A 72,089-nucleotide genomic window follows, 5' to 3' on the forward strand; every position below is an offset into this window, starting at 1 on the left:
ACGGACGAGGACGAGAAAACAAAAGGGGAATTTAGGGATAGTCTCATTCAATCAATCTTCATCCAAATCTCAAAAATAAAACAAATTAACGTGCCCTTTAAATAGGCTATCTAAGCAATTCAGATCAAACAAATTAACGTGCCCTTTAAATAGGCTATCTAAGCAATTCAGATCTTGGATACAAATACAATTCTAATTAATCAACAGGTTCAAACACAACTAAACAAAATGAAACGCAAACAAAACTAATAAAAAGAAGATAGATCTAGTTCATCCGATTCTGTTGGGTCTGCCCTATGCTCAACCAATTCAGTTGAATCGGCAAAATGACCGATTCCCGCAGCTTTGCTGATATGCATACCCAGATTTTACTTGGGAAAAAAAAAAAGATGTCACTTTAATGGTTACTATGGACCAGCCTTTTGGAACTTATGCTTTAATTGGAACTGATTAACAATCTCTTGGAAATATCCAGTCTCACCTTATGAGGATTCAGGCACCTTCTCACTAGGGATATCTATGAAATTTGATTTGGACCGGACGTACGATCGAACTGCTTTAAAAAAACTGGATATGAAAAATAATCTATCCGATTTAGAAATCGGATTGATATGGATTTATGCAACGACGTTGATGGAATTCATATTCTTATTTGAATAAATATCTGACCAGATAATGAACACCAACTTGACTAATATTCATGAAGTGCATTCTCAACAAACCATAATAAGCTTTGGACTTTTTGAAGTCCGACTAAGATCTGATTTGGAATTTGCATCCAAAAGTTAGATTCATATACGATCCAGATTTTTCGGTTCTTATTAAAAATCAAAATTCGACCTCAAATATTTGAGCATGCAATAAATCAAATATGGTACAATAAGACCACCTTTGGTTCAAGTCTGACCGATTGGCATCCTTACTTCCGGCTTGCAACATGGTGGCAGTTCGAGGTGGGAGACTGCGGGACTTTTTTTTCATTGTTATACTTTATATATATATATATATATATATATATATATATATATATATATATATATATATATATATTTCAAGTCTTACCCCCGCCAGACAGGTCGGATTTGGATCCTGCACTTCTTGTTTGGATAAGGTTATGAAACAGCATTCTTTAACGTCATAGTCAGTGGACCGAGCTCTTCTTGGCACTAGTGGAGGCTGTTTGGAGTGTGCAACAGAGCTAATCCGCTTTATTGCCATAGATGGACTTTTGGACAACCTTCTGAAAGGGACCCCCCCGCTAATATTGGGGACACAAACCAAGTCCAAGCAAACGGGATAAAGCAACCATATCGCATGGTACCCCACAAAATGTCCCATTTGATCCAGATTTATTAGAAACAATTAAACATCCATAAGGCCCAACTTTAGGTAAATAAGATTGTACCTAGTCAAATCTGAAATTCACGTTTGCTTGTATTGCATGTCGAAATAGAGTCGAATTACTAATTGGATCTGCTTTTCTTTGTACCAGATCCAACTAAATGGTTCTGGATTCAAGACACTAATTGGACACTTGAATGGCAAGGTAGTTCACGTTTAAGGGATCTGAAGTTCAAATCTTGTTGTTGCAATCATGATTTGGTAAGTTATTTTTTTGAGCTTGAAACGGTGATAAGCACAATGTCTCAATTGAACGATAAGTCTATCCAACTCGGGACATAAGTGTATAGTTTTATAGGCTTTATAGTAAAAGCGGTTTATCTACATATAGTGCGTTTACATTTCCTCAAAGTGCTGTATAAGTATGAAACTCGAACGTTCCAAAGTTAAAAGATACGAAGACAGAAGTGTAAAATGTCCAGATTCAAATTAGTTATGTACCTTTTTAAAGGGCACATAACTAATTTTTGAACATGAACCTAATCATGTACTTGGAAAGGAAAAAGAGACGGAAATAAGCAATAAGCTAAAAATGTTTAATATTCAAACGTCAATACTAAACTACATTGCCAGTTCATTCTCTTGCAATGATAAGCACAAAAGAACATGTGATAAATATCATTTCTTGGTTATTAAGAAATTTTCTGATCGTTAAAATTAAAACCTTATGATTAATTACCTTTTAGTGATTATTAAGAGTAGCATAGTTCTACAAGTAGTGAGTGTGGAGACTTAATATTATCAGTTCCCTTCCTTTGAGCATTACTCTCTTGGGTCACCTAGGCGCCAATACGAGCCTAGACCCCACAAGTAAGAAAAGAGGAAAAAACTTCGAGATTCACTCAACGAGTAATACCCATCGTAATCACTCAATAATTAATACCATAAACAATGTCTCGGAGTTTTAAACAATGAGGTTTTATCTTATATATAATACTGCGAGCTTGAAAAAAAGAGAAAAAAAAACAGTAAATTTTTAAAAATTTAAAAAAACTAAAAATGAAGAAAAAATAAAATAAGTAAGAAACTAATAACACAAACATCACAAGATAAGTATATTTACAACAAATAAAAAATAGAAAATAAAAAAAATTGTTTGGCATTAAAAAACTGAAAAAATGAAAAAAGGAAAAAAACACGTTAAAAATACATTTTTTTATTTTTTAAAGTTTTTTTTTCAAAAAAAATTGTTTTTTAAGATTTAAACGGCCATTTAATTTATGCATTTTTTTCAAAAAAACACATTTTATGTGACTATGATTATTACGTACATATATGGACATAGTTTTATTTTTGCTGAGATAAAAGGTAGTCGAATTTGTTTAAGAGAAAATCTATCGTGCCTGTATTTAGTTAGCGGTTAGATGACACATTTACAAAAATTGATTTTTCTCAAAATTAGTTTTTGAAAAAGTAGTTTTTTTATTAGTTCTGAAAAAAAAAAGTTTGTATGCTGGGGTAATAGGACCAAAATATATATTTTTATAAATAACCTCTGAGATCTTAAGTTATAGACTTTCTTTTGAAAAATAGGTTTTGCCAGAAATAAGTTATCATAAAACCTCCCAAACACTTATTTTTTTAATAAAATTAATTTTTGATGTCATCCAAATACATCTGAAATGACATTTTGGAAGCAAAACCATTTTTCTACCTCAAAAAAATTGATTGTAGAGTATCATCCAAACACCATCGTTTTTAAATGTTTAATGAACAAAAATTAAAATATCTTCCGTGAATTTAATAAAACTTTGCACCACTTTTAATGTTTGATGAAAAAAAATTAAAATATGTTCCGTGAGTTTTAGTAAGCTTCGCACCATTTTTGTGGAGAGTGAAAACGTTCAACGTCTTTGCCTGGTCGAGGAGATTCCCAAACGGCTCTCCTACCGCACCGCAGCCAAGGTCACAGTGGCGAGACGTGAAGTCGAGGGGCCAAACGTTGGGCGCCCATAATAAGGCCCAGCACGTCTCCCCTCCTCTTCCCCCCAACACGCACACACACTCTCGATCTCTATACCGTTGAACTCAACTTCACGGGCCTTGAGAGAGAGAGAGAGTACGGGTCGGGTTCAAGAGGGTAATTTTCATCTGAAGGGGGATAAACCCCACCACTGTACATCTATCTCTCCCTCGCTTTTCTTCCAGCAACTGACGAAAAATTTTAGTTATTCTCCTTTTCTTTGCTCTCTCAACGCTCCGACTCTTCTTCGTTCGTTGTCTTGCTCACAACTCGGGAGAAAAGGAGAAAGAGGAAGAAGTTGTAGGAGGAGAAGAAGAAGAAAGGGAAAAGAGGGTTATCCACTGAAGATAGCACCAGGTCTTTTTTTCCCATTTGCTTGTCCTTGCTGTATCTTTCATATCTTTGGGTTGTATATTGTGCATTCAGTGCTTAAGGTTTTGGGTATGCGAGAAATCTTGCTGAAATTGGAAGCTTTGGGTAGTTGCTTGCTATGGGTCTTCGCTGAAACTTTAGTTTTATGGAGGTTCAGTTCATTTTCTTTGTTCTTGGTTCTGTAAAGCTTGTTTTTTGAGGTGCTAGCCCCCATGAAATGGCGGAAATTGAGATACCCAAGTGGTTGAAAGCGCTGCCGCTGGCGCCTGTTTATTACCCAACGGAGACCGAGTTCTCCGATCCGATTGCTTTTATATCCAAAATTGAGAAAGAGGCGAGTTCATATGGCATATGTAAGATTGTTCCACCACTTGCCAAGCCTTCCAAGAGATATGTATTTGCGAACCTCAACAAATCATTGGCAAAATCGTCTGAATTTTTCGATGGTGTATCTTCCCCTGCATTCAGAAATGCTGGTGATGAAGGGGAGAATAAGTCAGTGTTTACCACTAGAAACCAGGAATTGGGTTGTCAAACTTCAAAGAAAACTAAGGGTCAGTGCCAGTGGGCGGTACAGAAACAGGTCTGGCAGAGCGGTGAGACGTACACATTAGAACAGTTTGAATCAAAATCCAGGAGCTTTGCTCGGGCTCGATTGGGAATGATTAAAGATGTTTCTCCCTTAGTTCTGGAATCATTGTTTTGGAAGGCAGCTTCTGAAAAACCCATCTATGTAGAGTACGCCAATGATGTGCCAGGATCTGGCTTCGGTGAGCCAGAGGACGCACTTTGTTTTTTAAACAATAGAATGAGGAAGAGGCGATTGGATAGAAAATATATGAGAACTGTTGCTAAGAAGGAAAAGAAGCTGTATGCTCAAAACGATTCAACACCCACGTCTGCAGAGGCAAATAACCAAACTGGTCTTCCCCAGTCATCAGAATCCTGCCATGGCACATCACTCACCAATTCTGACGAAGGACTAGAAGAGATGCATGGGAGTAGCAATCCCAGCAGTAATAGAGAAGGGACGGCTGGTTGGAAGATTTCCAACAGTCCATGGAATTTGCAAGTTATTGCACGTTCATATGGATCTCTGACTCGATATATGCCTGATGAAATACCAGGGGTTACTTCCCCGATGGTTTACATAGGCATGCTGTTCAGTTGGTTCGCCTGGCATGTGGAAGACCATGAATTGCACAGCCTTAATTTCCTCCATACGGGCTGTCCAAAAACCTGGTATGCTGTTCCAGGAGACTCAGCATCATCTTTTGAGGAAGTCATCCGAGTGCAAGGTTATGGAGGCCAACTTGGCCATGCAGGTACCTTCGTCATTTCAGCTTACAAGTTTCTTCAATTTGGTCTCATACTTGCAAGTTAATGAACTTGAATAGTTCTCTTTTGCCTTTTTGTTCTTTTCAGCTTCATTTGCAGTTTTAGGTGAAAAAACAACCTTGTTGTCTCCAGAAGTGGTTGTTGAATCTGGAATTCCTTGCTGCCGGTGATTACTGATCCATGTCTTTTGATCTTTTGATTTCTCTTTCATCTAATAATAAGAATATAAAATTTTATACAGAAGTAGATTTTCAATTATGCAATGACCTTAATAATGTTAGTTAAGTCATGCAAATTATCCATGTGCATCAGAATATCTTTATGGTAAAGCTTTATCTCTTCTTAGTGCCCAATTTCTGACTGGTTTAGTGAATTTCCTTCTGTTTTGTTTTATTTATTTATTTTTTTTGGGTTCAGGTTAGTGCAAAATCCTGGTGAATTTGTTGTGACCTTTCCAAGGGCATACCATGTAGGGTTCAGCCATGGTAAGTAGCTCACTTCTGATTTTTCCGTTGGTCACTTTTGTGTTAAAGCAATATGCATTTAAGTCTTTGGGGATATCAATTGTGCAGGTTATGCATATTATATTAGTTTTATGATGCTTCCGTAAATGATTTCTTTTTAATTTTCGGTTCTTTTAAAATCGAAAACTTGGTTTAATTTCTTTAATTGATGAAATTTCACATTTTTTGGTTATCATATGTTGGCTAAGTTAAATAAAGTGCATCTCTTAAATAGCAGCAAAAGAAGGTATATTCTTGCAATAACATGTATATGTGCGTTTGTGGAAGTCAACTTTTGACTCAAATTAGAGTGGATTGGACATGTCAACCTTGTTCATAACATGAAAACATATTCAGACATACATAAACATGTATAATTATGTTGGATTTTTTTTTTTACATATTTAAATGAATGTGTTTGAGTGTATATCTGCATGTGTAAGCTTTTCCTACCATCTTTAAATCTCCTGTTTATTAATGTCTGAGGATCAATGGATCCCAATTGAGGTTGGGACTATCAAAGTGTAATGCATAAACTGAAAGCAGTCAATTGGACATTTTACACAATTGCTTAGTGGTTCTTGAGGGAACTCTAGCCAACAAATATGTATGCAACAAAAGCCAACTGTCTTGATATGAAACCACACATTCGTGTGATGGTTAAGCATAATTTTTGGGCCATGTTTGCACATCCATTTTGACATTCACATTTTCCAACTATTTTTTTTGCTTCAAGCCATTCATAGGGTGTGTCCAACTTGGAGGCCTTGGATCTCCTTCAGAAAAGCTTTGCTAACGATGGAGTAATCAAGCCCATCCCATGAGATTAGTTATTCAACAGTGCGATCAAAATGTTTTGTGTGACAGGCATTATAAACCATGGCATGCATTACTTGCTCCTAATTCTCCTAGAGCATTTATATGTCCAATGATAAAAGTTTTTAGTTTAAAAAATGAGCAATTTAGTTTGTTATTTTGTAAGTCTCTCTTAGATGCAGATATAAAGAGTATGCATCAAATTCAGAAAACGTGGGTACAACACTTTGTGTGTGTCTGTTAGCCTTCACGCTAACAAGCAACTCATGCACACTAACTCTCGGTGAAAGCCCAGCCTTCACTTAGATCAGGGAGATTTCGTTCTGCATTAGGGTTTTAATCCCTACTCAGCTTTATACACGCAATAAGTGGGGTGGGTTAGACTCTCTAATTACCTCTTTGACCCATGTACTGGGTTCATTTACCGACCCACTAACCAAACTCTCTAAGACGTAGTAACCTCACACTGACTCAACTAAAGCAAAGGACTCAACTCAGAACAGATGCCTAACAAGTATTCCCCACTTACAGTAACACCTTGTCCTCAAGGTGTGAATCAGGGGCTGAATATCTTCTGCAAGCTCCCAGGTAGCTGGTAAGTCCTCATAACTGGTCCATTGAATGAGCCATTTAGTAAGTATGCTGTTATCCTTTGACAAATCATCAGTAGTATGTTGCTAAACCCAAAAAAGACCGTAATTCTTTTACTAAACCAGGCACCTTCCACCCTTTCACAGCCTTCACCTTGTCATCTTCCATTTGAACTCTTCCTTTACTGATCATGTGACCAAGATATGCAATCTGGTCTGTCCCGAATGCACATTTTGATTGCCTGGAACATAGCTCATGCTGCTGTAGTGTAGACAAGACTAGTCACAGGTGTTGGAAATGTTCATCCTCCTTTGGATTGTACACTAAAGTATCATAGAAAAATACAAGTACAAATCGACGAAGGTAAGGCCTGAAAAGATCATTCATTAAGGACTGGAATGTGACAGGAGCATTAGTTAGCACAAAGGGCATCACCTTGAATTCATAATGCCTGCCGTGGGATTGGAAGGTAGTTTTGGGCACATCTTGAGACACCATCTAATTTGATGGTAACTTGCCCTTAGATCCAGCTCATAAAAATATGCAGCTCCATGTAACTCATCTAGTAATTCTTCAATGAGGGGAATGGGATACGATGCTTTACCGTGATGACATTTAATGCACGATAGTCTATGCAAAAACTCCACCCTCCATCCTTCTTCTTAACCAGCAATGTGGGAGATGCAAAGGGGCTGCAGCTGGGTTGTATGATGCCCTCGGTAATCATCTCCTTTACCAACTCTTCCAACACTTGTCGTTAGTGTGGGCTGTATCAGTAAGGTCGTCTATTGACTGCTCCAGCCCCATTTTGGAGTTTGATGTGGTGATCATAGGTTCTCCATGGGGGCAGACCCTTGGGGGGTTCAAAAACCACTTTGAACTCCTTCAATATGCCATGTAGACGTCCTTGCCAGATGTATCCTTGCTCCTCCAATTTCTGATGTGTCTCTTCCTCCTGTTTTACCGCAGTCATTAACAACATAAGAGAAGTTTCTGGGCCCTCAGCATCTTCACACCTTCTACTCACTAATCGGTTTGGTTGGAATTGCTTTCAGAGTCTGTCACCCTTCCTTTGTCTGCTCAAAGTGCATCTTCATCCCGACGAAGTCCCACACAACTTCACTGCACCCCTAACACCAGATCTGCCCCTGCCATTGCCAAAGTGAAGAGCTCCACCGAAAACTTGTGACCCTGGATTTCTAGGACCTCTTGGGTGCACCTCCCCTACAGTTCAATGTGCTGCCATCTCCTACAACCACATCGAATGCAGGCTGGTTCTGCACTTGACATGCTTTCGCTGATTTTTTGCATATGAGGTTACGAGTGGAGCCCTTGTCCACCACTATGCTTACCTTTTTGCCTCTTAGCTGACTTTCTACCCTCATCAACTGAGGGACTTCATCCCCTACCAGTGCATGGAGAGAGATTTTAGGGGGACCCCCATGGGCAACCTCTGCGTCATCCTCCATGGTTGTTGCTGGTTTGGTTCCTCATTCCAATTCATCTGGAGGGTCATCCTCTTCTTCTACCAGATACATGTGAAGGTTTCGATAGGTGTGGCCAGGTGTCCACAGTTGGTCATAGTGGAAGCAAATGCCCCAACGACGCTTCTCCTTGATCTGTTTCGGTGTGAGGTGGCGGACCACTTGGCGTCCCATCTGGTTCGCCTTTTGAGTAGCCACGGGTGCTACTGTTGCATTCTCTCTGAGTACGGAATCCAACTGCCATAGATCATTCTGCACTGCTTTTCCTCCACCAGCCTTGCCAATTCGAAGCATTTTGATAGGCTTTTGGGCTTTGCTGCCTAAACCTCAATGTGTAGATCGTCTTGTAGTTCCCCCACAAATGCCCCAATCAAGGCGTCTAATGGCCACCCATGAACTATGTTGGTGAGGTCTTCAAAGCGCTCCTACTACTCAACCACTGTGCCTTTTTGCCTGATTTTCATCGGCTTGATAATGTAGTATAGGTATACTCAATGTTATCACTGCCGTATCGTATCGTGTATCGGTCGGGCTGACCTATACGCCGTATCGTAACGTATCGTAAATGTATCGTAACGTATCGTAAAATTAATTTTTTAATTTGTAAAAAATATTAAAAATTTATAAAAAATAAAAAAAATCAGAAAAAATGTAAAAAAATCCGAAAAAACTAGTAAAAATCAGAAAAATTCAAGAAAAATGTATTTAAAGGAACATTCATCATTCATGTATATGAAATATGACCTATCAAGTATGCATATGAACAAGACATTCCAAAATAAGAAATCAAACATTCAAAAAACAAAATAACATACTAAGCAACCTAAGAGTATTCAATTACATCACAATTCATAAGTTCAGAAGTCAAAACTCAGAACATATTGACATAGTTTTCAAAACTCAAAACAAAAAGCATCGTCACTCGTCATTTGCATCATCATCTTCATTCTTCATCATCATCTTCATTTTCTTCATTAACTGCTTATTCTATCCCCTCTGTTGCAAATGGAATGTCACCAACATTCCATTGCTCTCCCCCAGCCTCTCCTTCATCAATAATCTCTGCTGCTTCTTCAACGTTCAAAAAATCAAAATCGTCCTCATCAAGTATTGTAGATGGTTCTTCTTCAACCCAAGAATCTAATATATCAAAATGGTCAATGAAGATAGGATCATATTGATTGTGATGCTTCCTCATAGATGTTGTTTGTAGTTGCCTAACAAGAGAAAAATTTAACAAATTGTTAGAGATTAAAATATATATTAGAATTTGCTATTTTGTATAACAAATGTTTACCTTTGTCTCAACTTCATATTGTAATGAACGTAAACGAGGTCATTCAACCTTTTATGTTCCAGCCTGTTCCTCTTCTTACTGTGGATGTGTTGAAATACACTCCAATTTCTTTTACATCCAGTTGCACTACATGTTTGGCTGAGGATTCTAATTGCAAGCTTCCTTAATTCTGGGCAATCAGGCCCAAACCTTTCCCACCACAAATCTAATAACAGATGGAAAGTAAAAATGTTGTCAGAATAAATATGTGAGAAGGTAGAATAAAAGCTAAACAACAAAAAAAAAAGTATAAAGTCTCTTTTTCCAATACCTGGACGCATAGTTGTCCTGCATCGAACTGCTGTGTCTCTCGCCATGGTACCAGAAGCCGTATCATATTTGTTGATCGACATATGGATAGCGTCTTGTTCTTTACTATCACTTACTAATACATCAATACAATCCAACATGCCATACTCGACCTCTCTGTCCTTCTTAAAAGTGGGAAGATATCTAATAGCAGGATTTAGGTAGTACGCTGCTACATGAAGTGGGCAATGAAGTTGTCCTGACCACCTTTCATCTATAATCTTCCATATAGGCATATACAACTTCTTTTTCCCCTTCATATTATCTCTAATGGCCTCCTTGGCTTTGTCCATAGACTCATATAAATATCCAATAGAAGGTCTATCTTCACTATCAACTAATCTGAGGACTTTCACTAGAGGTACACAAATCTTCAATAAGTGCACACATGATTCCTAAAAGTCAGCATCGAAGATGGTATCTACAACTGTCGTTGCCTTTCTTTTATAGGCATGTGGATATGCAGCCCAATCATCACTTGAAAACATCTGCCTGAGAGAAGTTCTTTGCTTGACTATACCCTGCACAGTCAAAACATTTGTAGCAAACCGTGTTTATGCAGGTCGAATCAATTCAGCCCCATTTGTGAATTTCCTCATCAAATTCAAGACATAAGCATGATTATAAATAAACTTCGTGATTTCTTGGCATCTATGAACTGTCAACTTCATATCATCTCTTTCACCAAGATCCTGAAGCATAAGATTTACACAGTGAGTAGCACATGGACTCCAATAAAATGTCCCATATCGTGCTGCTAACATTTCATCTGCAGCTTTATAATTTGCTGCATTATCAGTGATAAATTGTACGACATTTTCAGGCCCAACTTCTTATGTAACTTTATCAAAAATCCCAAACAACACATCAACAGTCTTAGGAGTATCAGACAAATCAACAGATTTTAAGAACATAGTACCAAGAGGGCAATATACAAGGAAGTTTACCAATGTTCTGTTCTTGATGTCTGCATCCTGTAGCTTTCCAGCTCAATTTTAGTTCATTACAATATATCTTCACATCTCTAACTATATTGTTGAGAATTTTACCTCGCAATTTATGAAAAGAGGGCATTTTATACCCTCGCCCTACACTAGCAATCGCATCTGCTATAGGTTGATAATGATAAGAGTTTGCTGCATTGAAGGGAATGGATGCATCATAGAACCACCTTCCTATGGTTTCATCTGCTGCTTCAACAATATCTTTTGATTGCATGGCTATACGAATCTCAGGCTGAGCACCAGCAACAGTATAATTGGGAAAAAAATTCTTGATCGAACCAGACATATTGCTTGACCTCATAGTAGTTACTCTACCACCACCAGTACGACCACTATGACTCCTGCCACGTCCTCGGTGAAACTGAACTTATATTTGCACCTCTTCTTTTTCTGGTTGCAGTTGCAGCGCATGATGCCTTTCCCTTTAGCTGTTCCCAAACTGACATCAACATCTTCTTCTTCAAGCTGAACATCTTCACCTTCACTTTCTTCCTCTTTATGTGGGTCCCCATATCCTTCCTCTGCAACTTCCATTTCCTTTTCAATCCTACTTGCTTTCACTGCATCAAGAAGCTCCTGACACTGGTGCTTACGCTGGCAATGGGTTCTCTTGGGAGCACATCGCTGTGTGTACCGGCTATATGGTGTTTAAAGCGAGAGATCCCTCCTGATATGATTTGCTTACAATAATTGCATTTAACTCTTAATCTATCTTTGGGATTCACCCTTGTACACCACTGCCATGCAGGATCCGACATTATATCTTCACAAAACAAGTAAAAACATACAAATAAATGTAGGAAATAAGACAAATGAAAGATTCAACGGCAAAAATGACTTATTTCTTACCTTCTTGGTGTTAAAAACCAAAAAACCCTCTTTCTCCAAGCTTCCCACCATCCCAAGACTCCCCACAACGAGAAAGGAAGCTTCTTCACCAGCAAATCTTGATGCAATGGAGAAAATCTCTCCCTCCCACGTCTCTAGCAGCGTTGAGAAACAAGAAAAGAGAGAGAGAGGAGCGTCCATTTCAAAATAAGACGCAAAAAAGGGGCCCTCGGGCCCCTTTTTTAATTTCACCCCCGTATCGTGAGATACGGGGGTGTATCGCACGTATCGTGCGATACGGTGACGTGCGATACGCGTACGATACGTACGCGTATCATATTTAAATAGTGTATCGTATAAGTTTTCTTAACCTATACGATACGTATCGTACGATACGCGTCCGTATCGTACGATACAGATAACATTGGGTATACTAATGGTCCAAACTGAGTTTTCCTAGTGTCGACCAGTCCTACCCACTCCGTCCTTCCTTGCTGAGTGACAAGTCACCTATACCACTTGATGGTGACTCCTGCAAAGTGCACCGTAGTGTGGCTGACCCTTTGGTCCCCCTCGACATTGTGGCAATCAAAGAATTGCTCCGGCTTTAAGATCCAACTAAAGGTACCTTCACCAGAGAAACGGGGGAAGTCCACCCTGGGCTGCTTCCATGGCGATGGACCCAGTACTCTATCCCCAACAGCCGGTGAGGTTGCAACTCACCGTCGTCGGTCTCTGTGCAATCGGTGCTGGTCGATCTTGTTCCCTTGCCTGGCCGCAACATCTCACGCATCAAGGACATCAGCGAGGAGTGCTCTGCCATAAACACCTGCATCAGTGCTTCAGCTTCCAGGTTCTGGTGCTTGACCACCTGCAGACGACGGTTTATCATTTCCATCATTTCCTCCAAGCGTTCTTGATGGGCTTCAACGGTAGCCATGATGTCCTTCGAGGTGACCTTGCTGGATGCTGCCATGGTTCCGTCTCTGATACCAAACGCTAGCCTTCACGCTAAGAAGAAACTCATGCACACTAACTCTTGGTGAAAGCCCAGCCTTCATTTAGAAACAGGGAGATTTCATTTTGTATTAGGGTTTTAGTCCCTAATCAGCTTTATACGCGCAATAAGTGAGGTGGGCTAGACTCTCTACTTACATCCCTGACCCATGTATTGGGTCCATTTACCGACCCACTAACCAAACTCCCTAAGACTTAGTAACCTCAAATTGACTCAACTAAAGCAAACGACTCCGCTCAGAATAGATGCCTAACAGTGTCCCTCTATGCTTGTACTAAAAAATTTCAGAAAATGTACCTAGGGACCCAAAAAGTCCCCTTCTTTGACTAACTTAGCAGTTTAAAATGAAAAAGAAAAAGGAAAAGCAAAGTCTGCAAAGTCCCCAGATGTGATTATGTTTAATTAATCTAGACATTTTATGAAACTTTTTTTAAGTATATGTCACATGGGTGCGGGAACGGTACGGGTTCGGACACGACAATTTTGAAAATTATGGGTATATGGATACAGCAAATTTTATATTCTCAAAAATGATAAAATGAAAAAAAAAAACATTAATAGTCTTGTAGTCCACAAAAATTTCTCAAAATTGAAGAAAAATGGGAGGAAAATATAGAATCTTAGTGGAAGGGAAATATAAAAGGCGAGAAAAATCAAAATTAGAGAAAAAATTAAGTTTGAAAGTATAATTTTAAATGTTTTAAAATGCAGCTGCACCCAGCCGTACCCCATACCCATGTCGCCGTACTCACGTACCGACATGGGTACCTGGGCAAAGATGAGGTACCCGGGTCACATAGATTACAATTTGAATTAGAAACTTTTATTATGTTGGATGTGGATCAGAGATTCAAACCCAGATTTGATGTTAGACATACACAGACCAGAGTATCCATATGCCTGTCAGAGGTGTTAACACGTATGCTACCCAAACTGTCATACCCATATTTTCATAAAATTAATATTGTTAACTTTAGCTTTGCTTGATTGGTTTCTTTATGCAGGGTTTAATTGTGGGGAAGCTGCAAACTTTGCTACCACCGAATGGCTGAAGATAGCCAAAGCTGCTGCAGTTCGAAGAGCAGCCATGAATTACCTCCCTATGCTTTCTCATCAGCAGCTTCTTTATACGTTGGCACTGTCATTTGTGTTGAGGTAACAATTAACTTGTAAAAGTAACTTCAGATGTGCCCTGTAGTTACTTCTTGGTTCAGATTTCCTGAGGTACTTTTTATTATGTCTATTTTAAAAACCTGAAGCTGATACTCTACAATGTAATTCTGTTCGGTGGAATAGACTCAGGAAAATGGAAGGATGGTTTGCTGGGAGAGATGATATTGGACTTGCTTCACATCTATATTGAGCCTTTATTTTCATTGTGTCCTTTTCTAAATTCTACGTTAATCTCTTTTGTAACCATTCATGGAGCCTTAATTTTCTGGCATCTTTCGTAGTTGTTTTCTTTCCATTTTCCTTGAGAGAGTAATTTGTGTTATAATAGTTTGTCTATATTCTAGAAGAGCTTGAGGCTGGAAGGTCAACATGCACAACTTCATCTGTTTGTCTATCATGCTTCACCTGACCTTGAGCTTTGAAGCTATATGAGAGCGTCATTGCATAAATGTATGAGAAATTTATTCCGGTCAGAATGAGTGGTATGCTTCAACAAGCAGTAGAGATTTTGAACAGCACTTATTAATCATTCTGATGAATGTTGCTTCCTGCATGAAATTCAGTCTTTTCTGGTGAAACAAACTAATTTGTTTTCCGACAAGTATTTCAATATCATGATGTAGATAAGCTGTCCGCATGAGGATTCCATTTTATTTTTGACTTGCTCAACTGATCTTTTAGCTTGGAATTGTAGTGCTTCTGCCACGTCTTATGCAAATACACAGGAGCCCTCTGTTGATTTTTTGTCACTACTATTCAGCTTCATCAGGCAGAAGATGCAAACTAAAGCATACCGGGATACTGCTCTCTCCTTGTTGGAGTGACTTTATTTTTCCAAAACGTACACAGAATGAAGTTTCATTCTTTTGCAATAAAATGTGTCATGAAAAATTTGGGAAAATTTTACCCAAAATATGTGATTGAAAATTGTACATTTTTGTTCCTGTGAGAAATATCTATAGTAGTTGTGGGATGCTTTTCATGTTACATGGATTTGCATTGGCAATCCCATTTTATTTCTTTCTGAACATATTTCTGGAGTTATTATGAAAAGTTTCAGCTATTTGGGGTTGTTCAGCGTCCTCCCTAGTTGGTTGATTGGTCTCATTTGATTCTTATTAGTGTGTGATGGGATGTAGCTGTTTGTAAAAGAAAGAATACCATAATATGCTGGTTGGCAGGGGCTCCTGAAACTGGTTATAGGAAAGAATCAAAGAAAATATCTTCTCCTTTCTCATGGTGGTGAGTGAGGAAAGGGGTTTAGAAATTCCTAATTGTGCACATGTATGCACCCAGTCGTCCACATTAGCACATATAGCAGCTTCCATGTGTATACGCATGCACAGAACCATTTCAATCATTTGCATGGTGAACCTTTACATATTCACCAAGCATGTCGTGAATATTTATTGTATTCTATATTAGCTTAAAAAGCAAAAAGTAAGGGTAGTAAATAATCTGAGCTGGCTTTCTTTGGTCTTGTTCATTGCCGATGAAACCTGTTTTCCAACTGTTTGAGTGCATAACAGAAAAGTGGAATTCCAGCTTAATTGTCATAAATCAAGCATGAGCTGAAAATGAGGTGATTCATTGTTTGAAACATGTAAGTGTTTTCTTAGATTTTGCAACGTAGGAAAATATGTCATAATATTAAAATATGTGTATGATAACATGTATGTTTTATATGTCAAAATAATGTGTATGTAGTAAAAGTGTAAAACCATATGTAGCATATATGATATACAGGAAAACTGGATGGTGCCTATGGCCCATCAAATTGGTACCTGCCATTAGCACCATGCTTCTCCTTCATAAAGAGTTATTGGTCTGGCTCACCTTTTACAAAGGAAAAGTGACTGGTGGACAATGTGTCAAATAATTTGGTGGGTACCATTTGGTTTCCCATGAGACACATACATTATATAAATACATGTGTAAATCAGATGATATATTATTAACCCATATGTAGTTTTTCCACAAGCTAAGGATAGCTCTTATTCATGTTTAGCTCATTTAGAATTTTTGATATGTCAACTAGTCAAGTTGTGGTAACGTCATGAATGAGTATAACCACAAGCTGCACCACTGGTTCCTATCTCTAGTAAAAGGTGATTTAGAAAGGAAAATTGTGTACACATTTTGTAGTAGATTTTTCCTGTGAGCCTTGTTGGATTTTCTTAACTCCTTTTTCAAGATGACATCTAAAAACCATGTTAGAAGTTGGATTTTGGGTGACCAAATAAATTTTATCATAACTTGGTCTTTCATTACCGACTAAACGTCCAACTCTCCTTCCAACCCTAAAAAAAAGAAAACTGGTTAAAAAGAGAGGAAGAAAAACAGTTTCGATGGACAAGTGTCTTGACTGTCTCGGACACCTTGAGGAACACAGTGTGTGCTTGGTGATCTGACAGCTCCTAGTTGGTGCTTGCTTAAAAGAGTGGCTGGACTAACACCACCCGTGCCTGATGGCACTTATTGGGCCATTTGTTTTCCAGAAATAGCTGAACTATAGTTTTTTTTCCTTTCCTAGTGAAGGGCTAACCATTTAACTTTCCCCTCTCTGGGATGAGCCATTTTTTGGTTAATTACTCATTAGGAAAGGCCAGGCTAAAACTTTTTGGTAGCATGTGCTTCACCAATCACCAGCCATTTCTTGATTGGTAGCAGGGGGGCATAAAGCCAGACTCTTGTTTGACCTCCTCTCTTGCGGTTTTGACTATTTTATAGCTAATTGCCTGCTGGAAAATGACTGGACCATCTTGTGAAACATGTCAAACCATTTTACGCTGATTAGTTGATGGAAAGAGTGACAAACAGAATTTATTTCTTGTTCTGTTTCAAAGTCTAAAAGCTAAGGTTTGTGTCACTCGAAACACTCCAAATTTAGAACCTTTGTTTGGCTTTCTTGTTAACAGTCTAGACTTCCCAAAATCTGGTCTTTAGCTATGCAGCAGCGACTTTTTAAGGAGGTGCCCAGACCGGGTGTTGATGCTGCTGAAATTCACCAAATGCAATTGTCAGCTATATATGCACATTAGTCTTAATTGTCTCAAGTTTGTTGGTGTCAAATAAGTCAGAGGTTCATAAATTCAATAGTCCAACGACTTTATTTGCATAAACAATTTGCTATTTGCTCTCTCTCTCTCTCTCCTTCTCTGTGTTATATATATATATATATATATATATATATATATATATATATATGTATAACGGCAGATATGGTTCGCACTGCTTTGTATCGGGAACTTCTTTGGGAAATTGTTTTATCTGGAAAATTGTGGGGGAATCTTGGCAATTTTGTTTTAAAATGAAAATATCTAAAAAACTAGGCAAAAATAAAATAAATGAGAAACTAATAAGCAGACATAAAAAATAACTAGGTAAAATGATAAAAATAATGTTTTAATGATGATAAATAATTTACTTTGTGTTTAAAGCTTAATATTGATGTTAACATTAAAATAGAGAAAAACGAAACAAAACATGATAATAAATTTTTAAATTTATTTTCATATTTTTTTTTCAAAAAAATTTGCCTTTCGAACATTTTTCTTCGCTTTTAATGTTGAAAAAATGTGATATTTTTTATGGAAATATGTGTGTGTGTGTGTGTGTGTGTGTGTATGTGTGTGTGTATATTATATATAATTGTCACAAATGTCGCTTTTCTTTTGAAAAAGCCCGATATTTACATTTAAATGATTAAAACGAAAAAAACTGGAAAAAGGAAACGTTTTTTTTCAAAAGACTGTCAAAATGAATTTAACACTTACTTTTTTCGCATTTTATCTCTTTTTTTCATGTAATTGTTGCCGTAAACTTTAAAGGTTACGTTAAATTATTTAGCTTCATGCATCATTTTTATTATTTATCTGTTTAATTTTTATGTTTTCTTATTAGATTCTCATTTATTTTTTGTTACCTAATTTTAGGATTTTTTTTTTTAATTTGAGCGATCTTCCAAAGAAAACAATTTTGCCAAAAAAATATCCAAGAAGAACCTTGCCGTTTGAAACCTGAAAACTGTGACAATGGTGTATATATATATATATATAGGGGTGCCTATGCCTGTCTAGTGAAAATCATAAGTAGATGATTTATTATTGCAATCAGACCTTATATAGTATTATATTTATTGAACATGATTTTTATTTGATAAAAATGGTGTTTTAGACCATGTTGCTTTAACATAGCTAATGATTTTTTCAAGTCTTGAAAATTGAGACGTTGTGGGCATTTGATTTTTCAAGGTATTAGTATACCCAAGTTTACTATAGAATTATATGATACAAAACTTGTTTTTATTAGCAAAAGAATGTATATCACATGTATAGGGTTGAACGAACAACACACAAACATATCATTTATGGAAATAAACGTTTTATAAGCGGGTGTAGGTACCCATATTTATGCTAATTATGTGATGTAAGACCCTTTTTTTGATTGAGAAAATGTATGTAGGTCATATTTATAAGGTTGGATGAACATAAAACATATCATTTATGAAAAATAAACTTTTGTTATGTGGGTTTTACCGTCTTGGTGCTCTTAGTCTTGGTACTATACCTCATGGCCATGGGTACGGGTGCAGGTGTGGACGGTGCTAAAATTTCAAAAGGCTTGGGGTGTAGGAACACAGATATATATATATATATATAGCTGCTGATCTCCCATTCAAGTTTTTAAAAGTTGCTTTGCTTGTGTTTGCACCTGCATTCACACCCATGTGATGTAGGTTTTGAGTTTGTCCAGATTCTTATGTATTTCCAATTTACTGAATGTCTTAGCAAGGAGACAAACCAGGTTATTAGATTGCTTTATCCAAACATTGGTTAACTGCATGCTTGGTTTTGTTCTGGTACTGGAACGGAGTGCCACATCTCCCTTCCATCCAAGGGATGCAAATGTTGATTGCAGATTGTGGGCAACATTATTGTCCACAAGTTATTAGCTTGATGTTCTCAGCATTCCATGGTAATGGGTGAGATGTTGGCGCTGTTCCTTAAGGTTCATACTCTTGAGGACGTCTATTCTGCCTCTTCCAGGAGTAGCTAAGTAGGATGTCTTTCTGTCTGTTCCTAGAAGTGAGTCAAACATTCAGTAAAGGCTTTGCAATGTCCTTAATACCAATAATTTGGCAAGTAAGCTAGCAATTTCTTTTGGTATCACAATCTGGAAGAGTCGGCATGCTGAGTTCTTTTCTTTTTTGGAGGCTAAGAAGTTCAAAAAATCTTCTTTGTCTATCAAAGAAGGGAAAAAGTTGACCTTCTCTCGCAATGAAATATGGGTTTAGCGTGCAAGATCCTTGTATTAGTTGCCGCTAGTTAGGTTACATGAGCAGCTTGTGAAACTTCACAAAAAAACTTGAACTTGTTAACATCATCCAGAAGCAGAAGGACCTTGATGGCTCTCCCTTGCATGAAGACACCCATTAATACTCACCAGGGGTATTCATCATCTTTTTGTATGTGTTAACATGTCACAACAGATTTACCTAGTCACTCAAAACATGGTTCTTCGTGTTTTGATTACAACCTCGGAAGGCATGCTTGTATATATATATATATATTGTGGATTTCTCCACCAGGTTTGGATGGAGAAATCCATCTGGCTGCTCGCAGCACACCACGCTGCATTGCATAAGGTGGCCATGATTGAACAAAGCTCAAAATGGCTGTGTGTGTATATACATATATATATATATAAGCCTCATACCATGTCACTATAAATTCATTATGGATACATACATGTAAAACAGTATCTTTCCATAGTGTTTTATTATAATTAGTGGATTTAGTATATCTACCTATACAACCTTTGTTAGCGTATGGGGATCGGGTCTGTTCAGACCCGATCCATTCTCCTTATATCCACACGCCTAAAGTTACTAGGCGGTGGCTCTCTTGTAATTTTTTATCTTTTTATGTACAAATCTGTTGTACCCTATTAGGGTTATTCTTTAATTAAAAGATTAAGGAACGCAGGGCTAAGTTAAGCTGGCTGCTCCCTTTCCTCCATCGTCTTCTTTCATCCTCTCTTCTCAACATATCTGTTTTGCATACGGAGAGACAAGTACTTTGTGAAGATTCTTACATGGTATCAGAGCCAGGTTGCATCGTCCTCCGGTGAGTGATTTCAGTTTGATGTGATTAGCCCTAATCTGCCCTAAATTCTTTCTTTTCTGGCGTGATCATCCCTCTTTTCAGTTTCTGCCCTAAATCTTGCGTGATTTGCCCTAATTGATTTGCCCTAATTGATTTGCCCTAATCGTTGTGCCCTAATCTTCTCATCATTTTGCCCTAATTTTTGTCGTTGCCCTAAATCAATTATGGATCAGCCGACCCCCTCTCTTCTATCTTCCAGCTTTCTCTCCCAACTTATTTCACAAAAGCTGAATCATAGTAACTATTTGACTTGGAAACGTCAAATAGTCCCTTTTATCAAAAGTCATAGACTCTACGGGCATATCGATGGGACCACTCCAGCACCTCCTATGTTTATTGACCGTGAAGTGAAGAAAACCGTAGTGGGAGACCAAGCTGCTGGGGCTGCGGCTATGAGTGAAATCAGATTTGAATATGAAACCATTACTGAAAATAATCCTGAGTATGAAGCTTGGCTGGCTCACGACCAGTCTCTTGTTGCCTATATTACTTCTACTTTGTCAGAGGAAGTATTAGGAGGTATTGATGATGATTTAACAGCCCTAGAGTTGTGGTCTACGCTTGCCACCACGTATTCTCAAGTATCCGAAGCACGTTTTCTGCAGTTAAGAAGGCAATTTCAGGACATCAAGCGTGGGACGCGTACTGTTTTGGAATATTTGAATGAAATTAAAAGTGTAAGTGATCAACTTGCTGCCATTGGACATCCCGTCAGCGACAAGGACAAAGTGCAACAAGCCTTGAGTGGATTGGGAACAGATTTTGATATTTTTTGCACAGCCTTGGAAGTCCTACCTATTCTTCCATCTTTCGAAGATCTCAAGGCTAAGTTATTTCAACATGAAGCTAGTCGTGTTCAGCGACAGAATTTGATTCCTTCCAACAGTCACAATGTACTGATCACAGGGACACATGCATTGCAAGGGAATCGCACTCGTACTTGGATTCCTCAGGCAGGAATGGGAAGAGGGATTCTCCCAACACCACAGGGCATGAATACTACATCTGCCACATCTAGAAGGGTTCCGACTTGTTTCTATTGCAACAAGAGGGGGCATGTAAAGTCAGAATGTTGGCACAACCCGCAGAACAAAAATAATCAGATTAGACGTGAGAACAAGGCAGCAGCAGGGTCAGCTTCATCATCATCTGGATCTAATGTTTCAGCAGACGTACAACAACTCCTCATGACAGCCCTGTCTAAGCTTCATTTGAAACAAAACGAGCAAGGAGAATGGTATGTGGACTCTGGAGCAGCAGCCCATGTTACTGGTGATGCAGGTAATCTCTCTAGTGCTCTCCCTTATTTAGATAAAGGCTCAGTTGTCACGGGAGATGGTTCCCATCACACAATATCACACATTGGAAATGTACAAATTTCTATGGGCTCTTCTTCGATTCCATTAAAGAATGTTCTTGTTGTTCCAAGTGTCAAGAAAAATATTATTTCAGTGTCCAAGCTTATTGATGATACTCAATCCTCTGTTGAATTCACACCCTCTTCTGTTTATGTCAAGGATGCTCGAACCAAGAAGACATTCGCTGAGGGCACTCGCAAAGGAGATATGTATGTCCTTGAAGGAGCTCCACAGATGTCAAAATCTCACCCTTCCGATTCATGTTTTCCAAGTCATAGTGAAGTCAATGTCACAGAGTATAATAAACCATCCATTTGGCATGGTCGGTTAGCTCATTGTAGTCAATCTTTTGTTCGAAGTCTTGTTGCAGACGGGCTCTTAGATAAGTCCAGTCTGAGTTCTGTCAGTGAGTCCAGCATGTGCTCGAGTTGTCATATCTGTAAGAGCCATGCCCTTCCTTTTCAATTAATAAATAAAAGAGCTCCAAAGGTTTTTGACACCATATATTCTGATGTTTGGGGGCCTGCTCCAGTTCCTTCTTCTTCTGGGAGTAGATACTATGTCATTTTTGTTGACTCATATTCCCGATATACTTGGATCCATTTCATGAAACACAAATCAGAAGTTTTTCGCCTATTCACTCAATTTCATGCCTTAGTTCAAAATAAATATTCCAGTAATATTGTGCATTTTCAATGTGATGGTGGTGGTGAATTTATTTCTAATGAATTTACTGAGTACTTACTAGATAATGGGATCACTAGACAAATTTCATGTCCGCATACACCTCAGCAAAACGGAATTGCTGAAAGGAAACATAGGCATATTGTTGAAAGTGCACTTAGCATGATGCATGAAACAGACTTACCTATGACATTGTAGACCGAGGCTTTCCATACGGCTGTACATGTTATAAATCGATTGCCATTGGCTTTGCTTGATGGAAAATCACCATTTTTTCTTTTACACCAAGAGCAGCCACGTTATGAGGAGTTGCGTGTTTTTGGATGTGTGTGCTATGTGCATGTTGATGTTTCCTTGCGAAACAAATTTCAAGATCGTGCTGTTTTATGTAGATTTATAGGGTATGCTGAAAATTACAAGGGTTATAGGTGTTACAATCCTAAAACTGGGCGTGTACATATTTCACGGCATGTTGTATTTGATGAGAACAGGTTACAGGATCCCAAGGCTACTTCTGTGACACTCAAGGACAAAAATGAAGTTTATGATACTTGGCTTCATGCTGAAATCTTAAGACAAGGGGCAGCAATGTTGACTGAGCACAATGAGCAAGTTGTTAATGAGCCCGAGACATCTGTAAGTAGTTCCTTGAGCAGCACTACTTCCTTGGACAGCATGCCTTCATCTTCTCAGCCCAGTGAGCCACCTATGCATAATCGGTTCTCAGGCCTGGTGTATTCTAGGCGATCAGTTCCTACTGCAGTTCCACGCCAATCACAACGCGTGCGACATCCTATTGATAGATGGGTGAGCTATAACAGTTTTTCTTTGGATTTTCAGCTGTTTATGACAGAAGTCAGCAAAAAGGTGGAACCAACATCTTATCACAATGCGAGTAAGGAAAAATGTTGGGTTGAAGCTATGAATGAGGAAATGGCAGCCTTGCATGAATGTCAGACTTGGCAGATTGTCCCTCGTCCAGCTGATAAGAATGTTGTGGGATCCAAATGGGTTTATAAACTGAAATATAAACCAGATGGTAGCATTGATCGGTATAAAGCACGACTTGTGGCGCGCGGTTTCACTCAGCAATATGGGGAAGATTATGATGAAACATTCAGTCCAGTCATCAAGATGGGAACAATCCGTGTCATTATTTCTCTTGCAGTCTCGTATGGATGGCCTCTCTATCAGTTAGATGTCAAAAATGCTTTTCTTCATGGAATTCTTAAGGAAGAGGTATACATGGAGCAACCTCCCGGCTACACTACTCATGATTCTCAAAAATGGGTTTGCAAATTACACAAGTCTCTATATGGGTTGAAGCAAGCTTCTAGGTCATGGTTTGATCGTTTTTCTCATCACATACAACAAATTGGTTTTCTCCGAAGCTCTCTCGATCACTCTTTGTTTATCTATCGCACTGGAGAAGCTACCACCTGGTTACTTATCTATGTTGATGATATTGTTATAACTGGGAATTCTTCTTCACATATATCTTATGTTAAAGGTATGTTGAAGCAAGAGTTCAAGATGAAGGATCTGGGAGAATTACGATATTTTTTGGGTGTCGAACTTGACAGGACAAATGATAGTTTGACTCTTACACAACACAAGTATACCCTTGATGTTTTGGATAGGGCAGGTATGACTAATTGCAAACCCATCACTACCCCCAGTGTTCTGAATACTAAATTGACTGCATCTGATGGAACTGCTGCATATTCCAATCCCACATTCTATCGCAGCATTGTTGGTATGTTACAATACCTTACCTTTACTCGCCCAGACATAGTATATGCTGTAAATCAGATTTCTCAATTCATGCATGCACCCACTGAAGGACATATGGATGCTGCTAAGCGGATCCTACGGTATCTCAAAGCTACTCTTGGAGATGGACTAGTCTACACCAAATGTTCCAATGTTTCTCTTGGACATAGCATATATACATATACTGATGCCGACTGGGCAGGCGATCCCGATGACCGACGATCAGTTTCAGGTTTCTGTCTCTTTCTTGATTCTAATCTCATTTGTTGGAGCAGTAAGAAGCAGCGTGCTGTTGCACGATCTAGCACTGAGGCAGAATATAGAGCAATGGCTGCAGGGACGGCTGAAGCGTCATGGTTACGTCATTTACTTGGAGAGCTCAATCTTCCTATTGTTCGGTCATCATTACTATGTGACAATCAAAGTGCGATAAAAATTGCTTTCAATCCCATTTTGCATAATCGCACCAAACATATAGAGATTGATCAACATTTCATTCGACAGAAGGTTGAAGAAGCCGAGATCTTGCCTACTTATATATCTACCAATGAACAGATAGCTGATCTTTTTACCAAAGGTCTCACAGGGCAGCATTTTTGGGATTTGAAGAACAAGTTGTGCATGATCAAATCTCATGCACAACTTGAGGGGAGCTGTTAGCGTATGGGGATCGGGTCTGTTCAGACCCGATCCATTCTCCTTATATCCACACGCCTAAAGTTACTAGGCGGTGGCTCTCTTGTAATTTTTTATCTTTTTATGTACAAATCTGTTGTACCCTATTAGGGTTATTCTTTAATTAAAAGATTAAGGAACGCAGGGCTAAGTTAAGCTGGCTGCTCCCTTTCCTCCATCGTCTTCTTTCATCCTCTCTTCTCAACATATCTGTTTTGCATACGGAGAGACAAGTACTTTGTGAAGATTCTTACAACCTTTTGTAGACCTTTTTGAGCTAGACAATTTTATCATTTAATGTAATGGATATCATGTCTCGTGTTTATATATATATATATATAATGTATGTATGTATGTATATGATGTAATAGTGAAAATTAACAAACACTGCAACTTCTATAAAGTCGAATACAACATCACAGTATAATCTATCTGAATGCTGGAGGGACACTGAGAAAGCGATCTTTACGTATCTTAAATGTAGTGATTTTGGTAATGTGGAACTGTAAATTGACAAATGTATGTGAAGAGTAACCAAGGCAGCCTGCTATGAGTATTTGACCAAAGAAGGCAATTACCTTGAAACAAAAGAGCAAATAAATCACCCAGTTGTGCTTTATGACAGCTAAGGCATTAAAAGTCATAAAGAAGAGAATCCAACTCTTCTAATCCATTAAAGCAAGATACAACAGGTGAGATGCATTAGACTCCCAATAAGAAAGACAGGCACATTAATTAGCAAGAAAAGATAATGATATTGAAGTCCAAATTTCTTTTGGTCACGAAGGTTGTTTTTGGCAATTTATTGTCGTGGGTTTTCTAGTTTTCTCCCTCTAAAGGTGGTTTTCCTGAGGAAAGGTTTTAAAGTTCTAGAACTTGAAGAATACAAGGGATAATAAAACAAGTTACAAATAAGAAAACTTTCAGTATTTTTCGTGCAAAATTTTAATAAGCAAGTGAAACTTTTTCCAAACACAAAAAGAAACTTAAAGACAGCAAACATATATTAAGTGTATAAAAAGGAACTTTCCTGAAAAACCAGGGATTGTTTTGGGAAATTATCAAAAGTATCTTGGGTTTATTTTGCAATACATTATGAATATCTTATTGGCATTTTTGGGTAGCTTCAAAATGGTGACTGTATTGCAATATTTTCAGGAGATTAGCTATGTTGGTATATGTGGTCTAGACTGCTAGTGTACATGCTTGCTGGGGGAACTTCCTTGCATGAGAAGGGAAAAATGTATATGAAAGAGAGAAGCAGAATCCAGAAATGATTCAGGAATCCAAAAACAAGAAATGGGATTCATAAATACATGTCAAGTGAGAAGTAAAAAGTTAACTGGATTTTATCATGCATGGTTTCCAGAAGACATCATTCGATAGTCTTCTGTTGCTTCTACACTCTTTAAGTTTTGATAATTGTTTTTCTTCTTTAGTTTATTTTGGCTAACTGTTTTTTTTTTTGCTGATCTGATTTGTGTATTTTGAAATAATTCTTAACATGATATTTGCAATTTTTCAAATGTTGAATAGTAAAAATTATTGCTATTTCAGAGAACCTGGATTGGATCCTCTTGAGGTTCGTTGTTCTCGGCTTCGGGATCGCAAGAGAGGGAGAGAAATGGAAATAAAAAAAGCATTTATTGATGATGTAACAAGTGAAAATAAGTTGTTAGTTGCTCTCCTTCAGAAAACAGCGTCCTCTGCTGTGCTTTGGGATCCTGAAATGTTGCCTTCTGCTTCAATATCTCAACCATGTGCATCATGCTCTGCCGAAGAACATGATCAATTGGTCAAGCAGGGAAGCTTGGGTGTAGTCCCATGTAAGTCCAGCGAAATAAGTTCTTTTGAAAGCATAAAGAACGATTCTTGTCTCCAAGATTCACTCGCAGGTGAACATCCTATATTAGCTGATCACCAGAGTGTTCAGGAATTATCAGCTAAATCAGCACAGGAGTTGAACAACGTTCGATGTTCTGCAAGTCCTGCTGAAAAACGAACACTAAATGACAATTTTGGATCAGCAGGTTTACATCTTGATTCAGGTGCTCTTGAATGTGTGGCTTGCGGTATTCTAGGTTTTCCGTGTATGGCAGTTATACAACCATCTAATGAAGCAATAAAAGGATTTTTTCCTGATTTAGAAGAAGAAAGTAATCAGAAAGTCTCGGTCTTAAGAGCTGCAGCATCAGGTATTCTGTTAGTTGTGAAATTTTGTCAAGTTATATTCTTGCTGCAGTGGTAAAATGCCATGTTCTCTTCTAGCTTTTTTGATTCTCTTACTTGCTGGTACTATAATAAGCTGTGCATACTACATGCTCATATCTTGTATAACAAAATCATGGTTGCATGCTAAGTTGTCTAAATCAGTAGCTGGACACTAGTCAGTTATGGCCATATAAAAGGCTAGTTGGAACTAGTTTGTCTAAACCAGTCTACATCGGCCAACTAAAATAAAATTAATAAAGAATATGGAAAGACAACGAGCTATAGAGAAGCATATATACATAAACAGATAAAGGGATATACCAGAGAAACATGTATACAGATACCTAATGTATACATAAAGTGATATAGAGAATAAAACATGTATGAAGATATATCCGTTAAACACACACGTGTACAATATTTGTGTTGTGAATTTTGTGTGTAACATTTATTTCTTTATATATGCCTATGTAGGACTTACCTAAAAAGTTCTTTCTGCAAAGAAGGTAACTTGGCTTCCTAACAGCAAGAGAAGAAAGAAACTAACCAATTGTGTAGTTGACCCAAAATTCTACTAGTCATTCACCCAGTTGTGGCCATGGACTACTCAGCTGGCTAACAACTAGGGTGACTAGTCACTTAGGTTGTTAATGGTCTCTTAGTTGCAAGTTGCTATTATTATAGTTTTCAGTCTAACCTATATCTTCTATTCTGAAATTAAATGTCTTGCTGTGAATCATGGGTTCATAATGCAAGATTTAACAACATTTTATTTTAACATCTTTAAATTGCTCAACGAGTATGAGTTTATGCAAGTGCTTTTGTTTTTTTGCTGCAACTATAATTAGCCACAGATATATATTTTTTCTTGTTGGTAATAAACCACTGACCTAACAGGTGATCATACTGTGTTACATCCGTGGTAAGTTCAGGGATTTTATCTTTATAACTTATTCAAATTGGGTCCCAGGCACTACAGAAAGGTAAAGATCTTTCCTTCTCTACTGAGCTCTTCTTGTCTCCTATGTGACATAGCTGTGCTAGAAATGGCAAGCACTCGAGTTAGTCAAGGTGTGTTGGGTGTGGTTGATTGCACCTACCCTTTCTGTCCAACGCAGGTGCACACTTGACTTGAGTCATGAGCAAGTGAGGTGCGGCAATGTTGTATGGTATCATACTGTATTATATGTTACGTGCCATAACTATCAAGGTGGATTTTTTATGCAGGGAAATTGTTCAATTTGCTTGTTAATTTACTGTTGCAATTTATTAGTTTTTATTTTTTTTTGTACCTCTTTGGACCAATGTTGTAAAAGGTGTAGCGTAACGCGTATCGGTTGGGCTGACCTATACGCCGTATCATAACCTATCGCAACCGTAGCCGTAGCGTATCATAAAATTAATTTTTTAATTTTAAAAAATATAAAATAATAAAAAAAGAGAAAAATCATAAAAAATTCTGAAAAAATAAACAAAAATCAGAAATCAAGAAAAATGTGTTCAATATCGTTGAAACAGTAAAACGAGAAGAACAAACAACAAACACAGATTTAACGTGGAAAACCCCTCAACTAGAGGGAAAAAACCACGGGTGAGGAGGACTGGTGCCCACTAGCAACCAGACACTCTTTCTCTTAGATTTTCATTCACACACGAAAAATTAGGGTTTGCACAGGTTAAGTAGGGCCATAACATAACACACTGGATCGGGTCCAGATCCAGACCCAGATAGATGACCCAAATACAACGTATGTCAACACTCTCCCTCAAGTTGGGCATACATATCGAACATGCCCAACTTGGATACATTCCTCTCAAACTGAGTCAAAGGTAAGGCTTTAGTCAGAACATCAACAGTTTGGTCTTTAGACTTCATATAAGGTAGAATCAACTCTCTGGCATCAATCCTATCTCGGATGAAATGGCGGTCAATCTCGACATGTTTTGTTCGGTCGTGCAACACAGAGTTTTTGGCCAGATTGATAACTGACTTGTTATCACAATACATCTTCATTAGTCATTCAGTCTCTATTCTAATGTCAAACAACAACACTTTCAGCCACAACAATTCTGACACTCCCATAGCAACACGGCCTTATATTCGGCCTCTGCACTTGAACGGGAACAAATATCTTGTCTCTTGCTCCTCCAAACAACAAGATTTTCTCCCAAATAGACACAGTACCCTGAAGTAGATCTTCTAGCATCAACACAGCCTGCCCAGTCTGCATCTGAATACCCCTCAATCTCAATAGGCCCTTGTTTTACATATAGAAGCCCCTTGTCAGGATTCCTTTTCAAGTAGCACAAGATTCTATCGACAACCTTCAAGTGAGCATCTGTAGGTGCATGCATGAACTGACTCATCACATTTACAACAAAGGTGATATCAGGTCTAGTCAGAGTGAGGTAGATCAATCTTCCAACCAGACGTTGATACCTCCCCTTAGCCTCTTCACAAAGGGGTTCTCCGTCCTTAATACTGAGTTTGTGTCCTGCATCCAAAGGAGTAGAAGTAGGTCTACACCCTAGTTTTCCTGTCTCCTTCAGTAAATCCAAGGTATACTTCCTTTGATTCAACACAAGGGTTGTTCTTGACCTAGCAATTTCAATATCCAGAAAATATCTTAGTTTGCCAAGGTCCTTGAGATAAAATTCGGCAGCCAGTAAACCTTTTAATTTAGTTATCTCATCTTCATCATCACCTGTTACAATCATATCATTAACATAGACTAATAGAAGAGTAACCTTACCTTCCTTCCTTTTTACAAACAGAGTGTGATTTCCATTTCCTTGATTGTAGCCGTGTTGCCTCATCACTAATCTAAGACGTTCAAACCATGCTCGAGGAGACTGCTTGAGCCCATTTAAAACTTTCTTTAGTTTGGAGCATTTTCATGGTTTCTCATATCCTGGGGGCATACACATATACACTTCATTTTCAAGATCTCCATTGACATATGCATTCTTAACGTCAAGTTGGTACATCTTCCACTCCTTCAACATTGCTAGAGAAATGATAACTCTAACAGTCTTCATCTTTGCAACAGGAGTAAAAGTCTCCAAGTAGTCAATCCCATATTTCTGACTAAACCCCTTGGCAACCAGGCGAGATTTGTACCTCTCAACATTCCATCCGGTTTGTACTTAATGGTGTAGACCCACTTGGATCTAACCAGATGAGCCGAATCAGGGATCTTTACCACTTCCCATATCCAGTTTCTGCTCAATGCTTCCATCTTTTCTTGCATAGCATGAGTCCACTTGGGATCACTCTGAGCCTCTGGAGCAGTCCTGAGAATCACAGCCAAAGAAAGAGATGATACAAAACATTTGTAATCCATGCTCAGTCTAGAATATGACATAAAGTTACCAATAGGGTGTTGAGTACATGACCTGACACCCTTTCTCAGGACAATGAGAAGCTCTTTATTAAGCTCTTCATTTTCAGTTTCTGTCTGAATGTCTTCCTCAACAGGTTTCTTCTGAGCACGACTTGGGAAATTCAGGAATGAAGTGACATTGGGATTAGGAATAGAATTCTCACCATCAGTCACCTTATCTGTACGAATTCTTCGCCTAGAGTACACTTGTCCAAACAAGCGATTACATTCCTCTTCCGTCCCAGTGGAACGCCCTTCATTCCTCTCATGTTCAAGCACCTCAACAACCTGTGGACTCTCTTTATGCTTGTACTCCAAGAAATCTGCAAATTGACATGACTCGGAGAATATTCTTCCCCTGACATAGACTTCTCCCCCTGAAGAGAATTCTCACCAAAATAAGAGACATGTTACAAGAATGTGATCAAGTTTGGATACCCCTTTTGAGTAGGAGGATACCCAACAAATATTCCCTTAATTGACTTTGGATCAAGTTTTTTAACATTAGGGTTGTGATCATGAATAAAGAAAATACATCTAAAGACACGAGGAGGGAGGTGAAAGGGTTGACGATTCCCTGGGAGCATAGAGTGGGGGGTCCGCCCTTTAGCATACGACTAGGCATACGGTTAATCAAGTATGCACTAGTGAGAACAACATCTCTGCAATAATGTTTGGGAAGATTCATTTGAAACAAGAGGGCCCTGGTGACATTACGTAGCCGACGATTTTTCCTCTTAGCGACCCATTTTGAGGAGGGTTATAGCTGCAAGATGTCTGATGAACAATTCCCTTTTTTCGAAGGAAATCCTCAACAACATGACACACATGCTCACGATTATTATCAGACCGAAAGGTCTTAACAGAATCACTATATTGGTTCTACACAAGAAGAATGAAGGTCTCTATGACATGAGGCACTTTGCTACGATCTTTCAACAAGTAAACAAAGGTACTCATTGAGTAATCATCTATAAAGGTTATAAAATACTGAAAACTACAATGGGTATGAATTCCTGAAGGCCCCCACACATCAGAATGGATCAAGGAAAAAACTTCATGAGCACGATTGTTGGAAACAGGGTATGAAGCCCTAACATGTTTAGCAAACTGACATACATCCCAAGATATCATAGATATGTCCAAACTAGAACATAACTCAGGAAATAACTGTTCAAAACTCCAAAAGGGAGATGTCCAAGGCGTTCATGCCAATGCAAAAATAGCTGAAGACAATCTTCTCTCTTCTTCTCGGTCCTGCCAACTGCTATCATAAGAGTTGTGGTCACACAGATAGGAAGTCAATATAAGCCTTCAAACACCAAACCAATCCCAATCCTCTTCCCTGTCACTAAGTCCTGCAAAACACAACGATTTGTAGAAAATATGAGTTCACAATTCAACACCTTTATAATCTTGCTGACAGATAAAAAATTCAAGGGAAAATGAGGAACATGTAAGGCACCCTGCACTAAAAATTTGTTTAACAAAGAAAGACTCTTTTCCTGCCACAGAAGTAAAGGAACCATCGGCAAGAGAAACATGTTCCTTTCCAGAAGATAACTTATACTCATGAAAGAGCTTAGGATTGCCAATTATGTGATGGGTGGCACCACTCTCAACAATCCATTCTCCCATACAAGAATTACCTTTTTCACTAGACATGGCCAAAGCATGGTTTAACCTTCACATCATTTGACACTTCGACCTGATCAACATCATTCTGACTTAGATAAGCACGGAGCTCACGAATCTGTTCAACTGAGATAGATGCTTTCCCTCCACTAAAGTTGGTAGCATCAGAAATAGATTTCTTCCTACTAGAAGGTTTCCCTCGACTATTCTTCTTTTCTAGATGAAGGTCCCAACAAAAATCCACTGTACGACCAGTTTTTTTGCAGTGAGTGCACTTGCGAGGAGGACGAGGACCACGGCTAACAAGGGCGGACCTCTCATTATACGAGATGTGATCTCCCTTTTTCTCTATAATAACAAGGCGTCTTTGCTCTTCAGCCTCTACACGAGAGTAAACATCTTCAATACTAGGCAGCCCGTCAGAATTAAGGATTTGACTCTTTATACCTTCAAAGTCATCTTTCAACCCTGCTAAAAATAGGAGCACCCTATTCTCCCATTCTTTGGCTAAATGACGCACCTTATCTTGGGGACAATCCCAAGTGTCATTAGAATAGTAGTCAAGTTTCTCCCACTTAGATTTCAAGGCTGCATAGAAATCTGCTACTGAGTGTTCACCTTGCCGTGGAGAATAGACATCTTTTATCTACTGATACACTCGAACACCTTTTTTCTTTTGGCCATATATCTGCTCAAGTATAACCCACATATCCCTCACAGTCCTCTTGCGAAGAATAAGGGGTTGAATCTCGGGGGACACAGAGTTGACAATCCAAGTCTTAACTTGGTTGTCCTCAAGAAACCATGTATCCCAAGCAACATTAGTCTCAGTCGGTATCTTCCTTCCGTTTAAATAAGCAATTCGGCCTCGGCCTGCGATCCCCATGGTAATAGCAGCGGACCATTGAAGATAGTTTTCTTTGGTAAGACGAATAATAGTAACTTGAACTGGAATATTTTCAGTTCTAGAGGTCCCAATGTCAGCCTAGTCTGTATTGACTGTAGAAGAAGACGATTCTGCCATGACCAAGATTTAGCGTAACAGCAAGCACGGTCGCAGCAGGCAACCAGCTTATGTCGTGAGGAAGAAGACTGGAAGAGGACTTGAGCAGTGCAGGGAGCGACACTGGATAGACCAGGCGATGGACCAAAGAACGCTGGTAATGATGTTGGACGGTCCCTGACATCAGAATAGGACGAGCGACACAGGGAGGCACTGAACAAAAGGAAAATGTTGTATCTACGCCTGAGACAGCTGGGAGCAGCAGCAGAGTAGAGCAAGCGGCGACACTGTGAATTGGGAGGCGACGTCAGAGCACCGGCGACAGAGAGGGCATCGTCGGGCGATAGTGTTGGGGATGTTGAGCGACAGCCAGACAGAGGCAAGCGATGGCAGGGCAGCGGCGATTGAAGGAGCACTGTCGGGCGACAGAGGGCGATGACAGACAGAGCCCTCAGCGTCGATGGACTGGGCGACGACAGACCAGAACCTCACAGGCGGTCGATGGGCTGGGCGACGATGACCAGAACCTCACAGGCGCTCGAGTCTACAGAAGCTCTCAGCATCGATGGATTGGGCGACGACGAGCAGAACCTCACGGGCACTCGAGTCTACAGAAGCAGGCGACGACATACAGAGACCGTAGGCGATGACGACCCAAACCCCACGGATGCCGGAACTCCACGACAAGGACATATGAAGCTGCCGCACACGAGGAACAGCGGCTGGGAGAGAGGAGCGGCAACCGACGAGCAAAACGTCACCGGAACTTCACGGCGGTAGAAGATCTCCACTCAAACGGTGACGAGATTCTCTGTCCAAACTGAACAGTGACGCTGAACAGTGACAACACTATCCCTCCTCCAACATGAGCACACTTGAAAAAAATCAGAACTAACTTGCCTCTGATACCATGTTGAAACAGTAAAACAAGAAGAACAAAGAACAAACACAGATTTAATGTGGAAAACCCTTCAACTAGAGGGAAAAAAACCACGGGTGAGGAGGACTGGTGCCCACTAGCAACCAGACACACTCTCTCTTAGATTTTCATTCACACATAGGAAAATTAGGGTTTACACAGGTTAAGTAGGGCCATAACATAACACATTGGATCGGGTCCAGATCTAGACCCGGATAGATGACCCAAATACAACATATGTCAACAAATATAAAAAAAGATCATCATACATAAGGAACATTCATGTGTATCACTATCAACAACACATTCAAAAATAATAAATCAGGGATTCCAAATAACATAATAAACATCCATCACAATTTTAAACTTGAAAATTTTATAAAATCTTAGGACTTAGAGTCTTAGGACTTAAATTACATCACAATTTCATAAGTTCAAAACTTATAGTTATCATCTTTCATGATTCAACGATATCTCCCAAATCGATGAGTCCTCAAGTGATTTTTGATGAAAATGAGCAAATTCTCTCACCCCCACGTCTCTTGGAGTCTTTAGACATAAGAAGCGAGAGAGAAGGAGTGTTTGAACTTTAAAACATAACGCAAAAAGGCACTGCCGGGCCCATTTTTTGTGTTTTTCCCCTTGTCGTACGATGTGGGGGGTCTATCGCCTATATCGTACGATACGATGCTCGTATCGTAAGATAACAGGCGATATGCTTACGATACACGAGCGCATCGTGTATCGTAAGCGTATTGTATAGGTTTTCTAAACCTATATGTACATATCGTACGATACGGATAACATTGCTTTGGACACCAAGTCCTGCCTGCGCACCGAGGTTCTAGGCGCTTTTAAATGCCTAACCTATGCCTAATGCTTTTAACAACATATGCTATGGTAATGCCTACTGTACTTGTACTTACTAACTTACAATGAACTTTGGTCTATGAATGGACTTTCTGTTCTAGTCTTTTGATTTCATAAAAGAATCTTTCTCAGAACCTGTCTAGTGCTTCTATTTCTGGATGTTCTTAATTGGTTAGAGCTAAGTCCTTAATGCATGTCATGCAGGCAGTTTACATGAGGTTGATACTACTACCACAACACTGGTTGTTCCTTCTACGGACATCGGGGTGATACCAAATACAATATCAAGGGAGAGCCAAAGTAATCCAGAACCTGTTGCTGGTAAATCAGGATGTTTTGCACATGGAGTACAATCTTCATTGTCTACACAAGCAGTCGAAGGCAATTCAGATTGCAAGAATCCTTGTCTTGATCTTGGTCAATCTCATATTGCCGATCTTTCCTCACTGGAGATTGTTGGTGATAAGAGGTTAGAAGTGTCCACATCAGGTGTTGCTTCCAGTAATTTGTTGAACCCATCGATGGACCAGGTTGGAGATACAGTTGGCGAAAAATATGCTTTTTCTCCACATCGAGAAGGGTCAGACTTGACTTTGGCATCTAAAAGGGATGATGTTCACATGCTTTCAACAAGTGACAATGTGTTGTCACAAAGTTTACAAAGTAAATGTGGCAATATAAGTGATGTTCAAAGTTCAGGGAAAGAAATATTACCCGATGCCTGCTCAGAGGTAAATAATACACATTCTAGCATATTGGCAAAAGTTGATAGTTTATCAGTAAGTTGCAGCAAGGAAGTTGAGTGTGAGAAAGGTTTAGCAGAAAACAATCCAAAATTTGGTTATACTTGGAATTTGGGGAAGGAATTCGTAAGACCACGAGTGTTTTGTTTGGAACATGCTCTTAAAGTTGAGGAAATCTTGAAGAAGAAGGGCGGGGCTAATGTTCTTGTCATTTGTCATTCAGGTGAAAATCGATCTTTTCTACTGCCTTCCTACATTCTGATTATATTTTGATTCTTTGATTTCATCATTTATGCCATACTTGTTTCTCCTATTGTCATTATATATGTGTTGGTGAAAATTCTGGTTGATATGTTTGAGACGCATCTTTTTCTTGGTTGATGAAATTTTGGTGTATGGTTGTATGACGGCTCACAAAATGTCACTTGGTCAGATTTATGTATTATTTTGTCACAAATACACAATTTTTTTTTTAAATATTGTGTAAAAGTTGGAAAAATGAAAACAGTGTAAAAAAACTACGATATATTGAGAAACTATCAAAAACGAAAATATGACTGCATTTTTTTTTTCAATTTTTTTATATTTAAACTTTTTGAGGTTTATTTTAACAATTGAATGACTCTTTTGAATTATATTAATGTTTTTAGCAAAACACTATAATTAGTTTTTTTTTGGGGGCATTCTTGAGATTTTTCGTGGAAAACAGACTGCTGATTAATAGCTGAGAAAAACCTTGTAACAGAACTCAAAAGCGATGTTTGTGGCGACAGTTGAAAGCACTCTTAGCATGTATTGTTCATGTTGATGGTTCTCTTTTCTTATTGATCTTGATGTGTTTGCCTTCTTTGTTTGTAGCATTCTATTCCAAATGTTGTATAAGGCGTACCGCAACGTGAATCGGTCGGGTCAACGTGTATTGGTCGGGTCAACCTATACATTGTATCGTAAGGTATCGCAAACATAACGTAATGTATCGTAAATTCATTTTTTAATTCATGAAAATTAAAAAAAAATTAATAGAAAAAAATCGGTACAATCAGGAAAAACAAAAAAGAAATTGAAAAAAATGTGTCGTTGGACAAGCAACCCTCCATTACAATGACTCAAAACCTTGGAGAGAACGAAATGAGCAGCAAGAAGGGATTATATCTTTTTCTTTTTTAAGAAGTTTAGGATGTTCCTGTAAGTATGTATGAAAATTTGAAGTTGTGATGAATGCACTTTTAGGAAGTGTAAAATGTATTACACAAATTTGTGTGATCCCTGGGACATTTTGTGCCATCATCAGGGTTGCATTTCCTTTATAAGGATCAGTAATATAAGTCAACCTAAACTTTTTTGTCACATGATTTCTTGCTTCATTTGGGTGTAGAGGCAGTTGAAATATGCTTATAAATGCATTTGGGAGCATGGTCAGAAATATTGATGGTAGTTAGAAAAAATGGTCCGTTATTGCCACAAAAATCTAAAATATTTCTTATTGAAGAAGCGGGCACTATTTTCAAAATATTTTCAATAAATATTTCCAGTGATAATATTATAATACATCACTTTTTTTAAAAATTCTTTTTAGTGTATGTTTCCATTTCTTTGTTTATTTAAAATTAAGAAGTATTTTAAATCCTTATCGACATTTTCATAAAAAACTATTGGAAAATTCTTAATTTCGTGACTTTTGTATTATTTCTAACTTTTACATTTTTATATTTTTATATTTTTGAAATTTTGAGATTCTTTCAAGAGAGACAACTTTGTCAAAAAAATAATCAAGAAAAGCCTTGCCGATAAAATTCCAACAGTATTTGTCACTATGTATGAGAGTACAGTTTATTGTTGGTAGTTGATCTCATGCTGCCTTCTGAAATGATGTTCTCAAGTCATAGACCACGTCGTATAATATAGTTTATTGAGTTTAAAATCTCACTATATAGATGACACTGTTATGACTTTGTCAATTGTCATGAGCTTATGTTGCAGTTTGTTGTAGAAATCCTTCATATGAAGTTTTGCACTCCGTTTCTCGATATTTTATAATTAAAATGTACTACTTTTGAAGGTCTTCTTATACAATGTTAATTGATTAGTTGATCTAAATGGTAAGGTTTACCCTACAATGAATGAGTTGGTAAGGTTTTCAAGTAGGCGTCCCCATCAAAAGCCTCACTTGATGGGGATGTCTGTCTTGTTGAGTGAACCTGAAATCATGAGTGGAATGTAAGATCTCTGTTAGATAATACCTGTTACTCTTTTGGATAGTCATGCTGGGTATTAGCACATTTTGTTTATTGTCAGGGAGGGACCGAGAAACATATTCCCTCCTACTTGCTTTTATGGTGGTTGGAACTTGGAAGTTGGTTTATGTACTTTTCCTAAAAGGAAGTGTGTTAAGCTTTTCGTTAAATACTCTGTGTTCTGGAATCTCCAGTGGGTTAGTTTCTGTTTGGTTATCTGGTGAAAAATGATCTTTTCCGTATGAACTGCAAGTACCTCATTCATCTAAATGTAGTTATTTTATGGATCAGTTGCATTTGGGGTTGACAGAGTTTCAGTAAAAGATTTAATTGGTTCTCTTTTATTCAATAAATTTTACGTGGCTGATTATTTCTCAGTGAAAGACTGCAACTAGATATCTGAACTCCATCTGTCTCTTGCTTGTCATATCCTACTGGCAGAACTAAGGTTGTTGAATTGGTTATGCAGATTATCCTAAAATACTGGAAGCAGCTACCTCTGTTGCAGAAGAGATTGGTGCTGATATTTGTTGCAAAGATGTTTCTCTGGGGAATGCATCTAATACTGATTTGGACGTGATTAATTGTGCAGTGGATGATGAACTGAAAGAAAGTTCTGATTGGAGTTATAGGCTCGGTCTAAATATGCATCATTATTGCAAACTTAGCAAGACACAATCTTCATCTGGTGAAAAATGCTCTGTTATTTCAATGACTGGGTTATTTAGCGACTCCGCAGAATTTAGTGCACCACCTGAAGATATCTTAGGTGCAGTACCTGATGTATCATTCCTTAAGTGGCATGTGAGGAAAAGTCGTTCTCATCAAAAAAAAATTATTGCCAAGAATTGCGAAAGGGAGGCGTGTGTTTCAGCAGAAGATGGTGATACTCTACAGGTGAAGCAGCATGGTGAGATGAGCAAGAAAGCACCTTTTCTTCAGTACTTCAGGCGCCGCAAAAAGCGGGAAGTTTCAGATTATGTGTGCAATGTCGACATCTTTCCCAAAGAAAGTGTGGGTGAAGGTCATGAAAATCTACGTGCAATAAAAGTGGAAGGTGCATCAGAAGTTACAGATGTCAGAATGAGAGCATCTGGCGATGGATCTTGTTCAAAGAACGACAGGAATGGAGATACTTCAGTCATCTGGCCTTCAACCACTGATACAGAAAATCTGGGGCAGGCTAATGAGGCAGTTGACCATGCCCTGTCTTCAGAAGATTGTGCAATGATGGTTAGAGGAGCTGAAGGCATCCACATGCAACAAAATAGTGAAGCATGCGACGAAACTACCGATTCCAGATCAAGTGGGAGTAAAGGTCATAGAATGGAAGGAGAAATACCCTCTCAATCAGAGGTCGTGCAGTTTGTTGGTGGCCCCTGCGAAGGACTTGGGAGTGAAGGTCATAGAATGAAAGGAGAAATACCCTCTCAATCAGAGGTCGTGCAGTTTGTTCGTGGTCCCTGCGAAGGACTTCGGCCTCGGCGACTTAGTAGTGGGTGTGAAAGCAGGGATATTAATGTAAGTACAGGTAAGGTGGTTAAAGCAAGAAAAAGTGGTCAGAGAAAGGTCAATGAGGACGAAGAAAAGTTGTATAAATGCAACATTGATGGTTGCCATCTGAGCTTTAGAACAAGAGCAGAACTACTATCACACGAGGGAAATCGTTGCACCATCAGGGGATGTGGGAAGCGATTTAGCTCTCACAAGTACATGCTGAAGCATCAGCGAGTTCATGAAGAAGAAAGGCCTCTCAAGTGTCCATGGAAGGGCTGCCGCACAACCTTCAAATGGGCATGGGCAAGAACTGAGCATATGCGTGTTCATACTGGTGAGCGCCCTTACGTGTGCAGGCATGAAGGTTGTGGACAGACATTTAGATTCGTCTCTGACTTCAGTCGACATAAACGCCGGACCGGGCATGTGACAAAATAGATCTTGATCTCTTACCAATTGTGACATTAGCTGGTATAGGCGCCATTGCTGGCTCCTATTTGGGTGCTTTTATATTTTTTCATCTGCAGAAGAGAGGAAATATCTTGTCTGCAGATTGTACTACATCAAATTGGGATCCTAAATCTCAAGAAAGCATTCTAGTCTTGTCATGATAATCGTCTTCGAATGTGGAGGATTTGTGATCTCTCTCTTACACGCGCCCAATCTGTAGAGGTTAAGTTGACGTTTGAAAAACATGTTGCAAATCAGGTTCTAAAATGGGAAAATCTCAAAATCAGACATTCCAGTCTAGTTGTAACTTTTCACACTTTCAATAGCACCACATCCAGTAGAATAAGAAACGGACTTTCATGTAAAACAATTTTTACGAAACACAGTTGCATAAATATGCCAGTTAGATTTAATTCAGGTGCTTACACACGTCTAATCTTAATGAAAATTCATCGTAATTTAATTTAGCAAATGGAATTTGACAGTCAAATCCAAAGTTGCAAGCATATCCGTGAATACTAAAGTTCATTTTCCAAATTTGTCTGAAAGTGAAAAGCGAGCCCACTTACGTCAACATTTACCAGCACACTGAGACAGACTCGGATTATACGTACATAGGGTTTGTGGATTTCTCCATCTGTGTTTCGATGGAGAAATCCTTTGGCTTCCCACAATACACATTCGGATACAATGCATCAAGTGCCTTATTTAATCGCATCCATCCAATCTATTGTATGGAGTGACATGATTGGGCAGATCTCAGGATCACTAGAGTCTGTCAGCCCTCTTTCTCTCTCTCTCTCTCATATATATATATATATATATATATATATATATATATATATATATATATATATATATATATATATATATATATATCCAGATCACATATTTCCTATGCCTCAGAGGTCATTTAACAATAGGAATAACAGTAAATTGTTTCACAATTGTGTTTAAGAAATTAGGGCAGATTCATGTAACAGTTTCGTACTGTTTCTATTATCAAATGTTCCCTTAGTATTTTAAGATCTTTTTTTTTATCAAATCTAATACACATTTACTATTTAGACAAAAATAGAAGAATAACAATGAAAACATTTTTCATACAATGTTCAGATTGGATTTTATGATTTTGGGGAAGCTAAGAGAGATATTTGTTAGATCCTTGTAAAATCTGATCAATATGATACGACTTTTGTTATTTTTATTGGATTCTATAATTCATGAATATTTTGATTTCATCTAGAGGCATGAAATCACCCGCTAGACATGTTAAGGAATAATTTTAACCCTTAATATTTTTCAAATGAGTAGTTGAGAGAAAAACAAGGAGAAGAAGAAGATGACACTCTTATCTTATATTAGTTGACAAACTTGTCTGATTGTTATTTGCTCATTCATTGGTTTGAAAAAGATCAAGAACTGAGATTGGTTGTTATCTGTCCAGCATCTTAATGTCTAGCACCTAGTTTATTTATATATATATATATATATATATATATATATATATATATGTATATATATATATAGAGATATATATATGTATGTATGTATATATATATATATGTATGTATGTATGTATGTATATATATATATAGTGATTGGTAGGTATCAGACCACTTGGGTAAAACCAGACCTCTTAACAAAATATGAAACTTTTAATGTGTTTATAAACATTAATTGGGAGGTGGGGTCCGGAGGATGGCCGGTGGAGGTATGGCCTTTCAAAAGCGTTGGATTGTGGCAGTTGATAGTTAGTGAGCAGCAACGTCGGTCAACAAGAGTCGCACCTATACTTGGACGAACAAGCCCACAATCTGCATAGGTTTCCTTTCTATGGGTTGAATTCTTCTGAAACAACCACAACATGCTCAAGAAGGTGTGGCGCACATGCGGAAGGCGCCCACACGGCATGGGCCCTATAACGCATTGTATCAGCTAAGCTTGCTTAGACCCATATGCTAGGGTGTAGTCATTAATTGGTCCCTTCATTAAGTCGCCATAGTTCAAATCAGAAGTGGTAAGATAAAGAAGGAACAAGCCTAAGAGATCCACGAGGAGGGACTTGTGGTTAGAGAACACCCAAAATTTTCCACTTTAATTATACTCTGTCTTCTGGCCACCCACCTTCATGTTTTATAATGTCTTCAACCAGTTTTCAAACTGTTTCTGAATCGATTTTGAATAATTTTCCCAATGATTTTCAAGTATTTTTCAACTTGTGTTGGTTCCTTCACCCGTAAATGTGGATCCATGCCACCTAGTTTAGGAATACTTAGATTGTATAAAACCACCATTTTGCCAGCATCTAATCAATTTTTACCACTTCACCTTCATTTCCTAGTGAAACCCGAAAAACTATCATATTGAGTCAAATTCTCCTTCGATTAGGCATTCTCCAGGTAAAATCCAACTATTTTGATAAAAGCCTCAATTTGTTGATGTCCTCAGCTTAATTGATCCAAAATATCTCTATTAATTTCTAGGAGATGTACTCAATTTTGGCCGAATTCTACTAATATACTTTTAACAGACCCTAGGATATGTTCATCCCAAAAATTTGTTTAACTTTAGTGGCTTATACCGTACAACCTATCCTAACTAGTTTAATTTTTTTGGATCGATCAAATTGAGCTAAAATAAGCTGTATTTAAGATCGGCTCAATTTAATAGTTAATTTCCTAGTAAGTATAAGTTTTGTTTTTTGGTTTCTTTGTTTTTGCTTCTGTTCATTCTTTTTGGACATAAAACTTTTTTGCAAGAAACTCAGGGAGTAATCCTCCCAGCAACTTTCCATTGGAAGATCTGAGTTCTCTATTCACACCTTTCAAACATTTCCCATTGCAGGCTGTTTTCTGCACAAGTCTTCTACAAAACTTTAATTCCCGCCTTAGGTTTCTGACAATATTGTTTAAGTTATAGAACATGATTCTGCATTTTATTAATCGGGATTGCTAGGTTGACATGTTTTAGACATTATCTACCAAATTTGATATAATTCCAAATACATTTAGCAGGTCATTAAGGTCCTTAGTTGCCATCTGTTCTGTTTCTGTTTCTGCAGTAGTCTTCTCCATTTTATTGAAACTTTTCATGTTCTATGCACAATGGGAGAGTTACTGTACTTTATTGATTGAGATTGACTTTTTCATTTGTCTAATACCCTACACCAGTATTTTTTTCAAAACCAGGGTCACTAGACGTCCTTTTACTACCAAAACATAGCATTTTTTCCTACAATATTCAGTTTCTGTATCCTGCAGAAAACCAGAATTGTAGGTTGAATTTGCAGAAGCCATAGCCCTCAGTCCTGGGCATAATCTAGGTAACCATAGAAAGTTTTAGGATGTCCACTAGCATCCCACCAAATCTCGTGAGAGTATGAATCTGTTTGGCTGTCTCTTTACCCATCATAGCAGAACCAGCTTTCTGCAATTTTTATTTCTGCTTTTGCAGTGAACCAGAATTTTGCAGAACATAGGAAACCTCCAACTCCAGTCTTAAGATTCATTTTCCATTATTTAGATGTCATTGGAAAGCTCAGGATGTCTATTTGCCAATCTTAAAATTTCAAACCCATCCGAGCTCGTTTGATAGGTATATGACTCGAAATTCCACATTCTGTTTTCTGCAATCTTTAAATTTCAGGATTTCCAAAAATCTGGAGCCTATATAAACTTTTCGGTTTGCTCTTTCTCTCCTTATGGCTTCAATCTGAGTTTTACCACTTGGAGTCTACCCTAGGCAGGGGCGGAGGCAGGTGTGGGATATCTGTGGGCAATTTCCCATAAAACTCCAATATCCTTCTTAGTTTTATTTGATATTTTTGAGAAAATTTTCTCATTACTTTTTTATGCTTCTTAAAAATTTGAAATTCCCTTAGCCAGAATTTTTTCTCTCTGATTTTGACTCTAGGATATGTATAAGATCCATTTCCCAAATTTTACACCTCTTTCACTGGAGTTTTGCTCTATTTAATGGGACTTAATTTGTAAACAAAAAAAAAACCCCTAGAAAATGCCAGGGAATTGAAACCAGGTTTCAAAAAGTATATTACAAGCTCAATGAAGTTAGAAATTGGACATACCTACAAGGCAAGATGTTACTGTGATGATCATTGTGAACGACAAAATGTCTACATAAGACATAAGGTGTCTTCTTCTCTAAGATGATAAGATTGTTTAACATTTCCTTATCATAAGTAAACAATGGCTTCACTCAAAAAGTTAGGGATTTACTTATGCATCCTATGAGATGATCATCCTGGCTCAACATTGTTCCAATATCCATATGACTAACATTGGCCTCTATCTAGGGGTGAACAAGAGCCGTGTCAAAACCAAGTTCAGGCAGCTGAACTCGTCTCGATTGATCTCGAGCTTGAGATCGGCTTGAGCTCGAGAATAACTCAACAGAAGCAGCTTGAGCTCAACTTGGCAGTTACATGTCGAGCTCAACTCGATTAAGTTTCGACAAACTCGTTTGAATATATAGACTATTACTTTGCCATAAATCAAATTCTACTCGATTAAGGTTCCACAAACTCGGATAAGCTTATGTAAAAACTTACATCATTAATTTATGTCAATATACTATCATAGTTGACATATCGTGTTGATCAAGCCTTTATAAAAATATGTGCACTTTCTTTTGGCTCGACTTTGCAATTAGATATATATGATATATCATTAGTAAGAGGACAGCTTAACATTGAAAAAGTAGTGGAATCAACTGAGGCAATAGACACTGGTCGACCTTTTCTTTTGGATCATTCTATTACAAAATTTGAGGCTAAAAGTAGTTTGCTTGCATGAATTTATAGTGCAGTCATCAAGCTAGAATATTATAATCTCAATCACCATTAAATTAGAACTCTATATTGTGGCTCAGTGAAACAAACTGTCTATAGAATAATATGAATTGAGTGAGAAAAGAAGGTAGCATATAGGTATATTATATGCTCATGCAACAATACTAGCAGTGGGAGAATCAGAAAACCAATACCAAATTAAAAACAAAAAATTAACGCAGTTATTATTTTAACAGTATATAACATAAGAACTAATCAATAAAATGACTCTAATTATAGCAAATAAATATTTTTTGTGCATATGATATTTGCAATTACCACCATTGCCATTATCAATTCAGATAACTAAGATCAAAGACTTCCATCGATTAGGTAGTCTTCGTTACCATTCACAAAAACATACTTCAAAATGATGCATTACGTGCAACATTGTCAAATACTATTTCCTTCACAGTGGATAACATCATAGCAACATGAGATCAACAACATATGCATCATTCAAACGATTTCCAACAAGAACAACAGTTGATGCTATCAAGCCTCTATGCTGAGTTTGCAAGCATGCAAACTATGGTTCCCATTAACTAAATATACTCTTTTGAATATATCTAGTTTGTGAAAACATGATAATAAGTTTTCAAATTAAAGATCTCTTGCACAAACAAAGCATGGAGCAACAAGTATGAAACCTACAAAACATTGTGGTTGCCAAAATTTTGATGTCCATTGCTCTTATAAGTTATGTCTTCATGAGACCTACAAAACAATGTAACAAATCATGATCACAATAGCTGATGAAATTGTGAGTTACTGGCATATAAAACATGTACAAGAAAAATGAAAGGGCTCAGCGAAATTAAGATGAATAGACTAAAGATGAAAAGCCTAACTCTACTGGCTACAATTTTTCATACATATATATAAAAGTAATGAAATTAATTCCACTGAAAAGAGAGCAGCTGCAAGCCTGCAAACTATGGTTCTCATTAACAAAATGAATCCATTTGGATATCTCTAGCCTCTGAAAACATGATAACATGCTTCCAAATTAAAGATCTATATCACAAACAAAGCATGATGCAACAAGTATGAGACTCACAAAAGAATGTGGTTGCTAAAATTTTGATGTCCATTGCTCTTACAAGTTATGTTTTCATGAGACCTACAAAACAATGTAACAAAACATAATCACAATAGCTGATGAAACTAAGAATTACTAGCATATAAAACATGTACAAGAAAAATGAAAAAGCTAAGCCAAATAAACATGAATAGACTAAAGATGAATAACCTAACTCTGCTGAACACAATTTTTCATATATATATATAGAAAGTAATGAAATTGACACTCTTGACAAGAGGGCAGCTGTAAACTCACTTTGTGGTTGCCCTTGAGAGCATCTACGAGTCTGCAAACTATGGTTTCCATTAACAAATGAACCCATTTGAATATCTCTAGCTTCTGAAAACATTATAACAAGTTTCCAAATTAAAAGTTTCTTTCACAAACAAATCATGGTGCAACAAGTATGATACCTACAAAACGATGTGGTTGCCAAAATTTTTTTGTCAATTGCTCTTACACATTATGTCTTCATGAGACCTACAAAACAATGTAACAAATCATAATAACAATAGCTAATAATTATACCATATTATTTCGAGAATGTAGACAACATAATAAACATACCAAAAATGAATTATAAGATTAGCTTGAATCATTTTAATGATATATATTCACTTGATTCATCTTCAACCTGAAAGAAATACATATAGTCAATTAACAAATGATTCATAAAATATTTAATGAATATAATTTCTTCAAGACATACTTACTTTTAGTAACACTTCATGCATTGGATCAGCATCATTCTTTACTCAATCATCCAACTAGACCAAAGCTTCCATCGTTTTTGGTATCAATGAAGTATGACTATCATTAAGAATCCGACCTCCTGTATTAAAAGTTTTTTCTGAAGCAACAAAAGTTATTAAAATTGACAACAAATCACGTGTCATTTGTGAAAGAATTTGATACTTGAATTCCTTATGCTTTCACGATTGCAAAATATTAAAAGAATCATTATCATCATCATTATTATCACCATGCTTAATCAGTCCATCCTCCAAATATACGCCTATCTCAGATTTGATAACCTGAAAAGTAACATTCTCGGCTTTACCTAAGAACTTAAAAAATAGCTTTCTTCCACTGCATGGTGTGCTTTGACCCTAACTATTGGAAGAATTAATGATAGAAGTATTGACATCCACTTCATTTCTTTGGACATAAATTTCATAAAAATCTTATAGTGATTGTTTTATCATTTCATTTGTCTCCCTTTCTTTTCTTTATTGACAAATTTCTTAAAAGAAAAATAATGAGAGTTTTACGCATGAATCCAATATAGATATGGTCATTAACAAGTTATAGGATTTTCAATATTTATCAAAATTTTCTTTTATTTTTATTGCCATTGTCTTTACAAATCCACGTTCATTTTCAACATTTTCCTACAAAACTTTTTGAACTCTCCAAATTTAAAAAAAAAACAAGTTTATTGTTGCATAAAATGATCCAGAAAATAAGGTAGAGATGTCATAGAAGACATGAAGAAAATTACATATAACTATCATTTTTTCTCAATCCTCAGGTCCAGGCAACCATATCGAGCTTAGGTCTTCCATGCTATATTTTGCAAAAGCATCTTCATATGCAAGGGCTATTTTTAATATAAAATATATCAAATTCCATCGAGTGGATACATCTAACACTAACTTCTTTGTAGTTGAAATTTCAAACTCTCTGACTACAGCTGCAAAACCATGGAGTCTTGAGGGTGAAACTTTTTTTTACTGTATCTTTAATGCTAATGCATCTTTAATGACATTCAACTCATTTTGCAGCATCAAATTCAAATATGTGAACTCATTTTGTAGCATCAAATTCAAATATGTGAATAGCATCGCACATGAAAAAAATTAGCTCCATAATACAAGATTGATGTCACTTTTTTTCATGTTCTCTTTTAATTTTCTAACAATAACTTCATTTGATGAGTTATTGAAATTGTAATAGATATTAATTTCATTTTAATCTCTCAATCTGCAAAATACTTAGCAATTACATTTGTTAAGACCAACCCCGTTTGAGGTGGCTCAACTTAAGTAAAGTTGATGATACATTGTTGCATATTCCACTCTTTATTAATGAAATGCACTGTTAATGCCATATATTCATGTTGTAGATTTGATGTCCACATATGTTTAGTCAAAGCAATCTTATCAACATCCTTCAAAACTTCTTTCAATTTCTTCTTCTCATTTTCATACAAATTTATTACATCTCTCATAACTGTTATTCTTGAAAGTAGCACCCACTTAGGAAAACCAAGCCTAATAAGGAACCTAAATCAACAATTCTCCACTATAAAAAAAGTGTGCTCTCTGGTTGCACCCAAGTTTGCGATTATCTCTCTTATTGATTGAACATTTATGTTAGAACCCATTTATATCAGCTTTTTTGTGACATCTAAAGTCTCTCTTGATTTAAAACTTAAAACGATTTGTTTTTTGTTAGCAAAACGTATCAAACATTTGTGTCTTCTCATTGATGATGTAGATCCACCTATAAGTGTATTGCAATACTTGCATTTCTCTTTTTTCACACCATTTATAATTACCTCGTCAAAATCATTCCATATTATAGAAGTCTTTGCTCTTGATCTTTTTGCACCACTTATAAGTACTTCATGAGCATCTATTGAAACTCCTTCATTTTCAGTGTCTTGCGAATCTATAGAAGTTTCATTAGAGGAATGAACTTCAATTGAGACATCGGCTAAACTTTGTCTCGAATCATATACTCGTTTACCCTTCTCAATAATATTTCTTTTTAAATTTATCATTCTTCAAACAAGTAGGTTTTCTTCCTTCTACTCGAGCTATTCTTCTATTTGAACATGAAATTTGTGCTAAACTAAGCAAAACAAATAGATGAAACGAAAACATATCGTTTCAAATAAAACCAGGTTTTAGCATGAAGTAGAAAGCTATTACATAACATGACTGGCCAAAACTATGCATAGAACAAGAGTAATTTTAATTTATCTAGAGGTTATCTAGATAAGAGAATGCAAAAGAAATAGGCGTGTACAAGTAAACTGGAGATTAAAGAATGAATGTTTTCATTTATGTACATGCAAAACTGATATTACATCCTAACAATAGATGAAAAAGAAAAGGATAAGAGCATGCAAAAGAAATAGGATATGCAATAAAATATGCAATAGACTAGTAAAGACTGTCTCATTCTCAAGATAAAAGATCAAGCAAGAAGATCAAACACCCATAGTCATAGAAATAAACAAAGGGTTTGGGAAACCCGTTTTTTAATTAAAAAAATGAGTTGGATATTTAAAAACTCGCTACACCATTTTCGAGCCGAGTCGAGCTTTAACAATTTAGGTTCAGTGAACTCAAACTCAACTCGATTATTTGAACGAGTCGACTCATGAACTCGAGCTCGACTCATTAAGCAAATGATTCGACTCGAGCGAACGTTAACGAGTCGAGATCGAGTAGCTCAACTCGTTGTTCACCCCTACCTCTATCTTGTGCTCTTTAGTAAAATCAGGCGAGGCATGAATCAATGTTGTTAGCATGGTTTGCTTTAGCTTGTTGAAGACTTTAGTGACTCATTGTTCCAGACTTCTAAAAAAGTTATGTAAGAGGTGACATGATATGTCCAGAATGCTAAATGGACCTTGTTTATACTTGGTAAGGCCCATAATTATTTATCTCAATAACTTGATATCTTTGGGAGTTGCCCCTTGCTCCATGGCTTGGAGCTTTGTAGGGCTCAATGTTACTCACTCAAAACTGACTAGCCGAGGTAAGTCATTTCCTCAGTTGAAAACATATTTTCATTTTTTTGCTAACATTTCATACTTTTGAAACGTTAAATAAACAATGAACATGGTCCAAGTGCTCAGACCAACTTCTGGAATAGATCAGAATGTCATTAAAAGATACTATGACAAACAATGAAGGTGTGGATGAAGAATGCCATTCATGATAGTCTAAAAGATGGTAGGAGCATTGGTCACATCAAAGGACATAACTGAAAATTTGTGTTTCATGTCTTATATCTTCAATTTAGCTTTCTCTATATCAGCTTGTCATCAGGTGATATGCAAACCCAAATATCTAACTTAGTGAAACAACATGCCTCATACAATTCATCTAAAAGCTCCTCTATCACTATGATGGAGTGATTATATGTAACAGCCAATTGAGTAAAATACTCTATAATCCACACAAAAATCTAGGTATTAACTTTCTTTTTCACTTAACAAAAAGGTATAAAAATGAACTTGAACTTAGACGAACTATGCCACTTTTCATCATCTCTTTAACTTATTTTTCAGTCTTGTGATAAAGACATCTTTTTTGAGTTTCCTCCGTTTATTGGCAGGAAATATACTCAATTTTTGGTCTAGATGCTTTAGAGGGTTCCTTGTGGCAGAGTTTGTGCATGGACTTAGTAGGGATTGATGATGGGTGAGGCTTGGAGGAACCTTGTTTTGATTGGGATGAGTTCCTATAGGCCTATAATTTGTGATTCTTCTCATCAATCAAATGGGTACTTCTCATGCATTCAGTGAGGGTATGGGGTTGAGGCCCTAAAACCTCAATTCTTACATTTTCCTCAGTCCTTTTATAAATGAGCCTAGAAAGGTCTTAATGGGCGCATCCTCAATCATTATGCATAGATCTATGAATTTGACTGTCATCATCCTCAATCATTATGCATACGATTTCATAATTTGTGAAGGAGAAATTCCAGAGCGTATTGACCATCTCGTCAACCATCTCATCCTACATATATAAGAGGCTAGGGTTGATTTGTTGTGCCACCTAAGCCAACACATACCTCTCTTTGGAAATAAAGAGTAGCAACTAAAGTGTACCATCCGACAAAGATTTGGTTGGCAATCAAAGTATCGATTCACTCTTAAAATCCAATTTGAAATATTTTCAAATCCAATTTAGGGAAATCAATTTGAATTCTAAGCATTTTTACTTTAATTCTCTTCTAATCTCCCTTGTGATAAAGGTGCTCAACAAAATGATGTGCATAGGATGGTGGAGAGTGTTATGGTGCATGCCGGTAGATGAGTCCTGTGCGTGTGATGCATGACTCCTAGATCTACTAGTTCGTGCCTCCAAATGCATTATTTACCTTTGGAGCTGTGCATTGTTCGTCTGTTGTTGGATCATTGTGTTCATAGCTCTCACAAAATTGTTGCTCATAACATCAATTTGATTGCCAAGTTATTTGGAGCATATCCAGATCGTAGTTCTCATGTCTCCTTAAAGGTGTTTCATTTCTTCAACCATCCATCCATGCGGCCCATAGTCCTTAAAGTTGATTGTTCTTTTTTGAACTTTTGGTGAATGAATTTTCCAAATAAGAAGCGGATAGGAAGACTAGAAAGTTGCGTTAGATTGTGGAAGAATGTCTAGTCAGCTTCCTCATGACTGCTATAGATTGCATCAAAAAAGAAAAGAAAAGATGCACGCATAGTGGTTAACTGTTTTCATCATTTCCTTTTGTTTCTTCCTTGTAATTTCTTTTTCTGTGCATTGATAGTAAGCAAGATGTCACTTCTCTACGGAAAAAACTTTTTGTGCATTTAAAAAACAGATAATGGGATCTCCACTGATTAATGGGGCAATTTTCAAGTGGGGAACAACAGATTTTCGTCTACCTAATATTAAAATGAACCAATGAACCGTAATAAGTACCTTGGCACTAGATGGGCATACAGCATCCAGAAGGCCTGCCAGTTAATTTCCTGCAATAGAAACAATCAGCTGGCATGCATGGCGAGCCACATTAAAAGGCCAACTCTGGGAGTCATCAATTTTTGTATGCCTTCTATAGTTTCTTTTTATGAGTCATCTTGTCGTTTTATTTGTTGCCATTGGATATTCAGAACAAAACCCGACTCTGCAGTTCTGGAATTTGGTTTCACCAGTACGAACTTTTACTGGCGGGAAATAAACATCAGTAAACTTCAAATATGCATATCGTAAGTTAGTAAATACATGGGGAATCGGGATGGATTTTAGATGGATTTCAGTGGCGGAAGTTGGATTTGAGGAAAGTACTCATTTAATGGAAAGTTGGTAAAAAACCAGACCACTTAGGTAAGGAACAAAAACCAGATCTATTGAAATTAATCATAAAAATAATTTTTGAAATCTAACTGTATGATCTTAAGAGTGATTTGATGTGAAACATATATAAGTTAGTTGTTTTGTTACTTAAACAGTGTTTTTTTCAATAGCTAAAAAATGAACTGTTCTTATAACATTGAAATTTTGGTAATGTAATGATCAATTCTTTTACAAAAATGATTTGAACTAAAACTTGATTTATATTAAATTAGTATTTACAAGTACATTAGAAGGTTCATATTTTTGTTTAAAACACTTTTTTACATGAATTTAACAAGTCTGATTTTTCTTCCTTACCCAAGTGGTCCGGTACCTACCAATCAATCCTCATTTAATATAGGTCAGAAGCGCCATGAATTAATTCTATGATCAGACTTATGAGCAAAAAGAGTTCAGACCATTAATTTATCCATTCTTACAGGCAGGTTCCTTGTACATAAAAAATGCATGTGCATATGGTGCAAATATTGCATAGCAAATACCAATTTTACTTGACATATAGGTATTACCCTTGTGATCAATGAAAATTAAAAGCAGCTAATTTCTTAGACGACAACAAATGCAAATTCCTGACCAGATAAATATCAAAGATACTGCGTTGTACCAGTCTGAAATTAATGAAATTTTAGAATATCCTTTTGTGAAGCTAACGGTATGGGCAGATTTTGTGATCCAATTGATGAAAATGAACCTCCCTATTGAAGTATGCTTTGTGATAAAGAAATTACTTGATACAAAAAACATAGTTGCAAGACGTTATCCACGCACACACACACACAAACATAGTTGCAAGATGTTATATATATATATATATATATATATATATATATACAAACACATCTATGAAAATTGAGTAAACAAATCAACTTTCATATTTTAAACTTATTCTCCACCACTTGATTCACTTAGAATCAAAGACGATAATGTCCAATATGAATGGCATATAAAGGTCTGGCGGCTAACTGTAATATATAGGTAGCTGACGGTTCGCACCCTGATATTCCCACGATGTGTGGGCAAGCGAAAATTATACGCGAAGCAGAAAAATTTGGGTTTTGCTTGAAAATAGACTTTTAGGAGACATGGACTCACTCATGGGTATGTTGATTGACTGTTCCTACTGCCATTAACAAGGATAATCGATCAAAGGTCTAGGTTTTCTCAAGCTTGACAAGTTATTTTTCCTACATGCCTATACAAGGACTGGATTTTTGGAGTTCATTTTGAAGGAAACTTGGATTTGATTGAAAATATTTGTGTATTTCAAAAGTTTTTAGAAATTGGGAGATTGCTTTTGGAGTGGGATTTTCAAATTAATTCTAGATTTTGCAATTGAACTTTGATTTGGTCCAAAAATTGGACTTTGGGAATTGAGAATTTGGGTCTTGGATAGAATTAAAGATCTTGAAATTGGATGTTGAATAGAATTGGGGACTTCAATTTTTGGTTTTTGAAATTAAGATCTTTGGATTAAACATCGAAAATTGGAAATTTGAGCAGGACTTTGGATTTTGACTTGAAAATTATTGGAATTGAAACTTGTTTTTCAAATCAAATGTTGGTTTTGGAAAAATTGGATTTTGATAGTTTGAGTCTATAATTTTTTGATCTTTTTTAAATTCTAAACTTACAATGGCCTGAAATTGACCAATATCTTGAGATTTTGAACTTTTTTTGGAAGTCTTGGAAAAACTTGATCTCATTTGATTGGTGGGATTAGAAAATTGGATTTTAAGATTCCAACTCTAGCTTTGAAGAATTGTTTTGATTGGAGAAACTTAGTTTTGGGAGCTTTGACCAAGATCATGAAACTTTATGACCTGGATTTGAAAGTTGATGTGGTTTTGGGAAGAAATCTAATCATATATTTGAAATTGCTTTTGAAAATGTAAACTTTATAATCATTTTGAAAATTTTGTGTTTTCGCATCAAAATAAGTGAGCTATTCAATTTTTGTCGTAATATGACTTAGTCAAGGTAGTGACTTTGACTTGACTCGGTGAGATTTTTATGATAGTGATTGGATGCATTTGTGAAGTGAGTTTATGTATGTATTCATAAGCTATATGTGCATCTATGTTTTGCTCTCTTTCACTCCATGCATAATTTTAGTTTGATTTCACATCTGTATAGGTCCACCTTGTTGGTGGGAAATGTAGAACGCCCTCCAAGCTTATTCTTGTTATGAAGAAAAGCTTTTAGAGACAATGTCCATGAGCTTAAATTTCTGGTTTTGAAACTGAGATTTCAAAATAAAGTGGGTGAAGAGGAACTTGAATGATCAAATCCCATCATTTGGGAGTTTTGGGGATTTTGAGGAAAACCTCTCTTTGGATGAAGAAAATCTCATTTGTTAGTTCCTCTAGGATAGAACATTGGCTTTTGAGTTTGGTTTGGAAGTGAAATTTGGTTTTACAAGTTAACTTCAACTCGTTTTTGGCTTGAGATGTGGGCAAAATAGGTTTCTTAGATAAAACAAATCTAACATTTGAAAATTCTTGGAATTGGGTCTTAGAGAAATTTTATGAGTCTATCCAAATTGCACTAGGTTGATGCATTCGCAAGATTGAACTTTGAGTTGGAAACGGCTTGGCTTTTGTTGATTTTGTTTAGGAAATGGCTCAATTTGGGAAATAGCTAGTAGCATGTATTGATTTTGAAAGTGATTGGATATTTAGAAACACATATTTCCAAATGAGTTTGGTGAGAATATGATTTCTCTAGTAGTTTTGGATTTGCTGAAAACACTTGTTTTGGATCTAGGGTTTTCATTTGAAACCCAACTAGCTTAAGTATACTTTTTTTTGTTAGTTGTTGGTTTTCAAAATAATAGAGATTTTTAAAATTTTCAGAAATGGAATAGGTGGAAGCAAGCATATTTCGATTGATATGTTTCATTTTCAAAGGCCATACTCATAGATTGAGTAGATCCAATTCTAGATGGAACTGTTTTAACAAGAACACAAGGTCTAATCCATTGTGCATTCAACAAATGAAAGAACATCCATGCTTCATTCGCCTCTTTTCTCTTTGCATTCATTCATTCAATCACATAGACAAATGAGTTTCATCTTTTCCCATTCCATTGTGGTCTTCTTCCTCCAATATCGCACAAATGAGACTTCTTTAAATCAGATTTTAGAAATACTATTTTTTTTAATTTTTGAAAACAAAAATTTGAGCTAAATGGGTTAGGAGGATCATGGGAATGCTTGCGCATATGCATTAACATGTGCACTTTCTTCATAACGACCCAGTTGGACATCATTCCCAGCTTTTAAAATGGAAAACATCCCAGCGCTACCCGCAAGCATTTGTCATTTCCACTCACCATGAAAATGCACTCATGGAACGTCGCCCATTTCCAGCAATATAACACTTAGGGAAATGCCATAATCATGTGGATTAGAATGAAAAAGACATGCATGCATAAAAGCTACTGTTTTTAAGGACAGCAAAGGGGGCTGCCGTCTTTGGGATGAGATAGCTTGGGAAGACCCCAAACCATGAGACCGGTTAGGAATTAGGACGTCAACCACCATAAGCTGGTAGTTGACTTGTGATTTTGAGAGAACAGCAAAAACAAGCCCATTGATTTGGGCGTTAGGGAGTCAAAAACCAAGGGCATTGGATAGTTGGAGGGGACGACCTCACCTCGGCTGCTGCAAGGCAGGCCATGTTGGAGGCGGTCTGACCACGTTAGCAGCCAGCCCCTTTCTAGCTGCTAAACAAGGTCCAACGCTCATTTGTTGAGGATAATTCATATATGCATGACAATATATTTAAATGACATGCAAGTTAAAGAAGCAACAGACCTGAGTTGAGGCAAGCACAAGCTGTAATGACGCCTAAAATAAGGCAGAAACAGGTTTGCCGATCTGGGCTGGACATTGAAGCAAAGTGTAGCTTGAGTAGGGGTTCGCTAGAGGGCTGGACCATCTTGAGGAAGCCTGGGATCAGCCTGAGGACGCCTTGAATAAAGACGACGCAGGATTGAACTTGAAGCTGGATGGAGTCAAGTTGGGGACACCTACCTCAAATGCGCCTTGGTGGAAGGGATCAGCTAGAGCTGGGTCAGCTGGACCAAGGTACTGCAAGGGGACGTGAGGTTGAGCTGGTTTGAAGACATCTATGCTGATTATGTTTTGAGTAGGGTGTCAACAAGAGTGAGGCAGCTGCTAGGCGACGTGAGGCTGGCTTGGCTGGTGGAGGAACGAACTGGAAGAGTTAACGCCCAAGACTGGGTTAGGCAGACATTGACTCCGGTTCGGGATATTTCTTGGAATTTCAAACTTGCGATTTGAGATAAATTTGGAAAAAATGTGGGGTGTAAAGACTGACTTATATATATATATATATATATATATATATATATATATATATATATATATATATATATATATATATAAAATATAGCTGACTTAATGGGAATCATATAAGTCATTTATGTTAAGCAAATCAGGCGGTGGAGAACAAGTTAAAAACATGAAAGTTAAGTTGTTCATATAAGAGATTGAACTGTCCCTCAAAAGAGGGGAGAGAGAGTGAAAGAGGAAACAAATCAGTTTCCTTAAATGAGGACGCTTACCTCCTTTCATGGATATCTCAGTCTACTAAAAAAACAGTTTGGCTTTTATGTTTCAAATTAATCTCCACCATCTGATTTGCTTAGAATTAAACACGGAGATGCTTTCTGTTAAGTTTGGTATATAAGGGTCTGGTAGTTATTTATATATATATATATAAAAGAGAAACAGAAAGACGTGTAAGTGCCAACACTTATGTGCTAGACCAATTAAGAATAATCTAATCCTTGATGAGTGACAGAAAAGGAAAATAAATTATGAATTTATAATGGGTGACTAAAATCTTTTTCTTTTTCTTTTTCCCAACTTTCGATCTGAATGAAATAAAGGCTGGTATTGTTCATGATGGATCTAATACCTACGAGCAGAGAATCTACCTGACTCACATGTGCTAAATCGATCACATGTAATTTTGGTCATTGATTTAGTTCTGATAGATGGTTGGACGAGAAAGAATGAGGAAAAAAAAATTATGACATTTTGGTCACCTATAATGAATTTTGAATCAGTTTTTTAGGCTGATTTGGGAAAGCAAAACTAGAACCTCATACATATATTTAATTCTATGAGGAATTAAATCATTGATCTTATATTGTTTTAAATCTATTCAAACATTGGTAGCCCATAATTCACTACTAGAATTTTGTTGCCGACCTACAAATTTGAGATTTCTTAGTATTTGTAAAGTTGGATTTCAAAAGGCTAGTGGAGTTGATGAAATGCTCAGATGACCAAAGGAGTGGAGTTTTTGAATTAATTTTTCATATTTTCAAGCGAATTGAGCATTGATCCATTAAATTTTGGCCATCCAATATCATCTACTCCATTATGAGGGACTCAATCAACTTTCATTAGTCTATTATGATATATTACAGTCCACAAAAAAATTTATGTGGTTTAACCTTACAAGAAGCAAGCAAGTATTGAATACTACATATGATACAAAAAGCAATAAACCTTGTACATAAATATTCTTTTTCACCACACATGATGAGTATGTATGTGAACATATTGTGGTTTAACCTTACAAGAAGCTCAAACTGGTATCTAGTTCTACTATGAAACTCCAAACACGCACAAACACACACACACACACATATTAAGAGGATGTGCAACGCCAAGACACACACTGCTCATGTGACCACTTTGTCGATGGGTATGTTAATGATGTTTCATGTTCGATCTACGTAGCAAATCTAATTTGTCTAGATGTTGCAGATCAACAGAAGAAATTCACGGAGAATTAGTAACATTTAACTGTCCCTTTGCAATATTATTTTTGCAAGGAAAAGCACAGACATTGTACGCTGATTTTTTGCCAACTCTAATGGTATTATTTTGGTTGTAACTGAAACATTTTTGTGACGCAAATGAGATTACCACAAAATTTGTGTAGCTTTTGTTTATGTAAACAATAATTTTTTTATAATACAAAGTAATTGTTTCTCTCTCTCTCTCTCTTTATACATATACATATATAGGTAGACACCAGGCCTTAGACCAATAATGATTCGTCTTAACTGTTGATTTGAAATCAATAGAAAAAGTTGTTGGTTAATGGGAGATTACTAAAATAACTTATGCCTTTTTTCTTTCCCATTTTCTTTGAACCATTCATTTTGAAAAGATCTAACAAAAAAATATAAATTGGCGCCCAACAAATTGGCCCACATCCAACATCCGCTCAACTTTTCAAACACCACAAAGATACCCCAACTTTTGCATGTATGTCTCAAACAACCCCTTAGACAGAAAAAAATATAAAAATAGCAGAGAAAATGCCAGAAGTGCTCCGTACAATTTTTTTTTTTCAAAATTTAACACAAACATGGGAAGGGGCTGCCTCACGGGCCATCCAGCAATGGACGACCTCGCTTCCCTGACCTAAAGTCGAGGGTTGCCATCTCTCGCCATCGCGCCAAGGGCAGGGATGATGGCGAAGTTTGGAATACTTGCCTCCCTCGTAGTCGGTTGCGACACAAAGTTGGTTATATACGCCACTTTTCTGTATGTAATTTTATGTGTCTTTTAGGCACGACAAAAAAAAGTCCATCATTAATAAAAAAACTTACTTTTTGTGGAGACAAAAAAAAACTACTAAACAAAGATTTTGAGGATTCTGATGAGGATAAAATTTGTATACATATCGTTGTAACCAATATCCTTTAAGCAGTAAAAAAAAATGTTTTTATTTTTTTGTCTTGCTTATACCATTATTTTATTTATCTTATAAATATTTTATTATCTTATAAACATTATCTTATATTTATGTTTAATGTTATTTCATTATGTCATAATTTTTTGTTATCTTATATACATTATCTCGTACTTATATTGGATGTTATGTCATACATCCATCTAATCGTTATCTCATTATCTCATAATTTTTTTTGTTATCTTAAAAACATTATATCATATTTATTTGTTATTTATGTAACGGTATGAAAGTAAACATATTGGTAGTAGGGTCCACCTCGACATGTTAATATTAGTGTCCACCCCTTGTTGCATACGCCAGAGTGGCACACGTGACTCGGTATGGTCTCCACATGAAAGGATTGATGGCCCTCGCCGGTCAGAGGGCCGCCTCTTGCTGAACGGAACCAATCTGGTTCTAAATTATTGTAGACAAAAGAGAGAAACTAAGACAGCGTAGAATTGTAAACAGAAATAGTTCCAATTTGATGCTGGAGTTTTCAATCTTTTCACCGGTTTTTCAAAGAAACTGGACAGCGAAACCAGCCTTGTGGTTTGGTTCATAATCTGCCAATTCTAGGTTATTTATTTTGATTTATTCTTGCGTCAAAACCTTTCTAAACTCACTTCTGAACCCTTTTCAAGCAAAAAAAAAAAAAAAGCGACAATTAAATACACAGGGAGAAGCGAGTTTTAGCACAGAAAATCAAAGATTTGCTGTTGGAAAAACGGAATAACCAACCAGAGGCTCGATTTCCTCAGAAACCGATCAAATGCGAAGCACTTCTTATTTCTTTACGCAAAAACACTGTAGGCTCAAGCTAAACTGTTTTCAAGCAAAATCCCTATTTCTCAATCCTCTGAAAACCGAATTTTGCATTGGAAATCAAAATTTTCTGCTAGAAAAGGGGAAAACCCAAGCTAATAAAAATTAGAGGTCAGTTAAAAGATTGATTCAATGATTGTTTTCGATAGGTTTTAATGGGAATCCTTCTAGGTAGATCCTAGACTGCTTCTAGCACAAAAACAGCATAGAATCTTCCAAAAAGTATGAGACTTTCGTTCTAGAATCAATCGAATATCACCGGTAGCAGGAATGCCCGATATGCTGGCGGAAACGAGAGGAACCGTCCAGCCAGGGAGGCGATGCGGTCCTTTGCCAGACGGCCAGTGAGGCTGTCCCTTTTCTTTTTTGTTAAATTAAACAAATAAAGTTTTTCAGAAAGGTCATTTTTGTCCTTTTATTCTACTATTTTAATAAAATTGGATGAGAAAGTGGTTGTTTGAGATTTTATGGTGTTTAAAAATTTGAGCGGCTGTTTGATAATTTGATGTTGGCGCATTCATTGGGCGTCTATTTATAATTTTTTCAAATGATTCCTTACACCTCTAGCACCAAGGAGTATGGTGTGTACCAATACTTCTTTCTCTTTATATATATATATATATATATATATATATATATATATATATATATATATAAATATATATATATATAAATGAAAATTAAGCAATGAGCGTGATGGTCACCTAGCCCTCTTATAAGGGTCATTCCTTTAATTGTGATGGACAATTAAGACAAAAAATGTGTAGACAATTAAGAAAAAAACAAAGAAAAAAATGTGATCATATTAATTCAATACTTTATTCTCTTCATTCATTATGAAGGAAACAAACCTTCATGATTAACTTTGCATATAACCAAAGTTACCATTAGACACGCACACACACAAATACATAAACGTTGAATTGCCCCTTTGCTTATAATGCTTTGGCACAAACACAAAGTGTTGTTGTCACATTCACTATCACCGATCCGATAGTCAATAGCTGAAGCTGTGTCTCTTGCTTTGTCAAGCTTTCACAGGAAGAAAAAACGATAATTGACACACTCATGTGAAGCTCGTGAAGAAAAAACATCACTACCATTCACTGGCATGAGAGGAACAGTCGAAGCTGGAACGAGTGACGCAACTTTCACTGAAGTCTTCACCGGCGCTCTCTTCGCATCGGATCTACCTCGCGATCTCCTCTGCAAAGGTATCGTCGACGTTTGATTTAGATATTTTGTTTTTGGTCACATATAAACAAATTCCAAATAGAATGCATATATACAGCGTCAACAGCACGTGAATTTTTTGCTTTCCGATCTAAAGTTTCTAGAGCCTCTCGCCAGCTATTTATCTTACTGCTAGACAAAATCATGATAATTTGGAATAAATCGCATCTGTTTCACAAATGCTCCTTTCTCTTTATGTCCAATCCCTCCTTTAACTAATTATGAAATCAATAGCATTGGACGCATTTGCTTTTAGTGGCTAAACCAAGGTGCTGCAAAACCCTCCGTAGTGGATATTCTAGAACCCTAACAATGCTAACTTCCGCAAATCATCCACCTCTATAAAATTCTAAGGCATGGGTATCTTCCGTCTCTCATCTGTGCATCCTTAGCAAGAAACGGCTCTAGGTAGTTTATCGCCATGAAGTTCTGCTAATTTCTTTTAGTTCTTGACGTAAAATATTTTAAATATTCATACGCGTCTTTCTATTTTGTTCATGTTCACAGTTTGCGCAGCCGGAAAATGAGGCTGGTTTTCCTGGTTTTGCTAAGCTCAGCTACTTATTTATGCTACGGAAGAGTCATGGCTTCCTCTGCTGAGTTAACAGACGTAAAATCCCAGTTTGCTCTAGAAAGAAGCGAAGCAGCGAAGCAAAATGGTACCAAAGTGAACAGGAAGAGTCATCAGGATCAGGAAACACCAACTAATCACCATGCGGTTGGAAAGAGGACTCACAGCACCTTCGTGAAAGCAAGTAAAGCGGGATTTACTAATCAGAATGCCTGGAAGGAGAAGAAGGAGGATCGCTATTCCCTTGTAACTGTTGCTGGCACTCATCACGAGTGTCCACCGTATTGTTACAATCATATTGGTCCTAATGGATGCAGGTGTTAATCAGTGTCCCAAGCACGCTCTCGGCAGGTGTGTCCCTTAAACCTATAAGTAGTCTGTGCTTGAGTTATTGGGCTTTGTCGCAACAGGACGCTGGATGGTTAGTGTGCAATAAAACGTCCGACTGTACTGTGCGGAATATCTGCTTTCCTTAATGTTCTTTGAAATGAATGTGCTCTGTAAGGAATATCTGCTTTCCGTGTATGAAATGGCTGTGTCTAATGTCTATAAAGCTTATAACCCTCGGTTGGCTTGCTTGTTATTACGAGCTCTCTCTCTCTCTCACACACACACGCACACACACATCAGATATAAATTTGTGCTGTTGAGGGATGGACAAGCAAACCGAATGAGCTACATGTGTTCGCGCACAAACACAGAATGAGAGTGAGAGAGAGAGAGAGAAAGAGACGATAAAATGTGAATGCATAACAAAATTTAAGGACAAAAAGCCTCTTATATATAAAAACAAACTGCAAAAATAAAATAGAAAGAATAAATTATACAAGACAACAACACAATAAAAGAAAGGTGAGAAGAGAGTGGCAAGATGGAATGACAGAGTCACCAAGCAGCAAAGGAAGGACGGTGTGAATATTAAAATGGACATCCCCTTGCGCAAGGCATGCCACAGAATCCAGGGATGAGAAGATGCCCTTGAAGGCCATGTTGCTATGCTCCTCCCAAATGCACCTCCAAGAGGATATGAGCTACAACATCTAAACATGACTCCATGAAAAGAGCAGGTGGGGGAAAGGACAAAAGAGAAAAAAAGGTGAATGGATGGTAGGTTTGAAAGGTTACTAACAAAAGAAGGTCATGCAGAAGCAAGAGCACTATAGAAAAAAGGGCAGAGAGAGAGAAAGATATAAAGAGAGATTATAACAAGAAACAAGGCAAACGAGGATGCAGATTATCATTTAGCCTCGCCAAACACACAGATATTGAGAGAGAGAGAGAGAGAGAGAGTAGATGGAGTGAAAGAATTCATAATTTTTTGAAGATAGTTCACACCAGTGATAGAACAAGGAATTTGCAAAGAATTCTAGTTCAAAAGAATGGTCATGAATGAATTTGACAAACCTACAAAGAATCCTCACCTATTGGAGGAGTTATTGAAAAATTATTTGAAGGTATTCTTAGTAATGTGCTTCATGAAAGAATTCGTAATTTTCAATAAAGGGTGATGTGATAAAAGCATTTATTTGAAACTTGAAAAAGAATGTTCATGAATGAATGTATTTAGTATTGGAACTTCAAAAAGGAAATTTGGACCATCAGGTCTGAATTCTGAGATTGAATCCTCATCGATGGACTTGCAAATTAAAATTAGATTTGAAAGAGATTTGGAAAATGAAAATTGATTTTGGACCTTTAGGTTTGAGCCTTCATTATTAGGCCTGAAAATAAGAAATTTTGAAAGGGATGGCCTCAAAAATATCATTTGATATGAGTTCTATTTTGAAAATTGTTTTAGAAACATATTTTGAAGAATGTATTTTGGAATTTGCTATAAATCTGTTGTGAATAATTCAGTAGACTGGAATGGCTTTGGAAACTGAATGTGCTCCTGTGAAGATTGAGGAAAATTTGGACCTCCTTAGCTGCATCGTTACTGTGGCAGATAATGTGAACAGGGAAATTAATTAATTGCAGCAATTCCACTCAGCCAAAAATCGAGTGCTTCTTTTGAAAATGCAGGTGTATCTTTAGGTGCAGGTTGGCAATTCCTAGTTGCATACATCAATATAAGAAGCTATTTTCTTTTTGGACTGCTTGTTGGTGCCTTACTGGGTTGCAAATTGAACTTGGCTATGCTGGTATAAGCAAAACATTTTAGGCAATTAGCTAAAAGCCCTTCATGTCAATATTGTTCATGAAAACTAAAACAATTTCTTATTGTCCTTATTTTTTAGGTTATCTATCTGGTATGGAACATCAGCATGATGTTTATTGCATGGTGTAACTCCAGTGACAAGGTCCCCCGATAGTAATATAGGTAAACCTCCAGGTAACTCTCCCATATCTATTTTTACACATGCATCTAATGTAGAATGGGTAGTTGATTCAGGGGCGTCTGACCATATGACCAACCGTAACTTTTTTTTTTTTTAAATAATTTTGTGTGTGAAAAGGCTGTTTATACCGCCGATGGGTCAATCATGCCTGCGAAGGGTGCTAGTAGAGTTATTTTTTTTTATCATAAAAATGAATCTAACGTGCTGGTCATACCTAAAATTCCAGCTAGCTAGCCTGGTATCAGTGAGTAAACTTTCCAAAACCTGTGATTGTCTGGTCATTTTTTCATCTAATGGTGTGTTGTTTCGGGATGCAAAGACGAACAAGGTGATTGGCAAGGGTTTTGAGTGAGATAGATTGTATTTCATCAAGGAGCCTCCAAAATCTTTACTTGGTGTTAAGACATCTAGTAGGCTGTTAAGCTTGTTTTCACTTTGGCACTCATGGCTTGGTCATGCACCTTACAGAGTTTTAAAACTTTTACTTCCTGAACTATCGAACGATTGTTCATCTTGTGATGCATGTGAATTTTCTAAGGCTATTTGACTTCTCTTCCTCATTCTGATTCTAGAAGAAATGAACTGTTTGATTTAATTCTTTCTAAAGTTTGGGGTCCTAACCCTATTGATTCGAGTTTGGTTACAAATATTATGTTACATTTATTGACGATAAGTCTACAGTCAAGTGGTTATACTTTTTGTAGCATAAATATGAGATCGCCAAGGTTTTCAAATGTTTTACGATATGGCGAGTACTCAATATAAAACAGAAATGAAGCAAGTGAGATCTGATAACGGTGGAGAACACATTAATGATGTTTTAAAATCTTTCTTTGATGAGCATGACATAGTGCCATAAACCACATGTGCTGGCATACCCCAGTACAATGGTGTTCAGAGCTTGAAAATAGGCACTTACTCAACATTGCTATATCTCTTATGTTTCATATGAATGTGCCTCAAATTTTTTGGGCTGATGCTGTTTCAGTTGGTTGTTATTTAATTAATCGGCTTCCTAGTACAAGCTTGGTAAACCAAATTCTCATGGAAATATTGAGAAATAGAAAAGTTTCTATTAAACATGTATGTGTTTTCAGGTGCAAATGTTTTGTCCATCTTCAAGAAAAATTCTGAAACAAATTTGAACATGGAGTAATTAAATCTATTTTTGTGGGATATTCTATTACCAAAAAGGGGCTTCAAATGTTTTGACCCATTAGCAATATATATATATATATATATATATATCTTGTGCTGTCAAATTCTTTGAAAATGAACCCTATTTTTCAAATGTAATCCAGGATAGGGGTTGATAAAGAAGCAACGACGGTTCTTCCTATTCCCAATGACATTCAATAATCTTCAGTTGCAGCCTATCCACAGCGAAACATTCATCCTGAACCAAATCAAATTGCAACGGATCAAACAATGCATGAAGGGGAAGAGTCCATCACCACATCCCAAAGTGATCCACCAATGAGACGTACCAGTCGGGTGCCTAGACCCCCGACAAGACCAAGGGACTACTGTTTCTATTGTACCAGATCTGCACTAATAGCATACTCAGAGAAACAATTTGTTCTTGCGGGATTGGCACCACCTACAAGGCATTGTGGTTAGGTGAATATAGCCAGAGTGAACCTTCAGCTGTTGAGGAAGCTCTTGCGGATCCGAAGTGGAAAGCAGTTATGGATGATGAATACAAGGCACTTGTCAAAAATAAAACAAAGTCTATAGTTCAACAAACCCATGGAATTGCATCCCAATTCAATATATATATATATATATATATATATATATATATATAATATATATATATATATATATATATATATATATATATATATATATATATATATATATATATATAGATGTCTTTCAATTTTGTTCTTTTATTATTTATGTTCCCATTTTGTGATCATGAATGAAGCAAGCATGGAAGTCTGACCTTCTCTTCAACGTACAAAATAATGGCAAATAAGCATTTCATAGATACTAACACTTGCAAAAGGAAAGGTCAAAACGCCCTGGTGGATTCCCCATGAGACATAACATTTGCCGAAGCGTACTTTAGAAACTATGGGACCTAGACGGGTGCCCTCCCATTCAACCTGTCATAGGCCTTGGAGGATGCCTACTTAAGCCAATCTAGTAATATTCTTTATTCAGTAAGCCAATGTTATGTCAATGGATTGCTGACAAAAGTTATAACCTTCTTTTAGACTTAATCTTTAAAAAATCATCGCTTAACTCAAAAGACTTGAATACATGGTTCAGAAAAGCCTCTTAACAAGTTTAATGTGCTGTTCTGCAATACATGATTTATATGTCTATCAACAATTTAATTTATCACTGTTAACATGCTTGGGCTGCACTTTCACCGCCTTTTGCCACCTTGGATGCAGAAGAAACATCTGGTTCCAAACCTGCTGAAGTATCTAATTTGGGTAAATTTTCACGTACCTTGTCATTTGTATTAGGCTGAAGATAGCTGGTAAACTTTTGTCATAGTCATTACTTGTCCCAAAGCACACTCTTTAGTTCTTCCTTCTCGTTTGATACATAGAAATATGACTAAGAAAATTGTGTCATCTTTTGGTTTTATCCCTCTATGCGAGTGCTACTTTCTTGCTGCTGCCTGCTTTTTCCACTGTACTTGAAAGGCGTTAATGAGTAAATATTAGATGGAAGCAAGTCTGTTACATTAGAGTTCAATAAGATCTTGATGTAAAATGTTGTGGATATGTGACTCCAGACATAAATTTGAACTGAGATATTTATTGTCTGATGAACCATATTCTCCGAGCTGATGATATTTTAATATTCATGATCAACAGACTTGTGTTTGACTTTGAAGTCATATAAATGCTTTACAGATTTTACTGTTTCACTTAGCATCACTATGTGGTGTTCTTACATGATAGGCTTTGTGAGCCACATCAGCTATGAGATTAACTATAGCTATCAGTTATGGGACATCATAATAGAAATAGTGAGTCATTGTCCTGATGACAAGTTCCAAGTTTATCATATGAAGTGGTCGTTGTATCGCTTATACTTTCTTAGTTTCCTTTAATCTTTGTAATTGTTGCTCATGATTGTTCCTAAAGAGTGCTCTTATAACATCTAGGGGTAAAAGAACCATGTTAAGATAATGTGGTTCTTTTGGAGTGGCCTTACCTTCATTTTTCTTTTTTGCTTTTTTAATATTGCAGGAAGTTCTTGGCAGAGAATTGGAAATAAAGCAGGCTTGAGAAATGTGATGTCAGTATATTGTCTCATGCAAGCTCCTTATCAAGAAAACAAGGCCGATAAAAGGAAATTCAATATTGTGGCTACATTTTGTTTTAGTAGTTTGAGGTGTACTTAAAACTTAGACATTTAGATCAATGTCTATCAATTTACTTGTGACACCTTTTGGTAGAGCTTTTGGCTCTTTATGTAATTTTATCTACTTTGTGACATGATTGGACACAATTGGTTTAGTTTTTAATAATAAAATTTTGGTTGTGAATATTTTTTTTTTTGTATTCAATTTCAATGTGTACATATATGTGGCAGGATGAAAGCTGGGATTGACTACTACCATTGGGTGGTAGTGGTGCCCAATGAACTATTGGCAACAGAGTAGAAAAGCTGTAGCTATAAAACAATTGGCAATGCCACTCGCCCTTGCTGCCTTAGTTATGCGCTAGGATGAAGATTGTTGCCAATAACATTATTGGCAACGGTCATGGCCGTAGCTAGTAGTACCTTTTGTTACGAAACCTCCTCCAAGGTACTTCTCACTATCGTAAGAAGGTGTGAAAGTTGCAAAGTCTATCTATGGATTAAAACAATCACCAAGAGCCTGGTTTTCAAAGCTAAGTCAAGTACTTGTTTAGATAGGTTTCAAGCGTCGCACAGCTGATTACACCATGTTTGTGTTTCATTCTAATCAAGGTATAGTGATCTTATTAGTCAATGTTGATGACATAGTCATGACAAAGAACAATGTACAAATAATGACAAATGTGAAGACAATCTTGCACGACAAATTTGAAATCAAGGACCTTGGAAAGCTATGCTACTTGTTGGGGATTGAAGTAGCTTATTCAAATCAAGGTATTTTCTTATGTCAGAGGAAGTATACCTTACCTTCTTAAAGAGTCTGGAATGAAGGGAGCTAAACCAGCAGATACCTCCCTTGAAGCAAACACTAAACTAAGAAAGGAAGATGGTGACTCCATACATGAGATGAACATATATCAACGTCTGGTAGGGAAACTAATCTACTTGACAATCACGTGACCTGACATAGCATGTGCAGTTAGTGCCATCAATCAATTTATCGAACCTATGTCAATCAACATGGATGTTGTTTATAAAATTTTACAGTGCTTAAAGGAGAGTCGAGGTCAAGGCATAGTTATGGGAAAGCACAATCATTTGGACATTGTTGAAAACACTGATTGGCCTAGACACCCAAACACCAGGAGGTCAACCATAGGTTTTTACACTTTTGTTGGAGGAAATTTAGTAATGTGGAAGTGCAAGAAACAATTTGTGGTTTTAGGATCAAGGGTAGAGGTAGAATTTAGAGCTACGGCAACATATACCTATGAACTGATTTAGATGTAACCACTTTTTCATGATATGAGAATTGAGGTAAGTTGACCAATGGAACTTATGTGTGTTAATATAGCAGCAATCTATATAAGCGTCAATCCCATCTATCATGAAAGAACACAAAATATAGAAGTAGATTGCCACTTTATTCGAGAGAAAAGAAATTTGCATGAGTCATGCAAGAAGTGAAGATCAATTGGCTGAAGTTTTTACTAAGCCATTGCATTGTGACAAACACAAAATGATGATTAGCAAGTTGGGACAGACAAGTATATGTGCACCAACTTAAGGGGGAGAATGCTATATTTCATCCTAATTCATTACCCATTCTCATGATCCTCTTTCTGAATTAGGGTAAAGTTTTTTATGGAAATAGCTTATCCTCTTTCTTTCCTTTGTGTGTCGCTTTCCCTTTGTGTTTCTTGGTCTTCTTCTTACTGTTGACATAACCGTTTTTCATCTTCCTTGTAAGGTATGAAAAATATGGTGAATGGAAAGCAGTGCAGATCATGTGTTCTCTCTGTGGATATAGTAAAATCCCTTGTCTCTTGTGTGATTGAGATTCGTTTCGCTGTGTTATGAGTGTTCCCGTGACAGAAGCATCCCTCACTCTGTTGAGGAAACAGAGGCAAAATTCAGGTTTGCTCCAAAAAGAAGAGAAGCAGGAAAAGTGAAAGACATCAAAATGAACAAGAAACGTAATCAAGGTCGGAAAACGCTTATTAATCCTGCAGTAGAGAAGCGGACTTACAGTAACGTAGTGAAAGCAAATGCAGAAGGACTTGCTAATCAGCATGCTTGGAATGAGCAGAAGGATGATCGTTATGCCAGGTCCCGTGTAACTGTTATTGACAGTCATCACTGATTTCCACCATGTTGTTACGAAAAAAATCGTCCTAATGGATATTGGTGCTAATCGGTATCTCAGGCATGCGCACTATCAGAAAGCTGTCACTCATACTAGTAATTATATGTAGTTGGTGCTTGAGTTCTTAGGCTTTGTTGCTCAGGACGCTCATGGTTAGAGTGCAATAAAGCGCCCAACTGTAGTATGGAATATCTGCTTTCCTTGTACGAAATGAATGTGATCTATGCACCTAATAATGCTCCTATGGTGTGTTGGATAGTGACCCTGAGCCCTATCCTTCCTTTGTAACTGCAAAGAAGATTCTGCAGTTACGAAATTAAAATGGGAAATAAGTTTACAAATTTAATGTTTCCGTTTACATTCTTACCATAACTCTCCATGCAATAACCGTAGCTGGGATTGGGGAAATCCTGAGAGGCGGTCTATAAAACCCAACTTCTATTCATCTACCGGTTGATGGTTGTGTAATCAACCTGCGCCTCTCAGAAGCAAACCCTCAAATTGATTTCTCTCTTGCTTCTTCCTTTTCTCTTCTATTTTGTCACAGGTGCTGCTGCTGCTGAGTCGTAGCTAAAGGATAGCTGAAGTTTTCGTTACATACTCTGTTCCAACATTGGTATCAGAGCTAGTCTTATCGAATTCAAGTAAGTGAAATTCTATCTTGATCGTTGCGGTGCCTGTGAAGATCATATTAACTGTGTGAGCATGCTAGTCACCTATGTATCATGCTGTTTTAAGCTCTAGCTTCTGAAAATAAATGCATGCTAGGCTATATTGATTTGAAGCATGAAGTATGCTAATCTTAATTAGTTTTGAAACTCTCTCGTTTCTGAATCACGTGCTCCAACAGTGTTTTTGGTGAGAGACCAAGGGGGAGAAGTTTCTGTATCACACATCTTTTTTTTTTCTCCCTCTCTGTGTTTCAGAAACCGAAAACAGAGCCTACTCTGTTCATAAAACACTACACTCTATTGCTAAGGCAAACAGAAACAGATCTGCACCTCCGACGACCGTTGCTGAGCCTACTATGGTTAATATAAAATAGAGGCACATGAAAAAGAGAAAATCTTATGTACCTACTATCCGTCACAACTGAAGAAGCATTTTTCTTTTTTCAACTTTCAAACCCCTCTGTTTTCTACCTCCCTTTTTAAAAACAGACGTCGCCCGGTCTATAACCCTCTGTGTGGTGGTAGCAAGTGGGAATTTGGGTAGAAGGGGTAGACTGCTACCCAGACGCCCAAACTTGTTGAATTTTCTGAGTTCTCTACTGCCTGCCGAGCATAGCTCCATATGTCTATCCCACAGAGAAGATCCTCCGGTAGCTGTGGTAACAGTAATAGCTCAGGATCTTGAAAGCTGACGGCTGAAAGCGCCGGACGATGGTGACAGTAACCAAAACTCAAAACAAAGAAATAATGGCCTTAGCTTGCTCGCTCCCGCCTCCTGTGTTGCTCCCATTTTTTTTCATCTTTGCCACCGTGAGGGAGACGATCTCCCCAAACCAGGTGTGTCTCTCTCTGCTCCCCCTTCCTTGCGACGAAAATGAACCGACAGCAAGGAAGAGCGATGAGGGTGACGAGAAGAGGCACGGTGGCAGTGGAGGAAAACTCGGAAGTAGCGGCGGTGAAGGAGGGATGAGCTGAGTCTGAACAGAAGAGACGATACCAGCGAACCCTAGGAGAGAGGAGCTCTCGAGAGGAGAGAGAGTGTCGAGCGGAAAAATGAGGAAAATGCGGTTCAGAAGGGTATTTATAGCAACTTTTTTAAAATTACAAAAACAGTCCACCACTTATGCGTTATTTTTAAAAATGCTATTACATTTTTCAAAAATTAAAGCCGCAACATTTTTGCTGAAAAATTTTTCAAAAAGAGGCTTGCAAAAATTAATTTCAGCAAAAACCAGGAATTTCATATGAAATTTCGTGGTGGTACCCTCAAAGTTCTTATAAATTTCTAAAAGAGGGTTCAGAAAAATTGTTTTGCAATTTCGATGGAAAATAGAGTTTTTATGTACAATTACATATAGGAACCACTCCAGCTTATCAATTGCAAAACAGATATCTTAGAATGTCCTACGGCCTTGACTTGAAGGAATTGATATTGTGTTGGATCTCGAGGTGTTGATATAAAGAAAAATGAACAAAATGAAATGAATTTTATAAAGAATGTCAATCTCTCTTTTACTAACCAGAATTCTGTTATGACTTGAATGTTTTTGTCGAATGTTTATATTATTTAAAGTAAAGCTGGTTCTTATTTAAATCAATACTGGCTATATTGTAGGCGTTACTATATCCAGATCCGTGTTAGTTATGATGTGGATACCTATAACGGTTTGGTTTTGGATTTGACTATTATCCATTTTATATTTTGAACCTCTACATATTGCGCACCCATATCTATTGTATGGTTGAACGTCGTTGATGTTTGGATCCATGTATGTTGAACATATTCTAATTGGATTGAAATTTGGATAATCTTTATTTGTTTAAATACATATTAGTTCGAGTGGTGATACCATTATGTGTGGATCCACATTGGTAAGATCTGAATCTAAATAATCAGTTGGATTGTTGCTTTAGATCTGATTAAGATCCATATTCGTATTTAGTTTGAATCATGACATATTGTTTGGATATTGGTTAAAAATATCATATCCTGTTTACATTGATTCAATTATATGTTATCATATTTGTTTTTTGGATCCAATAATATTGTGATATTTGTTATCCTTCTAGTTCAAATCATTTTAGAGTGCTACTATTAGGGATTTCTTGACATGAAATTGCTTCTTGATTATTGTACTTTGCTTGCCATTATAAATTAATTTAGAAATGACTTCAAGAGTGGAAGCCTCTGAACTAGCTAAGACTGAAAAACTCAGTGGAAATAATTTTCATGCATGGAAACGTAGGATCATGTTGGCCTTTAACTCTAGAAAGACTGATTTATGTGATCAACAAGCTCTTTCCCACTTTAGGAGACAAACCTACTGATTAGAAAAAGAAGAGAGGCTTTTGTGAATGATGACCTTATGGCCAAAACCATCATGTTAACATTCATGGA

The 72,089-nt window shown here is 37.1% G+C and overlaps 1 protein-coding gene across 1 annotated transcript; it reads left to right on the top strand.

The window, feature by feature from the left end:
* Positions 1 to 3,388: 3,388 nt before the first annotated feature.
* Positions 3,389 to 39,902, top strand: LOC116265939 (probable lysine-specific demethylase SE14). The gene is made up of 7 exons (XM_031646948.2): positions 3,389 to 5,061; positions 5,162 to 5,240; positions 5,492 to 5,559; positions 13,968 to 14,118; positions 26,351 to 26,988; positions 35,019 to 35,780; positions 38,261 to 39,902. Exons 1-7 carry the CDS (start codon positions 3,954 to 3,956, stop codon positions 39,724 to 39,726), a joined length of 4,272 nt encoding a protein of 1,423 aa, XP_031502808.1. The 5' UTR covers positions 3,389 to 3,953; the 3' UTR covers positions 39,727 to 39,902.
* Positions 39,903 to 72,089: the final 32,187 nt, after the last annotated feature.

The sequence above is a fragment of the Nymphaea colorata genome, chromosome 12, assembly GCF_008831285.2.
Source record: "Nymphaea colorata isolate Beijing-Zhang1983 chromosome 12, ASM883128v2, whole genome shotgun sequence".
In the NCBI taxonomy this organism is placed as follows: domain Eukaryota; kingdom Viridiplantae; phylum Streptophyta; class Magnoliopsida; order Nymphaeales; family Nymphaeaceae; genus Nymphaea; species Nymphaea colorata.

What these genes read in the sequence shown, in the direction of transcription:
- LOC116265939 (XM_031646948.2), top strand. Translation starts at nt 3,954, where the DNA reads ATGGCGGAAATTGAGATACCCAAGTGGTTGAAAGCGCTGCCGCTGGCG. An exon ending in TCTGGAATTCCTTGCTGCCG is followed by an intron (nt 5,241 to 5,491) that starts GTGATTACTGAT and finishes TTTTGGGTTCAG; the next exon opens with GTTAGTGCAAAATCCTGGTG. An exon ending in GCACTGTCATTTGTGTTGAG is followed by an intron (nt 14,119 to 26,350) that starts GTAACAATTAAC and finishes TTGCTATTTCAG; the next exon opens with AGAACCTGGATTGGATCCTC.